The following is a 57,615-nucleotide window of genomic DNA, read 5'->3' on the forward strand; positions in this document are numbered from 1 at the left end:
GTTTTCTTCAAGAAAAGAAAAACCTCCTATTCACACTTAAGGGAACTGCACTGGGTCACAGGTGTGACTGCCTATGAAACCTGCTGAGTACTTACATGTGCTGTGGGGGCATGCAGGTGTTTTTCAGAAACCCAGTTTAACTTGGTTGTTTATCTTTATCCCTAAATTTAATGGAAGAGATTTAAAGGATCATTTCAAAAATCAGTTTTATCAAGTTTTCTCAGCTAAAATTTTTGTGCAAAAATACCTACCATCCAAACTAAAATGGCCCTCTTTTTTTGGCTGCACTCTCAGCATGCGGAAATTCCCAGGCCAGGGATTGAACCCATGCCACAGCTGCAACCCGAGCCACTGCAGAGACACCAGATCTTTAATCCACTGAGCCACCAGGGAACTCCAGATCTAAACAGTCTTGAAACATAAAGCACTCCCAGCAACAGGTTTCCTAACAATGTGTGAGGCAACTACTTTTAAAGGGCCTTTGAGAGCAAAGAGAAACAGAAGGAATTCAGCAAGGAAAAGCCTCTTCACTGCTCAGTCCTGATTGATTAACTTTTATTCTGCAACTGGATTGAGCTGGAATTTAGATGCCAATAAGTCTGGTAGCTAAAATCCAAGCCGAGGGCAAGGCAAGTGAAAGGACTATCCAAGGACTGTGCCAAGTCAGCACAGGGACAGGGTGGTTAGGCCCTCAGCATAAACACCTTCACAACAGGATGGATTCCTGAGTCCCATCCGGAATCATTGCTGAGCTGATCATGGCCTTTCCCGTCTATGAGGCTTTCTGGACGGTTCACTGCTCATCAGGCACACTGTGCCAATCACAGACTTCGAGAATCCAGAGGAAAGTCAGGTTACCCATTTTCCTGCTTGTCAGCTTCTATCACTAAAGGTCTGACTGGTGTAAAACTTTTAGATCATTTGTGACCTTTGTTCAGCTGTGTTATCCTCTGTGGGGTTTTTTGTTTGTTTGTTTTTGCTTTTCAGGGCCACACCCAAGGCATATGGAGGTTCCCAGGCTAGGGGTCAAATCGGAGCTGTAGCCGATGGCCTACATCACAGCCACAGCAATGCGGGATCAGAGCCACACTTGTGACCTACACCACAGCTCACGGCAATGGACTCCTTAACCCACTGAGCAAGGCCAGGGGATCAAACCCGCATCCTCATGGATACTGGCTGGATTCGTTTCCTCTGTGCCATGACAGGAACTCCTGTGTTATCCTCTATGAATAAGAAAATGTCTTGTTTGACAAAGGTCTATGGAATAAAACTGATGTAGAGTTCTCTCAGAAATAAAGGAAATATTTATCCACTCTTTGGCTCCAGATTTCTTGAGTGAATTCCATTCTTTATCAAAGATCCGATATAAACTAGATGAGCAAAATTGATTCCAATCTTATTGCAAAACTAACACAAATTCCAAGGAATGACAAAGAGTCAAAATGGCACCATACTGTTTTATTTCAACCCTCAAACAATACAGAGGTAACAAATTCTGATGCCAAATCATGCAAGTAAGAATAAAGGAACAACAACAACAAAATATTAACAACCAAAAGACAATCATTTAAAGGTGTTTCACAGCAGTGCTTTGGCAGTACTGGCAAGTATTTCTGGCCAAGGGCTTCCACCAACAGGGGTCTGAATGAACCCCCTGATCTCAGCCAAAGAACCCCCCATCTACCCGATGGTTTACACATTCTGAGTCACCACACACCCACCCCAACTCTCACCAGACTTCCGTAATTCACATCTTCAAACACATTAACCACATATTGTGCGTAATCACAAAAAAACTAAAAACAAAACAGTGTGGTAGAAAAATAAACAAACTCCAAGGTTTCCAGTAAGGCCTCAGGGGATCACTGCTGGCTGGGCCTGCACTGCACCAGCTTAAAGAAAAATCTGATTTACATCTCTCAGCAGTCCCGATATTCAGAAGCTTAACCAGCAGGCTCAAGTTAAAAGGTTTTTAAAAGATAGTCGTCCTCCTTCATTTTTTTCTTTTCTTTCTTTTTTTTGGTAAATGTCTCATATAAAACATGAAATCAAGTTCTACTTTATAAAAAAAACTGAGTATTTTTAATAGTAAAAATATATATGTTTATATTTCTCTCTTTAAAAAGATAATTAATAATAATACTTCAGAAGACCAGATTTAACCTCCAACCCCCCACCCTGCCAAGCTGTCCACCTGGCACAGAGACGTTAAGGCAAAGGCTCCTGGGGAGGCAGGTGTGCCTCGGCGGTGGGCTGGGGACGTGGGGTGGACACACCCTGCTCCTGCAGCTTCGGTTTAGAAAGGCTTCTCCCTCATGTTCACTGAGCCATCCTGCATCCCGAAGTAGACTCTCTCAGCCATGTTGATGAACAGGCCCGTGTCCACCACGCCTGTGGGACGAAGGACAGAAGGAAGAGTTCAGTGTCGGCTCCCCAAGGCAAGGCGAGAAGCTGGATCACACAGTCAGCTGGCGCAACGGCCATTAGTCATGCTGGACAAGTGACAAATCTGAAGCCTTCCCTCCCTCATGACAATGAAAAGCGAATTTGATCATTTTTATTTCTTGCAGTCCTGTCCACTGCCATCCTGTCTGTCTGTACCCAAATGTGTCAAGCTGTTGCCTTTGGTCTAGTCATCCTTGAGCACATCAAAGGGCTGGTTCTTCTCTATCATGCAGAGAGCAGAGGACCAGCCATCTTTTCCAAGAGGCCCTCTGTGATTATTCTAAGTGCCCCTACTCCCAGTTTTTCTCAGTCCCACTATCAGCCTTACAAGGTTTTTACATGGAGGGCTGGAAGATATTTACAATCCATATACCACATCAAAATATATAAAGTCTCCAAATCTCTAAGATGGGGCAGATAACCTAGTAGAAAAATGTGTAAAAGAATAAGAGGTGCTTCATAAAAGAGGCTGTCCCAAAAGGCCAATAAACATAAACAATAAACACAAAAAGCGGTGACCAAACTGGTCACAAGGGAGTGCAAATTAAACCAAGACACCACCACACACCAAAATTAGTATAATGAAATTTGACTAGGATGCAAAGACACTCCCACATGTTGACAGTGGGGATAAATCAGGAAAATCACTTTGAAAAATGTCTGTCGTGAGTTCCCATCGTGGCGCAGTGGTTAACGAATCCGACTAGGAATCATGAGGTTGCGGGTTCGGTCCCTGCCCTTGCTCAGTGGGTTAACGATTCGGCGTTGCCATGAGCTGTGGTGTAGGTTGCAGACGCGGCTCGGATCCCGCGTTGCTGTGGCTCTGGTGTAGGCCGGTGGCTACAGCTCCAATTCAACCCCTAGCCTGGGAACCTCCATATGCCGCGGGAGCGGCCCAAGAAATAGCAACAACAACAACAATAACAACAACAAAAAAAGACAAAAAAAAAAAGAAAAATGTTTGTCAACATTTTTCAACTTACAAAGCTGAATTTATCCATACCTGAAGATCCAACAATTCTGCTCCTTGGTATATAAGCAACTATTGGGCATATATATAAATGGTCTTCGAAAGACATGTATGAGAATATTCACAGCAACACTTTCACTAATAACAAAAAAACTGGAAACACTCAAATGCCTATAAGAGTACAACGGCTATACAAACATTTTTTTTCACACAAACACAATGGTATACTAGTTCAGTAATGAGAACTAACCACAGCTGTAAAGCAATCTTTACTGAAAATATTTACGCAAATACAAATGCACTACAATGAGATTAATACTGTTCAACTATCAAAAAAAAAAAAAAGTTTGACAGGGAAGTAGCACCAGCATACACTGTCAGTAGAAGAGTAAACTGGTGCCACCCACAGAGGGTGATTCAGCAAAATCTAGCAAAACCAGATACACTTACTCCTTGATCTATTAATACCCTCCAAGCAAAGGACTGGACACAATGTCTATTAGTGGGGATCTGGTTAAATGAGTTACCTGATAGCCATAAAATGGAATGCCATGCAATTATTTTAAAAAAAGTTTTCTGGTGGCCTAGCAGTAAAGGATTCAGCATTGTCACTGCTGTGGCCCACGTTCAATCCCTGGCCCAGGATCTTCCACCATGCCAAGGAGGGGTGTTCTGTGAATCATTATATAATCATCTTCAAGACGGAAAAAGTAAGAAGCAAAACATCTGTCTACTGTGTTGCCACTTGTGTAAAAAGGAATTAGGGCGGGGCGGGGGTTCATCTGTGTTTATGACAGAATGAGGACAAGGACACACCACTTTGGTAGCACTAGCTGCCTCCAGACGGGGAAAGGCAGAGGGATGGAAGGGGACTTTTCCCTGTTTACTTGTAGTTTTGAACTATGTAAATTCCAAAGGGTAAATAAAATTAACACTTTCAAAGACACCTCCCCCCTCAATATGTAAACACATAAAATCATCTCCCAGCACTAGAAAGCCATTGGGGGAGAAAGCGCACTGTGCCCACAGACTGGGCCTCCCACAGGTAAGCCAAGTGGCCATTCAAGACCCACCCTTTTCAAAAATTAATATACAAAGTGACAGCTTCTACTTGATCCAAGAGAAAGTCAAACTGGGTTCAGAAAAGACCCAGAGAAAGAGCAGAGATGCAGGGCAGCAGTCGAAGGTCTGATCTTAGAGCATCCCCTCCTCAGGTTACTGTTTTGCTGGGAGTGAGAGACCCACCCCTACCCGCCTCCCAGTTAGTGGAAAAGGCGGGGGTGGCGCAACATGAACCTGGGGAAAGAACCCCACTAGCTCTGGCCCTTCTACAGGATTTCTCTGCTCCAGTGGAAATAGCAGAACACCCAAGGGCATGACAGGCCAAGCTCCATCCAGTTAGTTGTCTGCCAAGGGCCCTCATATAAACGAACACACATGGACAAGGGCACGGTGACAGGGAAACTCGCCCTGCTTCTCCTCCTCTGATTTTGGTCTGGCAGCAAGTATTAAAACAGACCGAGGAGGAAAAGGAGACAGAGAACAGACCATGCTGATGACCCTGGTGACACCGCACTAAACAATGTAACGTCTAGCCTCTCTTTTGCCATTTCCTTCACTTTACATCCCTTAAAAAACCCTCAGCTTCTCAGGATGCAGTGAGGTGGAGAGCAAAGTATGGGAGAAATGTGCTCACGAAGGACATCTCAACGTCTCAATAAGCCCACAAAGGTCTAAGCAGGTGCAACAGAGCTACCGAGTGGGCAATGCAAGGATCCACCTACAGAGGAACAAGCGCCAGCACCGGGGAGCTGTTTGTTTGCACGATCACTGGGGCTAATTCTGTTATTACTAACCGTGACCTCTAGACTCCCCTTCCTCCTGCCTTTTTGGTTCCATAGTTCTTCCAATAAAAAGATAACACCAAGTGAGAGAATAAGCATAAATCTACCCATCTCTTTTACTTAGTAAATCTGGAAAAAGACTGTCACTAAAAGATTAAAATAGTAAATTAAAGTACGATTGGAAGAATTAGCTCTTTATTATTACATGGCTATATATTTTTCACTTCATACATTTATATGTATTTAATTCCCAAGAGCATGGATACATTAAAATCTAATCTAGCACATTTAATTAATGATGAAGACAGTATCCTTTCTTCCTAGCAATGTATTCATTCAACAAACACTCCCTTGTGTGCTGGGCACCCTATTAACTCATTTAATCCTCCCAACAAGCCTGTGAGGTAGGTACTGACAGCAGCGTCTTTTACAGAGAAGAGACTGAGGCAGAGAGAGAGAAACGAACCACACAGAGAGAGAGCCTGGGTTTGGATCCTTACCCAGGCTGTCTGCTCCAGAATCCATGACCAGACACTACAATCTACTAAAGACCTTACCCATCTATTAGACCCATCAGCCTATTCTGGCCCAAGAATATTTCACGTCGTGTAACATTCCCGGTTAGAATCTCAGTGGCTCAATATCATAAGTCGGATACCTCATACATCTGCCTCCTCTTTTAAATCCCTCGTAGGAGCCCCCAATACCACCTCTGGCCTGGACTCAGAATCACCTCTCCACTGCCCTCCAGCCAAGCCCCAGGTCCCCAGTACAAGCTGCACTGGAGGCTCCCCACTGCTCCGCACGCTTGTGTCACACGACCCCTCCCCAATCTGGCTCTTGAGGAAAGGGCTGAAAGGCCAGGGTCTAGGGCAGACAATCAAGGCGCCCAGCTTGGTGCTGAGAAGCCACGCACACATGTCCTCGACCTGCGTCCTCCTCTATAACCATCTCATTAAGTTAGGACCAAACGAGACCTTTTCAGACACTTGGCACAGTGTCAGAAGTCACCACTCCTCTGTGGAAGAAGCAACTCCAGACTCTTGGCATTCCACACTCTGTCTTATTTGTAGGCACAGCTCCCTCCAGGCTCTGTTAACTCTTCCTGAGGCAGACCCTACGTTCCACGGGCGGGAGATGCCCCATAACACGTGGCATGCACCTTGCCTGTGGCAGGTGCCTAATGCATGTGGGTGAAAGAGTCACTCTTTCCCAGAGAACATGCCAAAATCAAAGAGGCTGCAGGAGTTCCCACTGTGGTACAACAGGATCGGAGGCATCTCTGGAGCTCTGAGACGCAGGTTCAATTCCTGGCCCAGCACAGTGGGTTAAGGATGCAGCATTGCCCCAGCTGTGGCTCAGATCTAATCCCTGGCCCGGGAACTCCACATGCCACAGGGTGGCTGAAAAAGAAAAAAAAAAAAAAAAATGAACCAATCCTACTTTTACAACATTATAAATCAAGTCTACTTCAATAAAACTTTAAAAAATAAAAGAAAAACAAAAAACAAAGAGGCTGCAGTCAGGCTCCTGCAGGGAGAGGGTGGGCTGATTTCAAGGCCAGGCCCCTCTGACAATCCGTCAGCTCCAGACCTATCCCTACTGAAACAGGCTGTGAACTGCCAAATAACAAAGCTGCTGGGTGAGCTATGACTATTCCCAGAGGGGAAAAAGCAAAAGTGTTAAGTTAAAATCCCTAGCCATTGCATAAAGGAAATTCTTTCCATGATGCCTCCTGCTGCCCAAGGCAGGGGACAGTTCCAAGGGGCATGGGCATCCAGGCTCAGCGAGCACCGCACACGTTACCTGGGATCATGGTGATAGCTGTGTTCACTTCACTCCATTTGTGGACCCGGTCGAACTTCCAGTCCAGGATAAAATTTCCATTATCTGTCACCACAGGTCCCTAGAAGACAATTTCCCACATTTACAGAGGATGTAGATACAGGTGGACAGAAAGGGGTAGAAGAGCAGAAGTGCTAACCAAAGACCAATACTTAATTAACCTGTTCTAACCAGTACCCCCGCCTTGTGCTCCTAGAAGGCAGTGCTACAAAGCAATAAGGAGCAGGAGCTTGGAGTCAGAACTGGAGTCTTAAAGCTACACAGGGTTTAGATCTCAGAGAAGCTATTAACTTCTGTGAGCCTCAGATTCATCAACTGCAAAAAAGGGAAAATGAAACATGCTTCATAAGGCAGTTTATAAACCACATGGGGAAGCATTTAGCACAGTGGGAGCTCACAATGGGGGCCCACAGTGAGGACTCCACGATTCTTAGCTATTATCAGAGTGAAAAACCACAGCAGGGAGTTCCCGTCATGGCTCAGTGGTTAACAAATCCGACTAGGAACCATGAGGCTGTGGATTCGATCTCTGGCCTTGCTCAGTGGGTTAAGGATCCGGTGTTGCCGTGAGCTGTGGTGTAAGTTGCAGATGTGGCTCAGATGGCACGTTGCTGTGGCTATGGTATAGGCCGGCAGCTACAGCTCCGACTGGACCCCTAGCCTGGGAACCTCCATATGCCGAGGGAGTGGCCCTAGAAAAGGCAAAAAGACCAAAAAAAAACACCCCACAGCAACAGAAGAGACCACCACCAAGGTACAACACTCCCACAGCTTCACATTAGGAACCATCAGTAACACGAAGACAATGCACCCCCTGGGTTCAGGCAGCCCCATCAGCAGACAGGGAGCAGAGACAGGTCCTAGAGCAAACAGGCTGGGAGTAATTTTAGTTAATTTATCCACGACAGCTTTGGGCACTTTCTAGAGTTGAGGATCACAAACGGTGACAGAAAACACTACAGTCAAGGGCAAGGAAACGGGACTCCTCTGCAAACTGGAGGAGGCGGGGTGGGAGCCCAGTTAAGAACCCCACAAAGGCGAGGTGCTGGGCTATTGTGTGGCCCCAGCCATGAGAGAACCCCCACTATCTCTTCTTGGCTTTTCAGCTACACAGGGAGCCAGAGTCTGAGCTCTGCACAACCACCATGATTGGGACTATGACTTAAAAAGTCACCAAAACGCCGGGAAAAAACACAGCAAAATAAAAATTCATCAGGGTAGAATTACAGATGAGTTGCTTTTTTTTCCTGTTATGTTTCCACCTTTTTATATAGTTCTGACTGCAACTACAGTTAGTTTTTGGATGATTGCTTCTGCTTATTTATTTAAATGTAAGAAAAAAAAAGTTCTGTGCAACCCACTTTCGAAGCTGAAGAGAAACATTCTGCCCAAGTATCTGGAGTGTGTTCTTGGCGAGGAGTTCACATCGTCCAAGAAACTCTACTTCATTTAACCACGGAATGAGAAACGAGGAGGAAAAAGAATTACACCAGGAAACCTGAAAACCTTTCTGTGCACCACCGCCCTGGGGGTGGGGGAGGATGGGGTTACCTCCCAAAGCCCAATTTTTGTGTTAATCAGCAGTTCTCAGGTACAAAGACCAGGTCACCTAAGAGCATCAGACCCTGAGGGACAGAGAATTTTCACTGCATCAAGCAGAGTCTTGTCTATATGAGTTTCAATACGGAAACTGATAAAGCCAGCATTCTAAAAATAAACAAACTGATGAAAAATAAATACATAGAAGCCATCTGCCCAGTCTAGACACAGAAGACCTAACAGAAAAATGAAGGAAAACACCACCTTGAGAACCTGGAATGCCTTCCAGAAAACTCCTTGGCCACTTACTGCCTTGTTGACGGCCATTCGAAGTTCAATTACGCCCCCAAACTTCTGGGTCACAGTGCGGCTCACTGGGACGTAGGCCATGGGGATGACCTCGATGGGGATTCCCTTGTGCCACTGGTCCCCAAGGTTCTTTGAATCCTTCCTGGAAGAGAGTCAAAAAGCACCACACACATAAAGAAAGAAGTGCAACGGTGCAGATCCACACCCAGTTCAGGCCCGGGGTACCCACGACCTGAGAGGGCAGGGCAAGGCACAAGGGCAGGTGTGCAGGCTGTGCACTGGTTCTGTTCGACCCTTTAAGAAAAGAGGGATCTGAGTAAATATGACAACAATGTTAAAACCAGACATAACTGGCTTGTGGTTACACGGGTCTGAGGAACAGTAATAATTGTTGTCCTTCCCACAGCTGTAATATTTTGTCAATAAACTCCTTTTTTTTTTAAAGTTAATGTGCTCACACTCAGCACCAGGGCCTTGAAGGAGAATCTGAGAACCTGGTCAAAGACTGTCCACAACAGGTCACACGTGACCCCGGAGGAACCAGGCATGCTGAGTCACTGCCCCGGGGCAAGGCTTGACCTGCTTCTTCTGGGGCTCCCCTCAAGGAGCAATGAGTAATAAATGAAGACGTGCTGTTAATAAGGGGGACAAGCTGCTGCCTCCTCCTTCCCATGGACACATAAAACAGCACAAAAGCAGAACATAACCCTACGACGTTGTCCTAAGTCTCGGAAAGCTAAAGAGCCAACCCTCCACATCTAACTCCTCCTCTAAAAATGAGGCCCGGGGCCTCAGGGAGCTGCTCAGAACACTGCACTCATACCTGAAATCGGCGATCACGATGAAGCGACTGGCGTTGCCAGCTACAATTTTCTCCTGGGTCAGGCAGCCTCTGGGGATGGGGAAGAAGCAAATGAACACAGGGGTAAGTGGGACAAAAACTGAACGTGAGAACTCAGGCCAAAATCCACGCAATTCTGGCACGGAATGAAATTTGATTTTTAATTCTTATTAAACTCCATCGTATTTCATTTTTCAAAGCCCTAACCATCCCCGCCAAATTCCATGGTATCTCATTTTTCGAAGCCCTAAACAGCCCCACCCCCGCCAATGCGACTGTATGTGGAAGATGGAGGCTCTAAGGAAGCAACTGTGGTTCAATGAGGTCATGGAAATGGGGCCCTGGTCTGACAGGATAATTATCCTTCTAAGAAGACACCAGAAAGCTCTGTTTCTCTCTTCTTCCACAACAGGCAGCTACACTGAGAAGACCCGGCTCCCAGAAATGTGAGAAATAAACTTTTCTATTGAAGGAGCCCAAGTGAGGACATGCTGCTTCCAGTACACAGACTGTGGAAAACAAGCCTGTGTCTGGGAGAAATGGTCCCTGGCTGGGATGGGCATAACCCCACTTACGACACCTCTGCCAGGAAGCCATGGGTCTCAGGAGAAGTCATCTGCACATGGCATGAAAAGGAGGCTCTGTGACTTGAGAAGTAAAAGACAAGCTCTGAGCAACCTGCCCTAGCTGACAGTCAGGGTGATCAAGTGGGAGAGCACAGTGAGACTAAGCACATTGAAAACCAGGAGACCAGGACTTCGACCTTCTTTAGCTCACCATTCCTTAACCCCACAAATCAACATTTAAAAACTCGATATATAGGAGTTCCTGTTGTGGAGCAGTGGTTAATGAATTTGACTAGGAACCATGAGGTTTCAGGTTCGATCCCTGGCCTTGCTCAGTGGGTTAAGGATTCGGCATTGCCGTGAGCTGTGGTGTAGGTCGAAGATGCGGCTCAGATCCCTGTGGCTCGGATCCCGAGTTGCTGTGGCTGTGGCATAGGCTGGTGGCTACAGCTCCAATTAGACCCCTAGCCTGGGAACCTCCATATGCCATGGGAGCAGCCCTAGAAAAGGCAAAAAGACAAAAAACAAATAAATAAAATAAAAACCCGATACATGTTTTCCAAAGCAATAAATACATACATCACTAACTTCTCACGGAGGTTAAAAGCAGCTTTAAAGCAATTATGATACACCGGCATCTAGAGACCTAATAATGTAGTATGTGTGGTTAGGCTGTAGTTTTTGTTTTGTTTTTTGTCTTTTTGCTATTTCTTGGGCCTCTCCCGCGGCATATGGAGGTTCCCAGGCTTGGGGTCAAATCGGAGCTGTATCCTCTGGCCTACGCCAAAGCCACAGCAACGCCAGATCCTTAACCCACTGAGCAAGGGCAGGGACCGAACCCACAACCTCATGGTTCCTCGTCGGATTCATTAACCACTGCACCACGACGGGAACTCCAGGCTGTACAGTTTTTAACTCCAGGCTGTACAGTTTTTAAAGTTTGAATCAGCAGAGGGCAGCACACAGAGAACCTATTAAGGATGAGTAATCTCATTGAAGAGGCCCAGGTTCCTAGTCACTGGAGTGCTACTAATGAGCAGAAAGGCCAGGCTGGCTCCCTGGCCAGATGCCATCAACATCTAAATAGAAAAACGAACTGGTACATCACAGTGACACCGAGCTGATCCTGTCCTCCACTCCACCTCACTATGCATTTACGGGCAGACACTCACCCACCACCCTTGATGAGATTGAGGTCAGCATCTACTTCATCAGCACCATCGATGGCGAGGTCAATCTGTGACGAGGGAAAGGAAAGATTTAAAAACCGCTAAGAGCCTTTTAAGGGGAGGCTCTGTGCTAAGCCTGAGCATCCCTATCAGCCAGGCAGTTATTCCTACCTAACCAGTCCAAGAACGAGGCTCTAGGAGGTTAACCAGGAAACAAATGTGGGACCCTCGCCTGGTCCAGGTCTCATCCACAACTTTACACTCCCTTTACTCACTGATGAGCTTCTCTGTGGATGAGATGGAATCATTGAGAGCATGCAATCTCAATGTAACTTTACATCCAAGTACAGAATTATCTGAGGAATTCAAATGTCACTGGGGAGTGGGCAATAAGGGGAAAAAAGGCTGGGAAACACTGATGCAGAGGTTTCCATACTAATGCGGCAAAAAACACAGGCTTGACATACATCTGAAGTGATCCAGAACTGGATTATCTGAGGTACCCCACTCTGACACCACCAAAGCACCTGTCTGGGTTTGCCCACCCCCTTTACCAGGAAGCACCACCGTCAGCCCCAAAAGCAGCCCCCAAAGATGGGAAAGGGTTTGAAGTTTGAAATCAAGGGATACATGCACTTCTTGTCACTCCTGGTCCTCTGCATGGACATATGGGAGCCTCAACTTTGGTTTTTTTAAACGGCAGAATAAAACCTCAAGGTGCAGGGAATTCCTGTCGTGTGTCAGTGGCTAAATAACCCGACTAGTATCCAAGAGGACACAGGTTCAACCCCTGGCCTTACTCAGTGGACTAAGGATCCAGGTCACAGATGCAGCTCAGATCCTGTGTTGCCGTGACTGTGGCTTAGGCCAGAAGCTACAGATCCAATTCAACCCTTAGCCTGGGAATTTCCAAATGCCGCAGGTGTGGCCCTAAATAGACAAAAACAAAACAACAACAAAAAAAAAAAAGCAAGAAAAAAACCCCTCAGGGTGCAAATTCAGTTCAAGTTGCAAATTGAGGCTGCCTGCCACAGCCCGGGTATGGAGCCCACCAAGCTTCAGCGGGCACCCTCCCTTCCACCTTTTCCTAGGATGAAGTTACAGCTCCTCCTCACCCTGCCCCCACCCCAGAAACCTTTCCTGTCAGTCTGGGCACTGCTCACGTGCCTGCCTGGAACTGCCCCCGTGGTTCCCATCTTCCTTTCCAGAATACTGGAATGTTCTCTCCTGCCTTTGCCACCTGGCCCTTCACAGCTCTGCTCAAACTCTACCTCTTCCCATAAAATCCTTCTAAGCAGCATTGTTCTAGAGACAGAGGCACTTGAATTCCTGTTCAGGCTCCACCACTTACAAACAGCTTGGCCTTAGGCAAACACCTTGCCCTCTCTGGACCTTTTGCAGCTCTGTAAAATGGCATAATAATGGCACCCACCCTCAAAGCTACTGGTAGTTAAATACTGTTGACCCTTGTTTGAACTGTGTAGGTCTACATATTTGCAGATTTTTTCCACTAAATAAGTACTATATGGTCCATGGGTAGTTGAATCCACAGATGTGGAACCTTAGTTAGAGGGCCAACCGTGGGACTGAGCATCAGATTCTGGTATTTGCAGTGAGTCCCAGAACCAATCCCCCGAGGATACCCAGGGATGACTATGGTTTAATCCAGGTGCAGCACCGAGCAGAGAATAAAGGCTCAGTAAGTGCCAGCTGTAGGCACGCTCCCCAGTCTCACCAACTTCAGTTCCCTGGGGACTGCCTGTGTGTTTAATGGTCTTTACCATAAAACTTCATTTTAATTGGTTTTCAGAGGTCCGTGGCTGCCTCTGATGATTGCTTCTTATCTTCTCTTATCGGTAATCTCTGGGGTGGCCTGCTCTTCTGTACGAGGACAGCAGCAAGGCCTGGGCTCCTGAGTCCTCACAGTTAAACCACAGGGATGTCTTGAAAATTAACAACCTCTCCCCTTGTGACCTCAGCCAGGATTACTATTCAAAGTCCCAGGAGAAAAGCTGGTATGACCAACTGACTTTTCTCCTAGATGAGACAAGATATTCAGAGCCCATGAACAAGTGACAACCATAAAAAAGGAGGCAGAAAACCAAGGCAGCGTCTCTCTTACCTCTGGGTGTCGGTCCAGGTCACTGAGAGTTAAGCCATGCTGCAGGATGAGCTGACGGGCCTGTGGGGGACAGGAAAACGCACCTGTAATCATGAACTCTGAGGGGAGCCAGGGATTCTCAGAATCCTTTCAGATTTTAAGTGTCAAACATGAAGTCCTAACCAAGGCACCCTCCCAAATCCAACCAAGAGCGGAGGGTCGAGCCCCATCAATGGCAGGAGGTGGAAGGAGGCAAATAGCACCAGGTGAAGACTCTGCTCCAGCGCTAGGCTAAGCGTTCCTCCTCAGTGATCTGCTATTTCATGTAACACCATGATGCCTAAAGCTTCTAGTAATAATACTGTACAGTAACCACACACACACACCCGCCAGTTTCAGTTACCCAGAGCAACCTCGATCCAAACATAATAAACAAAATATCCCAGAAATAAACAATTCCTAAGTTTTGGTTGTTTTTTTTTTTTTTTTTTTTTTTTTTTGTCTTTTCTAGGGCCACTCTCACGCATATGGAGGTTCCCAGGCTAGGGGTCTAATTGGAGCTATAGCTGCCGGCCTACACCAGAGTCACAGCAATGCGGGATCTGAGCCACATCTGCAACCTACACCACAGCTCACGGCAATGCCGGATCCTTAACCCACTGAGCAAGGCCAGGGATTGAACCCGCAACCTCATGGTTCCTCGTCGGATTCATTAACCACTGAGCCACGACGGGAACTGCCAACAATTCCTAAGTTTTAAATGGTATGCCGTTTTGAGTAGCATGATGAAATCTCTCACCATCCATGCCATCCAGCCCAGGATGTGAATTATCCCTTTGTCCGGCATTAGTCACTTAGTAGCCATCTCAGTTATCAGATCAACTGTCTTAGTATCACACTGCCTGCATTCAAGTAACCCTTACTTAATACAGGCAGACCATGTTTTATTGCACCTCATTTTACTGCTCTTTGCAAGATACTGATCTCTGACAAATTGAAGGCTGTGGCAACCCTGCCTCCAGGGAGGTTAAGGGCGTCATTTCTCCAACAGCATTTGCTCACTTCCTGACTGTGTGTCACATTTTGCTGATTCTCAAAATAGTTCAAACTTTTTCATTATGGTTATTATATTTGCTATGGTGATCTGTGACCAGTGATCTTTGATGATACTACTGTAATTGCCTTGACATTTTTTAGCAGTATTTTTTAATTAAGGTATATACACTGCTTTTTTAGACATAATGCTATCACACACTTATTAGACTACGGTGCAGTGTAAACTTAACTTCTATATGCACTGGGAAACCAAAAAGTTCAAGTGAGTCACTTTTATATCATACTTGCTTTATTATAGGGGAATGGAACCCAACCTGTAGTATCTCCAAGGTAATGGCCCCAAGCACAGTAGTGACGCTGGCGATTCAGATATGCCAAAGCCAAGCCATGAAGTGCTTTCATTAAGTGAAAAAGTACAAGTTCTCAACTTGGGAACAAAAGGAAAAAAAGTTATATGCTGAGGCTGCTAATGATCCATGGTAAGAACGAATCTTTCATCCATGAACTGGTAAAGAAGGAAAAAGAAATTCATGCCAGTTCTGCCATCGCATCTCCAACTACAAAAGTTATGAAACTACCACGCTTGGTAAGTGTCTATTTAAGATGCAAAAGGCATTAAATTTGTACAACAGGATATTCTGAGAGAAAGAAACCATATCTACATAACTTTTATTACAGTATATTGTTATACTTGTCCTATTTTTTAGTTATTGTTGTCAGCCTCTTACTGTGCCTAATTTATCAAACTTTATCATAGGTATGGATATATAGGAAAAAACATGGTATACATGGAATTCAGTCATATTTGTGGTCTTAGGCATCCACTAGGGGCCTCAGAATGTGTTCCCACGGCTAACAGGGGGACTACCACATTTTCTTAAAGCTTCCTAAACTAAGAGCCAAATCTACAAAATACTGGACAAGTTTTAAAAATAATCTAACAGGAGTTCCCGTCGTGGCGCAGTGGTTAACGAATCCGACTAGGAACCATGAGGTTGCGGGTTCGATCCCTGCCCTTGCTCAGTGGGTTAACGATCCGGCGTTGCCATGAGCTGTGGTGTAGGTTGCAGACGCGGCTCGGATCCCACGTTGCTGTGGCTCTGACGTAGGCCGGTGGCTACAGTCATCACAGCTAATATAGACGGAAGATCATAAAACAACAAAAAAAAAAAAAAAAAAAAAAAAAAAATTAAAGCATAAAAGACTGAAGATCTATAAATGAAACATAGTGATTTCCAGGCTACATTGCTGAATAAAAATAAGCAAAAGACTGCATGCACTCAGAAAAGTATACACAAAGGCAGGACCTCTGGAGCTAATTGAGGAGCTCAGCAGGTTGAGAGCAGCTGACTGGGAGTGAGGCAGGATGTCTATGGAGAAAGTCAGCACCACTGACGTATACACATGCCTTTCCAACAGGCTGACTGAAGGGGAAGAAGTGGTTACCAACATCATTTTGACACCCTAAGCAGGATCTGTGGCTGGAATCAAGGCACTATGAACCTTCCAGTCTGATCACTAGAGTCCAAATGATAAGGATTTGTGTTCATGCCACTGCTGAACCAAAGGATGGAAAACCTTTTTTCAAAAGCCATGAAAATATGTTCTGCTTCAAGTGAAAAGCACCTGAGATTAAAGATCAGAAGGTTTTGGTTCTAAAAACTTCCACATGGCAAATTTTCTCACGTATTAAAAGATGGAGAGGGATAACCACCAGTGTCAATCTTCAAATCCAAAATCCTAAGACTCTAACCATTAAAACACAAAGACCATGGAATTTGCAATATGTGGGACTTATTTGGATCATGATTTAAAAAAAACTTTAAAAAATATTTTTAGGAGTTCCCATTGTGGCTCAAAGAACCTGACTTGTATCCAAGAGGATGCGGTTCAATCCCTGGCCTTGCTCAGTGGGTTGGGGATCCGGCGTTGCTGTGAGCTATGATGTAGGTCACAGAAGCAGCTCAGATCTGGCATTGCTGTGGCTGTGGTGTAGGCCAGCAGCTACAGCTCCAATTCAACCCCTAGCCTGGGAACCTCCATATGCCCAGGGAGCAGCCCTAAAAAACAAACAAACAAGCAGAAAAAGATAAAACAAAACTGGCCATGAATAGATAATTATGGAAATTAGGTGATAGGCACATAGAAGTTCATTACACTATTCTTTATCCTTTTCGAAGCTTGAAATTTTCCATAATAAAAAAACTAGAATAAAATGCTGGCTGACATAAAGTTCAAAAGAAAAAAAAAAAAAAACCACATGATCTGTTTCTATTAAAGAAGAATATATAATGAAGGGAGAAAAACAACAAGAAAAATGGTGTAGCTGGATTATTTCTCGGTTCCTAGGTTTCTCCAGAAGCAGTTGGAGAAGTTATGCTAATCCTAGACTCTGAGGCTGTAATTTCACTGGGACTGTCCAGAAGAGGAACCCCAGAGATACCCACACCTCTTGGTCTTCATGCCTTTGGGGAATCCCTGCCCACAATGTCCCGGGCTGTTGTGTTACCAATGGCACAGGCACAACCAATGGAAAGGCACAAGTAACTGGCAAGCCACTGCTGAGACTAGTTTATGAGATTAGTTTTTAAGTGGGCAGGGTGGGGGAGGGGAATGTTCCAACAAGATCTCCCCCTCCCTCCCGCCCGCTTCTCTCACCACACACACTGGGGAAAACCAGCTGCCAAGTCCTAATGACACTGAGACAGCTCTGGGGACTGGACCACCACTCAACAGCCTATGAAGAAGGCCCGCACACCCACGTGACTAAGCTCGGAAGAAGGTCGTCCAAGCACAGCTGAGTGTGGAGATGACTGCAAAGCTGGCCAACAACTTGCCTGCAGCCTCACCAGAGACCCGAAGCCAGAACCGCCCCGCTACACCACCCCAGATCCCCACCCTTAGAAACCACGAGTTAATCAATGTTTGCTGTTTTAGGCGGCTAAGTTTGGGGGTAATGTGTTCCATAGCAACAGATATCTAATAAATACAGATGGCATTTAAAAAAAATGATATGAACTGCATGTACTTCAGTGTGCTATTCTATCACACAAATAAAACTATGGCTCCTATTAATTTTATAGACTTTAGAAGCAATACTAAACAGTATTCAAATGTTTCACATGAAAACTGGATGGAGCCCCCTGTACAATGACCTCAAGGGTCCCACTGGGGTGGGACCATTACTGGCCACCTCCTCGGCAGGTCACCCGACTCTCCCTTCTCCCCATCTTTGATGGGCCTCCCCACAAGGCCCCTGGGAATGGCCCTGCACGCAGAGAGACATCGTAGTCACCATCGGCATGAGCTTCGTCTTCCCTGAGCATTATGGGTTGAATTGCGTTCCCCTAAAAGAAAGATATGATGGAGTCCTAACCCCTAATACTCTGAATGTGACTGTATTTAGAGACGGGGTCTTCAGCAAAGTCATCAAGTGAAGTCATGAGGGTGAGCCCTAATCCAACAACTGGTGTCCTTAGAAGGGGAATTTGTACAGAGAGGACACCATGCAAACATGAAGGCAGAGAACAAGGTTATGTGCCTACAAGCCAAGCAGCACCAAAGACCGCCAGCATCCACCAGAAGCCAGGAGAAAGACACAGAACAGATTCTCCTTCACGGCCTTCAAAAGAATCAACATCTTGATCTTGGATTGCTAGCCTCCAGAACTGAGACAATGAATTTCTGTTTTTTTCAGTCACTCAATTTGTGGTTCCTTGTTCTGGCAGCCCTACAAACTAATTCACTGTATTCAACACAATAGCCCTACTTGGGGAAATGGACCCATCACTGGCTCGGCCAGTATGAATGCAGCCACAGGTGCTCAACTGAGATCAGTATCTGCTGGACACCCAGTCACTCCAGGCTCCCACACTAAGGGGCTCCGGAGGGTACAGAACTAACTGCCTGTCACTTCCAGCTCTTAAAAGTGCAGGGAGCAGGAAAGCTAATGATTAGCTTGTGCTTTTGAAAAAAAAATAAATAAATAAAAGACAGGAAGCAATGCCTTCTCATTGCAATCCCACAGCTGTGCCCCCAAATGCCTCTTGTGATCAAGGACAGAGGCAGGCGGCAGGGTGGCAGTCCTGGTTTTCATCAATTTCACAATAAAACCTGAAAACTCTGCATTTTCCCTTCTACCACCTAATAAAGGTGGCCTGAAGGCCAGCATGAATAACCTTTTTTACTTAGACCAGATCTGGCTTTTAAATGCTTTTTAAATTTTCCTCTCCCCAGAGCTTTTAACTTGAAAGAGGAAATCTACAAAGATACCTTAAAGCCATATGGGTTTACTTGTTTAAGAGGCAGAACATGAAATATTTGAGGTCTTTTCTATCATTTCAGGAGATTGCATCTGACAAAAATAAGTTTGGGTTTGGAGTTCCCTGGTAGCCTAGCAGCTAAGGACCCAGGACTGTCACTTCCAGGACACATGTTTGATCCCTGGCCTAGGGAACTTCCACATGCCACAGACATGGCCAAAAAAAGTCTGGGTTTGAAGGTGGGTGGATAAAACAGTGGCTCTGAACAAGTGCATTTTTCAAAGTCCTGTGACCTGTGAATGACTCTTCCACTTGATCACCTGGAACTGGCCAGCACTGAGCAGCCTCGTACTGTTATCAGTTACCACAACATACAGGTGGGCTTCAGAGGATGCTATCTTAAAAACACAGGATGAAAGTTTCAGTGAAAGACAACAATTGGGACACCTGTATCTAACTCAGCCCTCTTCCAAAACCTCTCTAAAACTATAAGAAAGGAGTTTTTCTTAACAGCATAAACTGAGGAGTTCCCGTCGTGGCTCAATGGTTAGCAAATCGACTAGGAACCATGAGGTTGCGGATTTGATCCCTGGCCTTGCTCAGTGGGTTAAGGATCCAGCGTTGCCGTGAGCTGTGGTGTAGGTCGCAGCCACGGCTTGGATCCTGAGTTGCTGTGGCTGTGGTGTAGGCTGGCGGCTATAGCTCCGATTAGACCCCTAGCCTGGGAACCTCCATATGCCACAGGAACGGCTCCAGAAAAGGCAAAAAGATAAAAAAAAAAAAAAACAAAAAACAGCATAAACTGAACAGAGGAGAAAACAGCAATCAAGTTTTAAAAGCAAGACCACTGACGGACAGTGGTAAATGGCAGAAAGGAGAATGAAATCCTCAGCCAGCAGTGGAGAAAGCTAAGAAGCAACCAAATAATCAGTGCAGAACCTCCAGAAAGGGTCAGGACTCGTGGCACTGTGAAGCTCTGAAAGCAGACCTGGCAGTGGGAGGAGCAAAAAAAGGAAGACTGGCTCAGGGGCTATTTGAGAACCCGTTACGGCTCCTGTCTCTCTCCACCACAGCATGTCTAGTCCCCGGAGAGAGTCAAACAGCCGTCTCAGAATGGCCGCCGGGCAGAGCTGAAAATGGGGTACTCCAGCGGGCAGCTTTTGCTGCCTAGCAGCAACCCCAGGACTCAGAGGCTTAAAAGAGCAAATATTTATTAATTCTCACAATTCCGTGTACAGAGTGGGAGGTCTCTGGCCTGGCCTTCCTCATCTGCCTCTCACCCTCCAGGAGAGCAGCCGAGGCCCGTTCACATGGCAGTACAACAGTTTCAGCAGCAAAAGGTCGAGGCCCAAAGCAAAAGCACTTTTCGAGCCACTGATGGGCTGCCACTTGGCACATCCCTTGGGCAAAACAAGTCACGTGATCAAGCCCAGCAGCAAAGAAATACTGCAAAAGTAGCAGGCACTTTTTCCCTTCTGCCACGGGTATTACGCTGAAAACTGGGGAATTAGGAAGTTTATGCCAGAATCATGACAGATGTCCTCCACCCCTCTCCTTGGCTCCCACGACACGGGCCACCACGCATATGCCTCCTAAAAGGGCACTGGGCAATCTTGTCCAGGAAACCTCACCAGATAGACCAGAAAAGAAAAATGATCTAACACCAGGAATTCCCCAAGATAAGGACCTGGCAGACAAGCTGAGAGCAAAGACCACTTCCACCCTGACAGCTAGTTTCTAATCAGCTTCTTATTGCATTAATCTTCAAAATGAGCAAACAGATAAAAGCTAAAATAAGAAATGCCGGAATTAAAAACAAACAAAAAAAAGACCAAAGCATTTAACAACATTTGACTGTGTTGGTTGTTACACAACTCTGTCAGAACTCAGAACTATATGCTAAAAAGAACAAATTGTATGTAAATTATACCTCCAACAACAACAACAAAAATTCTGAGGAAACATATATACAGAGAAAAAATTTTAAAAGCAGAAGCAAAATTACTAATATCCTCAGGGAGCTAAGAAAAGAACTGAAAAAATTTAACCTACAATACAAAATCAAGCAAACGAAAAAACTTCAGTAAATGACAACCAAAAAAACAGTTCTTATTTGAAATTAAACATATGGGAGCAAAGAAATCTCAACAGAAGGTTACAAAAAGACAAGGCTGAAAAGAAAAACAGGCCACAAGCACAATGGACAAACAAGGTCCTAGAAGGAAACACCAGAGAAAACAGAACAAAGAAAATCAAAGGAATGGGGCAGAGAATCCCCAAAATTGAATGTGAAATTTGTAGAATGACACATGAGGCAGTCCCCAGCACGGTGAATGAAAATAAACCCACACCAAGACACAGCATGTCCAAGGAGGGAGTGGTGGAGGGATTCCACTTCGTCACCAGTGTCTGCTGAACACCAGAGACAATGAAGAGGTAATATAAGGGTCTAAGAGTTCAGCAAGAATGAGAAATAGGATCAAGACTCAGAAGGCATCAAGCTCTTCCACAGCAAACTGAAAGCCAGAGACAGCAGACCCAACAGAAAACTAAGAAATGATTTAACACAGAATTCTCTACCCAATAACTGACCTCCAGAGAGGCTAGAATGAAAGACCTATTCAGACATCCGAAGCGCCCACAGGGCTGCATCCCACGTACTAAGTAGCTCCATCACAGATGGGATCCACCAGAAGTGAGGGAAACAAAACCAAAGGGTGGAGGGGAAGAGTGAGGAGAAGCAGCCAACCCAGAACAGGAGGCCAAGAAGGAATGTTCCTGCCCGGGAAGAGACCCCAAGACAATGGCTGAACGCAGCTGCTGCAGCTGGAGACTCAGCCAAGATGAAAGCAATGGAGTGGAATATGCCCTGGGCCAGGAGGAAGTGAAGCTTCCCCATCAAGGTATGAGTTTGAGGTAGAACTATAAGAAGTATGTAGACAACCAAGCAAATGAAAAAACAAACAAACAAACAAACAAACAAAAACAAAGGCAACATTTACTTAACTTTAGAAAAAACAAAATATCGGCAGGTAAGGAAGTGTAATCATAGCACACTGCACAGTTCAGCTGTGGCTGGGACATCACAACTCTGCAAATACTGAGGAAGGCCTTGCCCATATATAAGGGTGCTGAAGACTGTGAGAAGGTATGTGAACTGGGAAAGCAAGGAGGTAAGAGGTCACCAATGCTCATCTTCCCTTCATCCACTCAGTATAAAATTATTACCTAAAGTGGAAAAAAATGCAAACAGCAAGAAAAGCATGTCATCTCCAGACTTTGGAACAAACAGCCAATCAGCTAAAAGAGGTTTTAAAAGTATGTCCATATAAAAAGAAAGGTGGTGGCCAGACATGAGAGTGTTTTGGTTTTTAATAAAAAGACTTGAATTATTGGACTCTTCAACCTACATATATAACTTTAAAAACAAACACCGATAGCAAATAAGTGATGAAATAAATAAAAACAGTAGACAGTCAAGTCACTTGGCAAAAAGCAGATACTTAGCTTTTTCAAAAGACCAAGGCAAACAACCACAACCACTCTGACCATAAAAAGCATCTCCTCGGGGAGTTCCTATTGTGGCTCAGCAGCTGAGAACCCAACTTGTGTCCATGAGGACATGCTTTCCATCCCTGGCCTCGCTCAGTGGGTTAAGGATCCAGTGTTGCTGTGAGCTGTGGTGCAGGTCACAGATATGGCTCAGATCATGCATTGCTGTGGCTGTGGTGTAGGCCAGCAGCTGTGGTTAGGCCAGCAGCTGCAGCTGTGATTGGACCCCTAGCCTGAGAACTTCCATATGCTATAGGTGCAGCCCTAAAAAGGGAGGAGTGGCGGAAGCATCTCCTCTGGAAAGCAGGATTTCCAAAGCAAAAGAGGCCGTGTAGAAGCGCTCCTGTTCTAGCCTGAAGCAGCGTGCTCAAGGTCTCCAGGAAACTGAATTTCTGGGATGCTCTGACAGCATGCACTACCCTAACTCCCTACTGGGTCCACCTGGAACCCCTGCTCCACTCCCTACTTGGACAGGCTGGGGCACACATCTGGCTCAGAGGGAAACTTTAACCACCCTGCCCCTTCACCAGAGCCACCTGCAGGCTGCTGCCAGTGCTGAGCTTCCAGGTCTGGGAGAGTTTAAGAACTAGCTGTCCAAAACCAAGTCCACAATGTCACGGGAGCACCAATCACCAGGAATACCAACCTCTAACCCCAGTATCACCATGACGAAGCCAATGAGCAATTACACACATGCTCCCCTCAACAATGGCCAGATGAAGGGTAGGGCTGTTTGGGCACTTCTCCTGCCCCCTTCCTGAAGTCCACCCTTCCCTTATCGTGCCCTATATCCAATCGACTCCACTGTTGTCCTTCACCAACCCCGATTCTATGGGGAAAGAGCATTGGACATGGACTTGTCTATACTGTACCTGCATTACTAACACACCATTTAATGCCCTTTAGCCTCAGCTTTTCATTTATGAATGGAGATAACATTCCTCGAGGATGAGGCCCAGTGGTTGTCTCTACAAGATATACTAAAACGGTCACAGAGAAAATAAAGGAATACATTTAAAGCACACTGCCACTGCCGAGGAACAATCTCCAGTCAACTCCTCTCCTGCCCCGGCTCTCACCCAGAACAACCCTGGCGCACAACCCAGAGCCACACCCCTCTCCTCAGGGACCCAAAGACTCCTCAGCACTGTCAAGAGGCAGCAATGGAAAGCAGGACCTACCTGGAAGGAAGTGGGGATACAGATGAGGTTCAGATTCTCCTGTTTCACTCTTTCAGCTGTGGAGACAAAAGCCATGTTGGGGGTTTTTCACTCTCCTCTCTTTATCTTCCTTGTCTTGTGCATTTGCCCAAATCCAACAAAAAAGTTCTAACCCCTCAGGGACAGATGCCTTTCATTCTAGGTCCCCACCCTTAGTGTAAAAAAAAAAAAAAAAAAAAGTTGGTAAACAGACCTCACAAGTCACAAGACAGGGACAAGAAAGCCTAAGGAAGTTAGTACTAACCACAGAAAGAGCAAAACGTCAGCATTTGCTAGCACAGGCTTGGCAATAGTCAAAGAACCTTGTGCAATGCAGTAACCCAAAGGCAATGGATAATTATTATCCCCACTTCACAGACCAAGGAACAGAGGCACAGAGAGGTAAAGTAACTGGTACACAGCTAACAAATGACAGAACTGGGATCCGATCCCAGGCAGTCCAGCATCACAGTCATAACGACTTTCCTGTATTGTCTTTCACAGAGAAAAGCTAGAACTTGACTATTACCTTTAGTGAAAAATATAATCATTTATAGACCCCAGATGGCATTTAAGGGTTTACTTCTTCACTTTGGATGTATACCTTTCAGGAAAACCTGATTTAAACAAAAAAGAGGGAGTTCCCGTCATAGCACAGCAGAAACAAATCTGACCAGGAACCATGAGGTTGCAGGTTCAATCCTTGGGTTAAGGATCCAGCATTGCTGTGAGCTGTGGTGTAGGTCGCAGACGCAGCTGGGATTCCGAGTTGCTGTGGCTCTGGCGTAGGCTGGCGGCTACAGCTCCAATTAGACCCCTAGCCTGGGAACCTCCATATGCCACGGGTGCAGCCCTAGAAAAGACAAAAATAAAAAAATAAACAAAAAAGAAAAGTCTTAAGGGATATAACAAAGAACAGCTCCTGTCATTTCCGTCAACAAGCCAGCAGCCACTGTGGCCACCCCAGGCGGAGCACCTGAGGCTTCAGGCTGGAGAAAAGCAGGATACTGGCCCTGATGGTTAAAGTGCATATCAAAGGAATAATTTCATTAAGCCCAGACTCTTGCATCTTCCCATAAAGAGAAAGGCACTAAATTCATTAACTTCAGATGTCTGGTTTTTCTTTACTTAGCTTTTTGATGTTTGACTACATGGGTTTTTTTTTTTTTTTTTTGGTTTGTTTGTTGCAAAAGCTCCTATAGATCCTGGCTCATCAACAGTCCCTCAGAGCTCTCTGGAAGGCAGTATCCCAGGCTTCGGTCCTCAGTAATGGCCCAAATAAAACATAATGCTCAACTTTTAGGTTGTGCATTTTTTTCAGTCAACAGGGAAAAATGTCTCATTAAAATGTTGAGTCTAGGGAGTTCCCCTTGTGGCTCAGCAGTAATAAACCCAACTGGTATTCATGAGGACGAAGGTTCGATCCCTGGCCTCACTCAGTGGGCTAAGGATCCGGTGTTGCTGAGAGCTGTGGTGTAGGTCGCAGATGCAGCTCAGATCCTATGATGCTGTGGCTGTGGTGTAGGCCTGAGGCTGCAGATCCAATTCAACCCCTAGCCTGGGAACTTGGGTAAATGCCGCACGTGCAGCCCTAAAAAGACAAAAAAAAAAAAAGTAAAATAAAATAAAATGTCAAGTGTCTTTAATCACTGGGTGTGTACCTTGGGGGTTTAGATGCCACTATTATGAAATCCACAGTAATCCCTGTGCCCTAAAATCCTCCGCATACTCAGTGCTCAGATAGAAAGCTGTACAACACTAAGGCCCTGTGGGGCCAATGAGAAGCCAGCACCACAATCCCTCCTTGAAGACAAGGCATTCCTGGGCTTTGTCCCCTGAGCTCAGGCCCTTGGCACCTGGAAGGGGAGATCAGCATTCAGACAGGCCTCTCCTCTGGGCTTTGTTCTCACAAACAGGAACAGGGCAGTGAAACCTGTTGAGCAGCCACAGGGAATGATAACTTCTGGGCCTTTCCTGACTCCAAGACACCTCAGAATGAAATCAGTACTTGCAGAACCAGCCACCAACTGGGCAAGGCCAAGCTGGGCTGGAGGTATTTGCTGGGAGGGGGCTCCAGCTGTAGAGGGCTTGCCTCAGGACCCAAGAGGCCACACACACACACACACACACACACACACCACCACCCCACCACGATGATGATTAAAACTCTATGGAGCCCTCTCCCTGAGTCAGCCCCTTCCTTCCAGTTCAGCAGAATAAACAAAGCCAGAGCAACCCCCAAAGTTGGTAAAGAGGCCAAGAACTCCACTCAGAGAAGAGCAGAACACTCACCTGACCGCAGGCTCCATACTGTTGGTGTCAAGCTGGGCTGGTGCCACCCCCTTCCCCTCCTCTATGTCTCCACCCACATCGTCTCACAAAAGCAGCCAGGACACAGCCCAGGGACATACCTATTCGCTGCACAGCATGGACAATTGTAGAACCACTTCCAATTCCCAGCACTTGGTTATTCTGAAAAAAAGGGGAAGGAAAGCCCAGAACTTATTAATACCATGTCCTACTCCTTCTTCTGCCCATCCCTAGAGCTAGGAAATTACTAGGAACAGTGATTCCCAACAAGGGGGCAAGGTAGGCGCTGTCCCACAGAATTATAACCCCCGAACCTCATATCTGAACTTTCTCCTGGTGCCCAGTGGCAATTTATCAGGAGAGCCCTTCTCTCATCCTTGACAATGACATCACTATTTCCTCCTGTTTGGAGATAAACTGAGGATATTAAAAAATGCTAAGTGTTGACTTCAGCAAAAATTGACTAGAATATGGCAGCAATCTAGCAGCTCCAAGCAGCTATACGAAATGAAGACTTATAGCAAGAAGTATGAACCAGGAATGAGATTATACTGGACAAAAAAGAGAAAGTTATGGAAAGGTTACTTTCCTTTAGAGGACAGCAGGGGTCTGCCCTTCAGATCAGCAATCCTGGTAGAGTGGATTACAAATTCCATTTCTGAGAGAGCCAAAAGTGTAATTAAGTTACGTATAAGTTTGGTGATATGAGGCTTAGCATGAGCAGCTCCATTTGGGGCCTGCAGTCTTGTTTTTTGTTTTTGTGGCTTTGTTTTCTTATGGCCATGCGGATCTGACAGCACCTCCACAGTGAGGCCAGCCACTGCAGTCAGAGTCTTAACTCACTGCACCATAGCGGGAACTTCCATGTTGTCTTGTTTTTAACACTCCCTACATTCTATCACACAAAAGGCTTGGCTTATTTACAATGTACAGCAATTTTAAGTCAGCCTCACAGAAATGGCTTGCAGATGAATAATGAAAGATTCTTGGCAGAGGCGGGGGTGGGGGCAGGGGCAGAGGGTGCACGACCACGATGGATGATCAGAAAGGAAGAACAAACGAGCTGTCCACTAAGAGCAGAAAACAGAGGTTCCTGGCCTCAGTGACTTTACACATCAGTTTAACACTGAGAAGGCAGAGGACTGACCACAGTCCGCTTTGTATTGGTGGCATCACATCAAACCTCAGGGACACATCAAGCCTACCATCTAAAAGCTCCAACACTGCCAACAGAAGATGGGCAAGCCTGAAGTAACAATGAAATAGCAAATCACATCAGCGTCTCCAACTGATCCCAAGGGGTCCTCATTTGCACAAGCCTGCTTCAGAGAAGATGGCAGGAGGGTCAAAGTTAAGTTGGGAACATGAGAAATAGTCTTCATCGGCCATAGGAAGCCACTCTGTGAGTACAAAGGACAAGAAACAGGCATCACACCACAGAGCCTGTCATCTTAAGACAGGGGGGAAGGTAGCCAGGATCAAACCGGGGGCAGAGCAGGGGCCCTGCCAGGGTCAGTTAAACCACAAGCAGCAAAACAAGGTCAGGGGACAATCAGGAACTAACACAGACCTCGGTTCCTAAGCAGCTTCCTGGGAGTGATCTCTGGTCTGTTCAGGGCAAAAGAGCTACAAACCAAAGCAGATGCTACCATTTATTAAGCCCTACCAAAAAGATTTGTAAGTGTTAATGTAAGTCAAATCTATCCCTTGTGACTTCAAGGCCCTTATCCCCACTTTAGAGAGGAACTCAACACCCTAAAGAAAAAATTAAGACTTTGAAATGAACAGGAGATTATTAGATATCCTTTCAATGAAAGGCTGGAGTCTGCAGGCAATATCTGATGGTACAGGGGTTTGTGGCTTTGCAAAGTCTTTTCCACAAAAATGCAAATTGATTTGTGAACCCCAACTGATTACTCCACAGCGCTTGTAAATTTATTTTAATATTTCTCAAATGCATCTAATGTCATGGTTTTTGGATTTTTCTGGTGAACAGTTAACAACATCTTTTCTAGTTCCTTTATTAATTTAATGAGTCAAAAAAATCTGATATATGTTTATTCTATATCTATATAAGTACTATGATTTTACCTTTAAAAGAAAGTCATCTTTTAACAATGTCAATTGCCTCCCTACATAACTTAATTCTGAATAAACAATTCCTGGAAGATCAATTTGCTGAAATACTTCGTTTCAAATTTCTCAGTGTTGCAGCAACTGATCACAATGAACGCATTGGGCAAAAGGGAAGCCCATGTGAAACTTCCTTTGTCAGAGGACGAAAAGTCCTGGAGGTCCCTCAAGACAAGCTGAGAGCTACGGCCAAAACCCCTCAGCCTCCAGAACAAAGGCCACAGGAATATCCACGGTAAGCCCACAGTCCCTGCAGCTAATAGGGTCCTTCTCAAATCAAGTGAAACTACATCTCTAGAAAAAGACTGGCACGAATGACTAACAGGTGGAGGGAGTTACCAAAAAGAAAGAATCAAATGCTAATGTCCCCCCTTCTAACTAGGCTTCCCCTACCTAGTGAGGGCTTGGCCCATCAAGCTCTGTGGTCCTGACCTGGCGGAAATCACTTTTACCAGCTCAAAGTTCCAAAATCACCAAATAACACCAAGGGGTCTTAAAAGAGAGCTTGTGCTAGGTCCAGACTCCACCTGTCAGATGCCCTCCAGATGCCCAGGCTTCCAACAGCCACTGAAGCAGCAAAACAAGGCAAACCTCAACAGCAAGGTCTTCAAGACCAGGAGTGCTATGTCACAATGCAAAACAGCTGAATATCAGAAAACAAGAATGTGCCCTGACTAGATAGGCTCAGCCTGACTTCACACCTGAGCTGAGGCTGAACACTCTTAGCTACACAGTAATTCAACTGCCAGGTCACTCATTACCTCATCTGCCATACACTCATGTCACCCAGCAGGCAGGTGGCACACAGATGAACTCGGCAAGTCACACAGGCTCTGTGCAAGGCTCCTTCCTTGGCTAGACCCCAGAGATTCATCCCACACCCCCATATTTGTGTCCACACTCCACACAATTCATTCAACATTTACTGGCCTGGCCCCACTGTGACCAACACTGAATGAATATAAAGTTAACTACATCTGGAAGCTTACTCTTCAAGGGACTGGGAGACGGAGACAGACACAGACAGACACACACACACAACTAGAACATAAAGACACCAGCATAAGGCACCGAAGAGGTACAGACAGAGTGCTACAGAATTAAAGGATAATTCCTCTCCCTACAAATCCAAGGAAGAACTTTGAGGAAGAAATGGCCTTGGAACCAAATTCTGAAGGATATATATGATTTTCACAGGCAAAAGCAGTGGACAAGAAAGAGCATTCTAGGTGAAGGTAGTAATATTAAAACTCACGCTCCATGAGAAGAGAGCACAGAAGGGAACAAGAATGTGGGCTTAAGAACCAGTCTGTGTATCCACTCCAAATGGCTCGGCACCTGGCTTTTACCAGCTGTTCTCCATGTGTCCTATGGAGGTGGGGATGAAGCCACCTGAGGGGCACTGTGACAAGGGCAGATGAAAGCTTCAGAAGATGCTAAAGCACCATTTGGGTGGTCGACAGAGGGGACAAGAAAAGGGCAACTGCAGTCGTCTGGCCACAGAGAGAGCATAACCTAGGAAGTTGATAAATCAACAGGAAGGGTCCGTTCTCAGGGTATCCAAAGGTGGAACCAAAAGGACCCAGTACAACCTACCTCCATAAACGAACACTAACATGAGTATGAAACTGAGCAGGATCTTTCGGGGCCCTCCTGGGTACAAATCCTTTCCACATCCGCTCCTTCTGGTTTGCAGGAAGTAGGCTTCATTCTGCTTCCCAGATCTTCCCTGAGTTCCAAAGGGCAGATTCAAACAATTGCTAATCAGGGAAGGGAGGAAATGCAGAAACCAAGGAGGAACAGTCCAGAAACAATAGTGCCAGGTCCAGAAAATATACATAACTTATTCTGGAATTCTTCCGCAGGATCTAAGGCCTCCACTCAGGTGAAGGATGGTAACTTCAGGCTGAGCAGGAGGGTCTTGCAATACTGCCGTTATTAGCTCACCATCAACCAATCTAAGGAAAGTCTGCCCACAGTGGAAAATAAGACTCTGACCCCCCCCCAAATGATTACCTGCAATTAACTTCCCCTTTCTCCCTTAAAAAACTTTCCTGGCCAAGCAGAAACTTGGGACTTGGTTCTGGGAGTCCTCCTCCCCAGGTTGCCAGCATCCAGAACAAAACAACCCTTTCTTTACAACCAACACTTGTCTTTCCAGGGGTCAGCAGCCAAGCCTGAGTTGGGTAATGAGTACATAATTTCAAGACACGAAGTGCTAGAGGAAAACTTGGCCTTAGATGAAAAAAAGGATATCCTCTGGTGAGGGCAGCTAAACCTTGACAATTAGGTACATGATTATACTCAATAAATGAAAGGCTTTGAATTAAATTATCTTGTTTGCAAAATATTCGGGACCAGCCTGCCCTCCTCCCTCCTTTAGCCACATTTCTGGCCACCACATCAACTGCTTGACACACTCAACAAATACCAAGCACAGGAATGAAGTGAATGAATCAATGCTGAAGACAGAACATACAAAATTCAAGTAATACTGGCATCTCAGGAAAGAAGTTTGCAAAGGAAAGTGAGTGTAACTGAGACTGCCCCCAAACGACCAGTAAAGCTCTCCCCAGGATCGCCTGGAACTTCGGGGAATGTGGCTGGAATCCAGTGTTGTGGGGCTCTGGCCTGAGGAGGGGACTTGCAAATTTTTATTTAACCAAATACATAATAACAAAACTACAGTCAGAGAGATACATGCTACCAAATGGTAATGTAAACAGGTTAATAAGAAATCTAATATATGGAACTTGCCTATCTATATAGACTTCATTTATCCATTACCACTCACTTTATCCAGGCATTTCGAAATTTCAGCTTATGGTCCCCATTTTGCAGCTGAGGCACTGAAACCCAAAAGCAGAACCAGGTTACACATTTCACATTATCTCTGTGAACTCCCACAGAAAATCCTATTGCTAACCAGATTATTACACCATAACAGGGTGGCCGTGGGAGTGGTGGAAGGGCACTAGAACAGGAGCCACAGGGTTTGGGTCCTGTAAGTTCCTTGGTCATTCCTCCTACAGGGCAGGCCCCTCCCATTTAGCCAGGCTGTGGGAGGATGGAACATCTAGGCAAAATAATCTTGTACACTAAAGCATTATCAAATGCAAAGAATAAAGAACCACCATTAGAGAAAAGGGAATCTGATACCTCTTTCCAAGAAGCAGAAAAGACAAAAAGCCAATAAAGCCAAGGAAACTCCACCTAAGGATAGAGATACTCCACTTGCCTCTGGGCTCCCGAAGTCTTATAATTAAGATAATTAACCTCATTGTTGACAGCAAATCCACTTAGGTTAAAAGACTCCACCAAGAGAACCACACCCGTCACTTAGCAAACAAGTGGGGCCATGACCTCACCAAGAAACAGCTAAACATCTCCACACTCCCGCCCTAAAGAACAGGGTCCTCTAGGCTTTCAAGTGTCCACTCGGGCCCTGTCAAAGGGAGGAAGTTTAAAGCCCCGAGTTTCCCCTTATGCTCGGTCTCCACTTCCCTCCCGCGAGTACATTCAGGAACAAGGGCGCACCGAATCAAGCTCCTCCTTCGGGTAAAATTTCAAAACACCTTTCAAGTCAGCTCCCCACCTACTTCCCAGGGCGGTGAAGAGAAATGACGACCTCTCCATCTGACAAGGAAGCCACAGGTTAAGTCCCTCCTAAATCCACTCCAAACATCAGACACCACCAGCCTCCACTTTGCAAACAGTTATCTGCCCTGGCAAGGAGTTCTTTCAATAGCTCAACTTTTACGGGACTTGCCCACAAATGATTCCACATCTAAAAAGCCTTTAAACAGATGTAAACCCGGGTAAAGTGCGCACCCTCTGCCCTCTCCCGAAACCCCCGCTGTGCCAGGAACTAGTCGCGCCCGACAGTGCCCAGAACGCTCAGCAGGAGCCCTTCAGGCCAAGCACAGACGCCCCATGCCCCGAGCTGCTTACCCTCACGTGGTTCTCCACGGCCGCGCGGCCCGCCAGCTTCTTGGCCTCCTCGGCCTTGGACATCGTGGAGGGGGCCGGGCAGACGCTGTTAGCGTCCCCACTGCTGGTACTAGTGCTGCCAACGCCGAACTGCGCGCGTCCCGGAGGCTGCACGTGCGAACCCAGGACGCCCCAGCTGTTCCCGCCTCCGCCAGAGGCCGCGCCCCCAGCCCGCCCGGGCAGCGGGGCCAGGACCCGCCCGTAGAGGGTGCTGAAGGGCCCGGGGCGCTGCATCCCGCCGCCTCGCTCCAGCCTCCACCACAGACCCGCCCCCGGCTCCACCGGAAGTCTGATAGCATACGTACTAGATCCGCGTCGCTGCGGCGCAGGCCTTGCTGGGAAATGTGGTTCTACGGCTTCGGCGGCCGGAAGCCGCGCCCCAGCCTGGACCACCGGCCCCACAATGCTCCGCGACCGGGTGCGCAAATCTCGGGCGACAGGCTTTGCGCGACTTGTACCGCCCGTGTAGCCGAGTTTGGGTCATTCTTTCAGGTTTTTTTTGTTTGTCCGCGCATCTGAGAAGTGGGTGTAGGTATGACCCTGTTGTTTTTCCCAGAAGTAAGAACGTGGCCGTGGACGAGGCTGGAGGCAGTCGCACTTCCGGAGACCTCATTTCGGGAGTGCCTTCTCTATACTGGCTCCACAGGGAAACGCACCTGGGGGCTCCTGACTCCCGTTTTAGTCCATCCTTAGACCCCGCAGGCCCGGGACTACAAATTTCGGACCCCCAGACTTAGATGTTGTTATGCATATGGATGGCAAGGTTTCCTCCAGATAGAGCCCTAGCCTCGCAGATAACATGCGACCCGCAGAAACCCCGCAGTCCTTCTTGACTTAAAAAGGACTTCCACTTTTCTAGTTTCTCCTCTACCTGTAAAGTGTCTTGATGTAGGTGAAAAGAAGGAAAAAAAGACTACACGCACAATGTAAGAGCAGTGAGTTTCAGTTTTATTCTGGGATGTTACTAGGGACTATAGCCTGGGAAATAATCTCTCAGCTCTTTGGAACTCTACAAGAGATAGAGGAGGAGCCAGTATGTATATGAATTTTTGGTCTATGAAATGTAGTCAAGCATACATCTTGACTACTTACCATCAAAAAAACCCAGGTAGTTCAAGTTAATGATTTTAGTGCTTTCCCAAGTATGGGAGGATGCAGGAATCTAGCGTCATTGAAATTCTTCCTTAGATACATATCTTTGTCTAGGGGCCATGTATCCAAAACACAGAAGGCTTCATCCAGTTTTTCTCTACCCTGAATTCCGCTTAGGGTGAACTGTTAGTGGGGCAACTGCAGAGTTGAGGCTTAACCTTTTGTGTAACTGGGTGATAAATGAGATTCTTCGTCCTGTTCTTACTTACAGAGCATGGTAAAGATGGAAGAACTCTTTGTTGTTGTTGTTGTTATCTGAGCTGGAGCTGCAGCAATGATGGATCCTTTAACCCACTGCATCTGGCCAGGGATCAAACCCATGCCTCTGCAGCAACCCAAGCTGCCACAGTCAGCTTCACCTGCCACATCACAGCGGGAACTCTAGGGTGGAAGGATTTTTTTTCTTTTCTTTTTAGGGCTGCACCTGCAGCATATGTAAGTTACCAGGCCAGGGGTCTAATCAGAGCTCAGCTGCCCGTCTACACTGATGCCTATGCAGCAACATGGATTCGCGCCTCATCTGCAACCTATACCACAGCTCTCACTGAGCGAGGCCAGGAATTGAACCCACGTCCTCATGGATATTAGTCAGGTTCTTAATCTGAAGAACCACAACAGGACCTCTGTGGGGTGAGAGAATTCTTTCTGTCCCTATTTTATAGGTAAGAAAGCTTTTTCTGACTCCATTCATATTGACTACTTGGAGGTCTATAAAAAGAACTAGCCTTTGTGCTGTTCCTCCATGTTGGTGGAATCCCTTGTCTACTATGACCTTATTTCCAAACCATTTCAGGTCTTCTCCCTCTTCTGTGTGCAAAGCACCAGTAATAAGCCACTGTCATCACCCTGGTGACCTGGGCTTCCTTTGCCATGCCTCCTGAAGCTGTCAGCCCTTGGACCATGTGCAAGGAAAATCAAAATGGAGTGGGCATTAGTAAGAGAGCTCTCCAAAATGGAGCCAGGAGGCCACTGGGACAAGGTGAGTTATGCACTTATAAGCTAACCACTTTCTGGAATTTCCCATTGTGGCTCAGGTTAAGAACCCCATAGTGTCCGTGAGGATGCAGGTTTGATCCCTGGCTTCGCTCAGTGGTTCAAGGATCCAGTGCTGCCACAAGCTGCAGCATAGGTCGCAGATGCAGCTGGGATCCCATGTTGTTATAGCTGTGGCTTAGGCCTGCAGCTACAACTCCGATTCAGCCCCTAGCCTGGGAAGTTCCATATGAAGCAGGTGCAGCCATAAGAAAGAAGAAAAAGAAAATTAGCTAACCATTTTCTGTCTTAAAGTACACATTCAGGACATCTGCCAGAAATTCTGGATACTTACTCAACCCTTACCATAAGTCCTGACAGCCTATCTGCTTATTGAGACCCTTACCCTAAAATGACTCATGACAGCTTATTTAAGGACAAATATTTCCTTACCTGCATCAGAGTCAAGTACAATTTTTTGTTGTTGTTTTCTTTTTAGAGCTGCACCCAGGACATATGGAGATTCCCAGGCTAGGGGTCAAATCAGAGCCATAGCCACCAGCCTATACCACAGCCACAGCAGCGCCAGAGCCAAGCTACACCTGCAGCCTAAGCCACAGCTTGTGGCAGTGCCAGATCCTTTAACCCACTAAGCAAGGCCAGGGATCAAACCCACATCCTCATGGGTACTAGTTCGGTGCTTAACCTGCTGAGCCACAAGGGGAACTCCTCAAGTACAGTTTGGCTAGACAACTTTAACAACCTTGTGGCTTTTGTCTGTATTATCTCCTGGCTCTTTCTCTTCTCCATAACAATTTCAATTTTACCTGAATCTGTGTCTCTTGAGTTGCAATTCTTAAGCCCCTAAATAAAGCTTCTGTTTGCAGCCCCAGTAGTGATCCCATTACAGTCACTCATCAGTAGTTCAACAGCCTCCACCTTGACCTGCAGAAGGAAAAGTTATTTGAGGTAGTATTTGAATCCTGCTCTTTAGGCACAATTTGGAAATCAGCTCAAAGTTCTAGCTACAATGCAGAAAAAAAAATGTAGAGCCTCGCTACAGTTATTCTCTGCACATTTGAGGGCCTCCGTAGTCAAATTTGTGGCCCCTTCTGCATCCTTTTGGAAGCAGTCTCTCTCCAATTCAAGTTTCTCCATCAGAAGTTTACTGGAGTTAGGAGTTCACATGGTGTCTCAGCGGCATGAATCTGACTAGTATCCATGAGGGTGCAGGTTCAATCCCTGGCCTTCCTCAGTGTGAGCTGTGGTGTAGTTCTCAGATGTGACTCAGATCTGGCATTGCTGTGGCTGTTGTGTAAACCAGCAGCTGCAGCTCCAATGCAACCGCTAGCTTGGGAACTTCCATATGCCTTAGGTTTGGCCCTAAAAATAAGACAAAAAAAAAATTACTGGAGCAAAAGTTAGTGATCCAGCACCTGTCTCTATTCAGCCTTAACAGCATCAGCCTAAAATACCAGGTAGATGGCTCCCCAAAACAGAAGGATTTGTGTCCCACTTCAAAAAGGAAGCAAGAAAGAAGAAAATACTGTGTTCTGGAGTTCCCTGGTGACCCTGTGTGTAAGGCTGGGGTCACTGCTGTGGCACAGAAAGAAAGTAAATATTAGAATAACATGTTTTTGGAGTTTCTGCTGTGGTGCAGCAGGTTAAGGATCCAGCATTGTCTCTGCAGTAGCAGTGCTATTCACAATAGCCAAGACGTGGAAACAACCCAAATGTCCATCAATAGATAAATGAGTTAACCAGTTGTGATTCATATACACAATGGAGTACTACTCAGCCACAAAAAAGAAGAAAAAAGAAATTGTGATAAAGCAATGGACCAAGATAACTCCATCCCAGATGTTTCTCTCACATCTCTGGAGCTGTTTATTATGGATGAAGCACACTGAGAACTATGGATGCTGTGCACCACATCCCTGCTATCTTTTACACTGGCTGTTTCCTTGCTAATTTCCCTGACTTGAGGCCCAGGCAGAGCTTAGAGGGGAGGGGCTTCTGGTACAGATGGCTGGGCCTGGGTGTCATTACACATGCACTGGGTTAAACAGGATCTGAGCAGACCTACAGTCAGCCACCTTTGTTCTCCCCATTAGAAAAGCAGAACACATCTTAAACACCATTTAGAGTGGCCTGACACACGTTCTATTAATGAGAAAGGAAGCTGTAGGAAATGAACATTGTTTTTATTATTACAGGGAGAATAAAAGCCAAACAAGTTGCTCACTTTCTGAGCCTGTTTTTCTTAAGCTGATTTGAAAGTCCAGGCTTTTGCAGACTTTGATTTTTTTTCTAAATTATAATCTAAATATTGGGTTTGTGAGTCAAATGTATAATGGCACATATCCACCATTATAGATCATGCAGAGTATTTGCACTACCCTAAAAATCCTCTATGCTCTTTTCATCTCCCCTTCCTCCCCAGCCCCGCAACCACTAATCTTTCTACTGTCTCCATGGTTTTGCCTTTCCCAGGATGTCAAATAGTTGAAATCATATACTGTGTAGCCATTTCAGATTGGCTTCTTTCACTTAGGAATATGCATTTGTTTCCTCCATATCTTTTCATTGGTTTGTTAGCTTGTTGCTTTTTATTTTTTGTTTATTTTGTCTTTTTAGGGCCGCACTCACAGCCTACGAAGGTTCCCAGGCTAGAAGTCAAATTGGAGCTACATCTGCTGGGCTACGCCACAGCCAGAGCAACTTGGGATCCGAGCCATGTCTACGACCTACACCACAGCTCACAGCAAACCAGAATTCATGGCAACGCCAGATATTTAACCCACTGATCGAGGCCAGGGACTGAACCCGAAACCTCAGAGTTCCTAATCAGATTCATTTCCTCCGCACCACAACAGGAACTCGGCTTGTTGCTTTTTAGCACTCAGTAATATTCCATTTTATAGATGTACCACAGTTTTTCCATTTGCCTATTGAAGAACATCTTAGCTGCTTTGAGGTTTTAGGAATCATGAGTAAAGTTGCTATAAACATCCAAGTGCCGATTCCTGTGTTTTCAGCTTCTTTGGGTAAAAGTCAAAGTGATTTCTGAATTATATGGTAAGAAGTTTAGGTTGTTTTTTTTTTTTTTTTTTTTTTTTTTTTTTTTGTCTTTTTAGGGGCACACCTGCAGTATATGGAGATTCCCAGGCTAGGGATCGAATAGGAGCTGCAGCTGCCGGCCTATACCACAGCCATAGCAACTCAGGATCCAGGCTGAGTCTGTGACCTATACCACAGCTCATGGCAACACCAGATCCCTGACCCACTGATCGAGGGAAGGGATCGAACTCACATCCTCATGGATGCTAGTTGGATTCATTTCCACTGCACCAAAATGGGAACTCCTAACTATATTTTCTTAAAGCAGTTTTCTGATTCCTTCTTTGCCGTTTTCTAATCTTTGGGGGGGTAGCATAGTTCAGTTCGTGCAAGATCATATCTGGACCAGACTGCTTGAATCCAAACCCAGCTCTACTGCATTATGTGCTCTGTGACCTTCGTTTCCCTGAGCCATGACAGGAGCTCCAGAAGTTTAGTTTTGTAAGAAAATGCGAAACTGTCTTCCAAAGTGGCCATATACTACTTTCATCCCCACTAGCAAAGTGGATGCTCTGCATCCTTGTCAGCATTTGGTGTTTTCAGTGTTCTGGGTTTCTGCCATTCTAATAGGTGAATAGTGGTCTCTCGTTGTTTTAATTTGCTTTTCTCTGTTGACATATGTTGTGGAGGATCTTTTCACATGCTTATCTGCCATCTGCATATTTTTTTGGTTTGATTTTGATTTCAAAGGACGTGATGATAAACCAGTCTCAGTCCGGGCTTCTCTTGGTTCGCTCCAGCCTTGGATGGGCTTTTCCCCTCACATCCCAAGATGACTACCGGAAGTTTCAGGTATGTGGTTGAGCACATCCCTCAGCTTTACATTGCTCAGGCAAATTTAGGGACATGCCCACTCACAACAATTGTGGAGCAGGATGTGGGGATGGATTTTGTTCAGTATGAGTCTAGTTTAGGAGCTAGAGTTATCTTCCTCTGAAGCCCATGGCCTGTGGAGAGGAGTGGAATAAAAATTAGGGTGGAAGATGGATAAACAACAAGGTCCTCTCATATATCCAGGGAACTGTATTCAGTAGCCTGTGATCATAATGGAAAAAAAGTATGAAAAAAATGTGTATATATGTATAACTGAATTGCTTTGCTGTACAGCAGAAATTAACACAACATTGTAAATCAACTATACTTTTTTTCAATTTATTCAACTATACTTCAATAAAATAACTTTTTTTTAGAAATTAGGGAGTTCCCTGGTGGCTCAGCAGGTTAAGGATCCAACAACACTGCTGTGGCACAAGTTTGATCCCTTGCCCAGGGATGTCCATATGCCCTTGGTGTGGCAAAAAAATTTAAAATTAAATTTAAAATAAAATTAGGAGTTCCTGTTGTAGCACAGTAGGTTAAGAACCTGAAACAGTGTCTGTGAGGATGCTGATTTGATCCCTGGCCTTTGATGGGTGGGTTAAAGATCCAGCATTGCCTCAAGCTGTGGCATAGTTCACAGATATAGCCTACATCTGGTGTTGCCGTGGCTATGGTATAGGCCTGCAGCTGCAGCTCTGATTTGACCTCTAACCTGGGAACTTCCATATGTTACACATGTGGCACTAAAAAGAAAATAAAAGTGAATTAATAAATAAATAGTAAAAAATTCTAGTAGAAGAAAGAAATAGATGCTAGGAAGTAGAAAACAGCATATGCATAGGAGTGTTAAGACTCAGTCTTTTGCTTTGTATTCATTGTGCTTAGGCTTTATTGTATTTATGTTTTCATAGTTCACTGTTCTGAATTCTTTTTGGAAACAGGTGCAGTTATAAATACATTAGGCAATCAGGAGTTCCCCTTGTGGCACAGCAGAAATGAATCCAACTAGTAATCATGAGGTTGTGGGTTCGATCCCTCTCTCAGTGGGTCGGGGATCCAGTGTTGCCATGAACTGTGGTGTAGATTGCAGATGTGTCACAGAACCTACATTGCTGTGGCTGTGGCGTTGGCTGGCAGCTGTAGCTCCAGTTGTACCCCTAGCCTGGGAAACTCCATATGCTACAGGTGCAGCCCTAAAAAGCAAAGCAAAAAAAAAAAAAAAAAAAAAAAGTAAATAAATAAATACATTAAGCAAGCAATCAAATATTGAAATGAGTTGGCATCTCTTGTACACACAGCTACCTTTGGTCAGTGTCAGGAACACGATCAGTGAGGGAGCAACATGGCAAATGGGAAAAAATAGCTGGAATTATCTATAGCTACAAAAAATTTTTGGAGTTCCCATTGGCAGCTGTAGCTCCAAGTCGATCCCTAGCCTGGGAACCTCCATATGCCATGGGTGCAGCCCTAAAAAAAAAAAAAAAATTCATAGCCAATTTCCATTCTGGATATTTTACACAAAACATCAACAAGGAAAAGTTGGTTTGCAATGCTATTCAAATGAAATACTATCATAGATCAACTTTAGGGATGTCTCTATTTCCCTGAAGATGATTTAAGCAACCAATAAACAAGAACCACTGCAGTGAATGAATGAACAGATTCTAAGCCAGGGTTGTAGGAATCGTTCTCTCTCTCTCTCACTATATCCCCGTAATCACTTTCTACTTATACATCCTATCCCCTTGATAACTCTCAAACCCAGCCACTTTCTGTCCAGCAGGACCTCCTCAGTCCCAGCATGTACCAATTCTAGATTAATGCAACAGCTCCATAGCTTCTCTCCCTCCCCTCCCCCTTTCCTCCCTCTTCCCCTTCTCATCTTCCTGCCTAGTTGCAACTCCCTTCCACAGCTGTTAGAGCAATTTTTTTTTTCTTTTTTTTTGCCGCACCTTCGGCATATGGAAGTTCCGGGGCCAGGGATTGAACGTGCACCACAGATGAGACCTATGCCACAACTCCAGCAACACTAGATCCTTAACCCACTATGCCACAAGGAGAACTCCAGAGAAATGCTTAAAAAAATCTGATTTTGTTATTCCTGTTTAAATCATGATGACACCCCACTGCTTTCAGGATCTGTTAGAAAATTCCTAACCAGGTAGGCAGGGGCTTACTTCCCAGGAGCTGACCCTGACCTTTCCCTCAGCATCCTCCTCCCCACTGCCTAAACACCAATCATAGTCCACCAGCAGTTTCCCACTGCACCATGTTCTGCCATGTCCTCATGCCTTTGCTAGTGCTGGTGCCTCAGCCTAGAATGTTCTCCATATAACCCCTCCGTCCTGCCACTCCCATACACGCCCCCTCCTTTATCCGCATCTGACTAACTTCTCAAGGTCTAAGACCCAGCTCAGCCTCACTTCCTGAATAAATTTACCACCCTACTTTTCACACTGATATTTATATACTTGTCCACTAGAGGGCAAGCTCTTTGATTCAGAGCCTAGAGCCTGCATCTTTTCTGTGTCCTCAGAGCTTGCTTTATATAGGCACAACGTAGGGGCTCAGTATGCGGTTATTGGATGGGTGAATGGATGGATTGGATGATGAATGGACAAAATCAGCATGTTAAGATTTCAATATAACCCAGAAATTGTATAATTGCTTACAGTTTATCAAAATATGATCTAATAGGCATTCCTGTCAAGGCTCAGGGAAACGAATCTGACTAGCATCCATGAGGACTCAGGTTTAATCCCTGGCCTCACTCAGTGGGTTAAGGATCCAGCATTGCCATGAGCTGTGGAGGAGGTTGCAGATTCAACTTGGATCTGTTGTTGCTGTGGCTATGGCATAGGCCAGTGGCTGCAGCTCCAATTCGACCCCCAGCCTGGGAACATCCATATGCCTCAGGTGTGGCCATAAAACAAAAAAATTAAAAAAAATTGAATTAGAATGCACAATAGATAAATATAGATAAACAACAAAGACCTACTATGTAGCACAGGGAGCAATATTCAATATCTTGTAATAACCTATAATGGAAAAGAGTGTGAAAAAGAATATATATATATAATATATATAACTAAATCACTTTGCTGTGCACTTGAAACACTGTAAATCAACTCTACTTCAATATTTAAAAAAAACAACTGAGTTAGAAGAATCCAGGGGAGTTCCCGTCATGGCACAGTGGTTAACAAATCCTACTAGGAACCATGAGGTTGCAGGTTCTATCCCTGGCCTTGCTCAGGGGGTTAAGGATCTGGTGTTGCTGTGAGCTGTGGTGTAGGTCGCAGACACTGCTCGGATCCTGAGTTGCTGTGGCTGTGGCTGTGGTGTAGGCCGGAGGCTACAGCTCTGATTAGACCCCTAGCCTGGGAACCTCCATATGCCGCGGGAGTGGATCTAGAAAAAGGCAAAGAGACAAAAAAAAGAGAAGAAGAAAAATCCATTTTTAGTCCTGTCCTTGTCACTAACAGATAGGGGCTGCCTGCGTTTCTCAGTTTATGGCCCCTCCCTACATCAATGCAACATCTTCCTTTTGTGGTCACGTTTCCTGCTACTCACTCTGATCTCCTCCTCCCCTTCCCCTTTTTTAGCTACACCCATGGCATTTGGAAGTTCCCTGGCCAGAGATTGAGTCCCAGCTGCAGCTTCAACCTACACCACAGCTGCGGCAACACTGGATCCTTAACCCACTGCACCAGGCCTTGAATGGAACCTGCAGCCCAAGCCACCACAGAGACAGTGCTGGGTCCTTAACCCACTGCACCACAGAGGGCAATCCTTCTCCACTCTTATTAGGAACCTTGTGATCACAACTGAATGATCCAGGGTAATGCCCCTCTCAAGAACCTTAATTTAATTACGTCTGCAAAATCCCTCTTGTGATACAAAGTGACATTCACAGGTTCCAAATACAAGGATGGGGACATCTTTGAGGGGCTGTTATTCAGCCCACCACAAATAACCATAAGAAAACAACAAATGTAAACCTAAACCTCACACTTTTATAAGACAACTGAAAGGAAAACCCCCTTTTCCTCTCTGCTCTAATATTACTCTCAATACTTCGCTCTGGATGCCACGTATGCAGGGTTTTTTTCCCCACACTGACCAATTCTCTGATTCTATGCAGACACCAGCTCCGTGTCTTACAATTGAATTCAATACTAACATTACCTGGAGTTAGTGCAGACCCCACAGGTTAAAAGCTCGGTTCCACAAGCAGCTTCCACTTCAGATGGCAATTCAAAGTTCCAGGTTATCATCTGGGCTGTGTGCTGACTGGCTGTAATTTGGAGGTTACCAGAGTTCCTGTTGTGACTCAGCAGTAAGGAACCCAACAAGTAACTATGAGGATTCGGGTTCGATCCTTGGCCTCAATCAGTGGGTTAAGGATCCGGTGTTGCTATGAGCTGTGGTGTAGGTTGCAGATGTGGCTCAGATCCCGTGTGGCTGTGGCTGTGGCATAGACTGGCAGCTGCATCTCCCATTTGACCCCTAGCCTGGGAACTTCCATGTGTCACAGGTACAGCCCTAAAAACAACCAAACAAATAAATAAACAAACGAAAAAAACCCAGCTAAAATAAAAATGGGTGATAGAAGTTCCTCTGGTGGCCTAATGGTTAAGGATCCAGTGTTGTCACTGCTGTGGCTTGGGTCACTGCTATGGTGCAGGTTGGACTCCTGGCCTGGGAACCTCCACTTGCCGAGAGCACAGCCAAAAGAGTCATGATGTCAAATGATGGTGAGGATTCTGATTAAGCAGCATTGTCGGTCTCATAAATAACATCATCAGTGTCATAAGTAACACCGTCAAATGACATTAGAGAGAGAGCAAGAGGGTTAGTGATTGCCAAAGTTTAGAAGTGGGAGGGAGGGTTGTGGGTGTGTGTAATGTAAGTAATTGACTCTTAGTTTGGGGGGTTTAAAATGTGGCGGACATTAAGCTTTTGATTGTTGAGGCATGTACTTCAAAGACGTTCACCTCAAACAAACACACTGCTTGTTACACAACCAGATAAAGAACCAGGCTGCTCCACGCAAGAAGTTCCCCTTTTAGAAAGTCCTGGTTGACCTAGATAACGTGATCGTTTGAAGTGAGCGACCCTGTTTTTCCCTTCCCTTTAATTCCCAGAAGAGTGAACCTGAGAAACCCTAGGCACCCCATCCTTGACCCCAATAAAGGTAAAACTCCAGGTTCACACACAATCTCTCTCTCTACCCGGGACCTTACTGTGTAGCCCCAGGCATGCAGTGTAGCCTCCAGGACTTTTGGGTAATAAACCTTGTGCTTTCCATGTTCCCTGACGATGGTTGATGTGTCTTGTGATCACAATAAGAACCACAAGGGCCAGTCTAGCTACAACATTGGCTCCAAAAGCGGAGACACATGTAGTACAGTCCAGGCATTTCCAACCCATAGTGTTATTACCCGTGGGTTGAGATATATCTAAAACAGTGTAACTTTAAGGAGTATTTGTAGTGATGGAATAGTTCTGTCTCTTGATTGCAGTAGTGGTTACATGAATTTATATGTGATAAAATAAAAAGTGCAGGAGTTCCTGTTGTGGCTGAGCAGGTTAAGAAACCTACTAGTATCCGTGAGGATATGGGTTTGATCCCTGGCCTCACTCTGTGGGTTAAGGATCTGGTCTTGCCCTGAGCTGTGGTGTAGGTCGCAGATGAGGCTTGGATCTGTTATGGCTGTGGCTGTGGTGTAGGCCAGCAGCTGCAGCTCTGATTCAACCCCTAGCCTGGGAACTTCCATATGCCTCAGGTGTGGCCTTAAAAAGATGAAAAAGAAAGAAAGAAAGAAAGAAAGAGAGAGAGAGAGAGAGAGAGAGAGGGAGAGAGAGAGAGAGAAAGAAAGAAAGAAAGAAAGAAGAAAGAAAGAAAGAAAGAAAGAAAGAAAGGAAGGAAGGAAGGAAGGAAGGAAGGAAGGAAGGAAGGAAGAAAGAAATGAACTTTTGGCAAAATGTAGCTTAACAGCCTCAGTTCATGCTTTGGACAATTGAATTCAGAAAGAATTGTCCCATACCCTGTATTTTCTTGTTCAATCTCAGAGAATACACTTCCCTGTGCTATATAGTAGGTCCTAGGTCCTCGTTGGTTATCTATTTTTTATGTAGCAGTATGTTCTAAATCAATTCTTTATTCTTTCCATTCCATTATACAGTTTCTATAGGATAAGTTAAAATAGATATGTTGTATATATCAATCATATATACACACACACACACACACACATATATATATATATATATATATATATATTATATATATTTTTTTTTTTTGCTTTTTAGGGCTGCACCTGCGGCATATGGAGATTCCCAGGCTATGGATCCAGTCAGAGCTACCGCTGCCGCCTATGCCACAGCCACAGCAACACAGGATCAGAGTCATGTCTGCCACCTACACTACAGCTCACGGCAACGCCAGATCCTTAACCCACTTAGTGAGGCCAGGGATCGAACCAGCAACCTCATGGTTCCTAGTTGGATTCGTTTCCACTACGCCACGACGGGAACTCCTAGTTTTAGTTTTCTCTTCCTTTGTCCTTTTATGTGATTTCTTTCTTCTTATAAAGGAAGTCACAAATAATTTGAAAATATTTTTTGTCAAGTTTCTCTATTTTGATAGTTAGAAATATAGTCACAGCATAGGGACTCTGCCAGCCTTTATCTTTTATAATACTTTCTATGCCCAAAAAAATTTGCCAGAGAATTGTGGTTTACCAGGAAGCAGTGCTAAGAGTTACCACCAGGTGGCAGACCATCCTCTCTATGGAAGGATCAATTTGGTTACCAGAGGTGAAGGTCAGTGGCTATATTTAGGTTATGAAGTCTTTCTCTGCTTTCTGCTGTGAAGAGTTTCTGAAACAACCCAATTTCTCCAGATTTTTTTGGCCTGAGGTTTTGAATATGATCCAGTCGTGTACTCAGTTAAACTTGGTTCAACAGTATATCAAATATTTATCTGTTGTGGCTCAGCGGGTTAAGTACCTGGCTAGTATCCAGGAGGATGAGGGTTCGATCCCTGGAGTCACTCAGTGGGTTAATGATCTGGCATTGCTGCAGTGCAGCACAGGTCACAAATGTGGCTGGGACCCACTGTTGCTATGGCTGTGATAGGCTGGGAACTTCCATATGTCATAGATTCAACCATAAAAAGGAAGGAAAAAAAAAAAACTGCTCGACCACAGATAGTCTTTAGCAATACTGCCTTCTACCCAACACACACACATAACACCCCTCTACAGCCAGGGAGTGTGTAAATTACACAGCTCATCTTTTACTATATAGGGTATTTGGTTAAGCATTTTAAGAGCAACCACCAAATATGTGCTAAAAATAAGTTAGCAGGGTTGTGCAGAAATTAGGAGGATGGGCCCAGAAAACTGTCACTTGGATGTGTAACCCTGCGAACAAAGAGCAACAGTGGAGTAGATGAAGAGGAAATGGGGCCTCAGCATGGAGCCCAGCCAGTTACATCAGAGCATAGCCCCTAAGTCAATAATGGATATGCTGCCGTGACTGTGCCACATTTGCCAGGTAAATAAGGCTCAGGGCTCCGTGGACAACTGCCCCTGTGGCTAGTGTGTTTGATCTGGCAGGGAACCAGGGCGGGAGCAGAGACAGGCAGCTCATGACAATGACTCACAGGGCCTGAGAATGGCAGCACCTGGGGAAGAAAGATTCAACTTCTCCTCCAACCTCAGGAGGGTGCGCTCATTTCCTGTGTCACACTTAGGCTCTGAGGAAACAGATAAAGATGTTTATAAAGATGAACCTTTCCTAATGTACTCTTTGGTTAGCCTGAGGTAAGGTTTAGTATAAGAAACGAAAGATGAATGACCGAATTTTCCTCTTTTTTCTAACAGACCACCGTCACTTTCAGCACAGTCCTAATTGATAACGCCCTATCCTGATACTTTTACCCTTGTGTTTGGTCCCCAATGTATTTGCGAGATGTCTCCCTCACTCAACTGCAAGCAAGAGTGGCAGAGCCTGGCTTTCTACCTGCCCAGTAATTTATAGTCCAGAGGGTTTGATGAATGAGTGAGTTGAGTGAGTGATTGTATTGTGGTCCAGGATTCTATCTGTGTTTTTACCTTTGTGCTGCTACCAGAGACACCTTCTTTTTTTTTTTTTCTTTTTTTTTTTTGCTGCAGCTGCCGGCTCACACCCCAGCCCCAGCAATGCCACATCCGAGCTGTGTCTGCAACCTACACCACAGCTCATAACAACGCTGGATCCTTTAACCCACTGAGTGAGGCCAGGGATCGAACCTGCATCCTCATGGATACTAGTCAGATTCGTTTCCGCTGTGCCACAATGGGAACTCCTAAGGATGGAGCCTTCTTAATAAAAACAAAACTGGATACTAGACCAAGAATCTCCTTGTGAACTGCAGGCAGCTGGACCCTGAGGTTGCACCCTTGTTCAGACCCTCTGGGTTTGTTTGTTTTTTTCTCAGCTTTCCCAGCTGTGTACAAACTCTTCCTTTTATACCTTCTATTATAACTGAAACAGCTAGAACATACAATCCCTACCTCAAAAAGGACTCTTTAAAATTTTTTTATTTTTTATTTTTATTTATTTATTTTTTTTGCTTTCTAGGGCCACACCCACAGCATATGGAGGTTCCCAGGCTAGGGGTCAATTGGAGCTGTAGCTGCTGGCCTACACCACAGCCACAGCAACATGAGATCCAAGCCTCGTCTGTGATCTACACCACCGTTCACGGCAACGCCAGATCCTTAACCCACTGAGCAAGGCCAGGGATCAAACCCGAATCCTCATGGATACTAGTCAGGTTTGTTAACCGCTGAGCCATGATGGGAGCTCCAAGAAGGATTCTTTTCTTTTGCGAAAGCAACAACAACAACAATAAGCCCAACAAGTAGATTTCTACTTGTTAGTAGTTGTTTTTTCTAGGATTGGTTGACCTAATGATACTCATAATGAAAAGTCTACTGTAAATTCTTCAATGACGTTAAATATCTTTGTATTTCATGAAAGATGCTATTTCTACATTTATTGGACTGTTATATATATGTGTGTGATACCTTGTTTATTCAGCCTACAGGCAAAAACTTAGTGATTATGTGGGTTTTGAGAAGTCTGGCAATAATTCCTCAGTCTCATGATTGGGATAGAAAATGCTAAGAAAGAAGAGGTACCTTAGGTGCAAGTACAGACTGTCCTAAAATTCAGGAGCCCCAATTCATAGCAGATCTCAGAAAAATAAGGGACTTTCCCCCTCTTGATCTCTTTCTTCCTCAGTATCAGTTCTGAATCTAGAAAGATGTTCCTTCAGAATCCCCCAAAGAAATATGCATGGTACAAGTAATTAAGACTTGGGTTAGAACACATTTTTGTTATGGTAATACTTTTAGGCTCAGTCATGAGGGGTGAAGGTGTGATCCATTGTATTCTAAAGTAGTTGAATGCTTGGTTTAGTTCCAAGATGGACCCGTTTATAACAATTTGTGTGTGTGTGTGTGTTTTTTAGGGCCGCGCCTGTGGCATATGGAAGTTCCTAGGCCAGGGGTCGAATCAAAGCTACAGCTGCTGGCCTACGCCGAGGCACAGCAACTCAGGATCCAAGCCGCATCTGTGACCTACACCACAGCTCATGGCAATGCCAGATCCTTAACTTACTGAGTGAGGCCAGGAATCCAACCCGCATCCTTATGGATCCCAGTGGGATTCATTAACCGCTGAGCAGTTAAAGGAACTCCCTAACAAATTTTTAAAAAACATAATGGCATTCAAAAGAAAGTGATGCTGGAGTTCCCGCTGTGGCTCAGTAGGTTAAAAATCCAACTGCAGCAGCTCGGATCACTGTGGAGGCATGGGTTCGATCCCTGTTTCAACACAGTGGTTAAGGATCTGGCATCACTGCAGCTGGGGCATAGGTAACAGCTCTGGCTCGGATTCCATCCCAGACCTGGGAACTTCCATATGCTGTGGATGCAGCCATAAAAAGAAAAGAAAAGACAAGAGAAATTGATTAGGGTTGTAATTGTGCAACGTGATAAATATAATAAACACCGTTTATGTTATATAGGAAACTTGTTAAGAGAGAAAACCCGAGTTTCCATCACAAGTAAAAAAAGTTTTGTCTCTTTAATTTTGTATCTCTATGAAATGCAGATATTCACTTAACTTATTGTGGTCATCATTTCATAATGTATGTAAGTCTAGTTATTATACTGCTCACCTTAAACTTAACATAGTACTTTATGTCAATTATCTCTCAATAAAGCTAGAGGAAAAAAGTGATGTTCTGAGCTGTAGGGTTTGTACATCAAGACAGTATTTTACTAGGTAGATGCTCAGAAATATTTGCACAACAACTTTTCCATTCTAAACTGGACCACTCCCACCTACAAAGACCTGAAGATGAGCGGCATGGGTGAATAATGTTGATTTTACAAAGTGTATATACATTACCCCTGCCACTTCTCCGGCTTTAACCTCACCATGGCTTTCTACAGTCCATAATGAGACCATTTTGTGTTAGATGATGTGAGATTTAAGTGGTCCCAAGCTCCTTAATCCTCTCTATATACATTGTAAACAGTCAGAATTAGATACGTTAACATTTCACAATGGACAATGATGCCTGAGCTAGTTTATTTTTATTTTTTTCTTTGTAGGATGCCAGATCCTTAACCCACTGAGCAAGGCCAGGAATCCAACCCACAGCCTCATGGTTACTAGTTGGATTCGTTTCCACTAGCTTCCCCTGAGCTAGTTTATTGTGTGAAATAAACAAGCAGTTTGGGTGATTAGTCATCAGGCAATATTCAGTAACAGAGGCCTGACTTCCAAAAGATTTCTAGCACTGCCATCTTTGAAGAGGAAAGATTGAAAAAAAGAGAGAAGGGAAAGATTTCAGAATAGGAAAAGAGAAGTGAAATTTCGAGAATATTTAGTATGAACCATAAGATCTCCATCAACCCCAAAATAGTTTTTTGTTGTTGTTTTCTTTTTCTTTCTCTCTCTCTCTTTTTTTTTTTTTTTTTTTTTGGCTTTTAGGGCCATACCGCAGCACATGGAAATTCCCAGGCTGGGGGCAAATCAGAGCTGTAGCTGCCGGCCTGCACCACAGCCACAGCCACAGAAACTTAAGATCCGAGATGTGTTTTTGACCTACACCACAGCTCATGTCAACGCCAGATCCTTAACCCACTGAGCATAGCCAGGGATCAAACCAATGTCTCATGGATGCTAGTTGGGTTCGTTAACCACTGAGTGATGACAGGAACTCCCCAGAATAATTTTAATGAATCTGAGGATGAGAGTCTAGGTAGTTCTAACCACATTGGTATGACTAAAAACATTCTTTGTCCCGATTTGGACCCATAGAGCATCACTTAGTCTCACTGGCCATGTACCATTTATTTATTCCCATTGTACTTTGGCATTCCCAAATCTCCTATCATGCTCTGAACATCAAGCTATCAAATGTTGTCATTGTCTTATTCTATTGTCTGGTAGACACTTAACTTATTTTGCATTTCCATGTTGTCTTTCTGTTGAGTCATGTTTGTTGTTGTTGTTTTTGCTTTTTTGTCTGTACCCATGACATATGGAAGTCCCCAAGCCAGGGACTGAATCTGAGCCACAGCTGTGACCTACACCACAGCCGCATCAGTGCCAGATCCTTAACCCACTGTGCCGAGGGTAGAACCAGTGCCTCCACAGAGACAAGCCAGGTCATTAACCTACATGCCGAAGCAGGAAGTCCTGCTATTGAGTTTTAAATAATTAAACTTAAAGCTTTTAGTGTTTGAAGAATGAAGACATTCTTTGGAAAAAGAACTTGACAAAACCACAAAATGTCATGCAAACCAAAACTGGTTTGATGGGTTTAAGAGAATCATTTGGTCTACTTTGTTTTTTGTTTTTGTTTTTGTTGGCCTTTTAGGGCCGCACCCATGGCATATAGAGGTTCCCAGGCTGGGGGTCGAATCTGAGCTCAGCTGCCGGCCTATGCCACAGCCACATCAACACCAGATCTGAGCTGTGTCTGTGACCTACATCACAGCTCACAGCAACGCTGGGTCCTTAGCCCACTGAGCAAAGCCAGGGATCAAACCCAAAACCTCGTGGTTCCTGGTCGGATTCGTTTCCACTACACCACAATGAGAACCCCAGTTCTGTCTACTTTGTACACTATCTTGGCTGTACCTGATTTAAGAGTTTGGTTGGGGTCTGGCCCCATGGATGTCAGATGGCAGAGAGGAGCAAGAAGCCTGAGAAGTGTCACTGCAAATGACCCAGGAGCCTGGCAGAGTGCGCCCAACTCCACATCACACTGGGGTGTGATGGCTAATTTCATGGGCCAACTTGGTTATGCCATCGTATCCAGTTTTTTTGTCAAACACCACTCTAGATGTCACAATGAATTTTTGATGAAATTCATATTTAAATCTTGGAGTAACGTTGAGTGAAGCAGACTACCCCCCCCTAATATGGGTGGGCCGTATCCAGTCAGCTGAAGGCCTTAAGAGAAAAGACTGAGGTCTCCAAAGGAAGAAGGAGTTTGACCACCAAACTGCCTTTGGACTTGAGATGGCTATATTGAATCTTCCCGGGGTCTCCAACCTGCCACACTGACCTGCAAATTTCACACTAGTCCCCCAAATCACATGAACCAATTCCTTAAAATAACCCTCCCTGTCTCTCTCCTTCTGTCTCTTTCCCCCTCTTTACACACAGGCCCTGTCTCTCTGGAGAACCCTGCCTAATACAGGAGGCAAGCCTCCCCCAGGTCCACTATTCCCCTTACACACATCCAACATGCTGGCGTGTTTTATGCCCTGAGAAGGGGGAAGGTACAACACAAAGCAGAAAACTAGGCCCTGGGGGGCCTGCAGCTCTCTTAGGAGCAATCCCTCTGAATGGGTTTCCCTGCTGACCAGAGAGGAGACGAGCATGGCGAAGGGTCATCCAGAAGTTCTCCGTGAACGAGGGCAGGCAGCAAGTGGACAAGGAAGAGCAGCGGCAGCCTGAAGAGTGGGGTCTAAGCACAGTTCCTCTGGCCTTTTTGTTCCCCTAATAGAGAGAAAAAGGAGCTTAACTAGAACCCGCAACTGGGCAAGCCTAGAGGACCTTGGGACTAGGCCTGTGAGCATCCTGGGACTATTTCCAGGGGAGAATTTCTAGAAACCCAAGACTTTCTGTTGGAGTAACTGAGCATTGATGTTCTTTTAAATATCACCATCAATGGAACTTTATTTTAAATTCGCTTGTTAGAGGGATTTGAACATGTGAGTTTTATTTGCCTAATACCAATTTTTTTTCTTTTTAGAGCTGTACCTGCTGCACATGGAAGTTCCCAGGCTAGGGGATGAATCGGCTACAGCTGCCAGCCTATGCCACAGACACAGCAATGTGGGATCCGAGCCACATCCGTGACCTGTGCTGCAACTTGCGGCATCTAGATCCTTTACCCACTGAGCGAGGCCAGGGATTGAACTCAAATCCTCATGGATACTAGTAGGGTTCTTAACCTGCTGAGCCACAGTGGGAACGCCTGATACTAAATTGATTGGCTAATATTCTTGTGCAGATAAAGAAGCTGCCAACAAATTCACGGTTGTGGGATTAGCTAGAAAAATGGAATCAGTTTCCCAGCCATATACTCCCCATTTTTTTCTCTTCCCCTGGATTAAGCAGAATAAAACCAATTTCTTGATGGAAGATCCCTTTCAGTAAGTTAAGGATCCGGCATTGCCAGAAACTGCTGTCTAGGTCACAGACACAGCGCAGATCCAGAGTTGCTATAGCTGTGGTGTAGGCCAGCAGCCACGGTTCCAATTCAAACCCTAGCCTGGGAATTTCCTATGCAGCCCTGCAAAGAAAAAAAAAGATGCTATTCCTATTACTCCCCAGATTTTTGTTCTTTTTACTTGCAGAACAAATATCTCAGTGTGATATGAGAAGCCCTTTGAAACCTGCCCCCTGCTCTATAGCCATATCTCCCACAATTTCCGTTTTTGTTTTTCTTTTTAGGGCCACACCCCTGGCATATGTAAGTTTCCAGGGTCGAACTGGAGCTGCAGCTGCTGGCCTATGTCACAGCCACAGCAGCGTGGGATGGAGGGTGCCACGTCTGCCACCTACACCACAGCTCATGGCAATGCCAGATCCTTAACCCACTGAGTGAGGTCAGGGATCAAACCCGAGTCCTCATGCATACTGGTCAGATTGGTTTCTGCTGCGCCACGACAGAACTCCACAATTTCTGTTCAGTGATGTGATTCTACATTCTCCAGTCCTGGAACCCAGCAAGTCCATGCCCACCTTTTGCTCGTGAAAGAAGGATTTATCTGGATTGTTATCACAACAAAGGCCCATGTACAAAGGTCCTGTCCTAGTATGTGTGCACAAAGGGCCTTTGGTATTTAAAAAAGAAATGAGTAAGGCTACCAGCTCCATTGAGCCTCTTACAGCTCTGAGTAAACTCATATGAACTAAGACCCAGTTGTAAGAACTGGGGTTTACATCCAACTGGCTTTTTTGAAAGCTCCTGCCTTGTTGGTTTGGGTTATTTATATGCTTTGGTTTTGCAGAGGACCAAGTAGCATTTCCTCTTTTAACCATCAGAGAAAAGAAAAAAAAAAAAGTTTTGGTATTGCCAGAGGCTGAGAAATACACCCAAATACCTGCAACATGATGTGATACAGTCAGGGTTGGACTAGAGTGGAGCAGATGCTCAAGATGCTCTTTCATGTGATAAGGTTGCTACCTTGAAAAGTTCCCTTTCAAAGGGAAGAGTCTCTCATCTTCAAAGATCCCTTACGTGGGGGTTATCTCTGCTCCTCCCTGCTGAGCTGCCTATTGCTAGTTACCTGGTACACATTCAAGTTCATGAGGTGCTTGGGCTTTTAACTTTTTTTTTTTTCCTTTCTTTTCTTTTCTTTTTTTTTTTTCTAGGGCTGCTTGTGCAGTATATGGAAGTTCCCAGGCCAGGGGTTGAATCGAGCTGCAGCTGCCAACCGGCACCACAGCCACAGCAACATAGGATCTGAGCCTCATCTTTGACTTACACCACAGCTCACAGCAACACTGGATCCTTAACCCACTGAGCAAGGCCAAGGATTGATCCTGAATTCTCATGGACATCATTCGAGTTCATTACCGCTGAGCCACAATGGGAGCTCTGGGCCTTTTAACTTAAAAAAGCAATTCTGGGAGTTCCCATCGTGGCTCAGAGGTTAACGAAGCTGACTAGAAACCATGAGGTTGCGGGTTCGATCCCTGACCTTGCTCAGAGGGTTAAGGATCTGGCGTTGCCGTGAGCTGTGGTGTAGGTTGCAGACTCAGTTTGGATCCCGCATTGCTGTGTCTCTGGCATAGGCTGGCGGCTACAGCTCTGATTGGACCCCTAGCCTGGGAACCTCCATATGCTGAGGGAGCAGCGCAAGAAATGGCAAAAAGACAATAAATAAATAAATAATAAAAAATAAAATAAAAAAACAATTCTGAGGAATGTGGGAGGTCATAGCTGTGTGTCTGTAGACACTGCCCTTTTTGCCTTCTTTTTCAGAACTAAGATGAAGGTTTTCTTATTAAAGGGCAGGTGTTCCCTGATTTAGCCAAGAGGAAGATGGCCATGAGGGAGGTGGTTGAGGGAAGAAGCTGAACATTATTTCACTGCACAGCCTCTCTCTCAGCTTGACTTTTGAGCTTCTGCCAGTTCTCCCAGAATAAACTGGTCAAGAAAGCACAGATCCTCCGGCACCAACCCACTAGCAGCCAGCCCGCACCACATCTGCCCTGGCCTTTCAGAAAAACAGACACATATCTGAGTCAGTGTTGGCCTCTCTGAGGGAAACAGGGGCTGGCCTCCAGAATCAGGTGACAGTCATACTACTGCAAGCCTCATCACCAAGCCAATAGGAAGAGCTTAGTGTAAGCACACATCCTCTGCTTCTGGAATTCAGGAGCTGCAAGGAAGCCGCTTTCAAAATAGAAGAAGGGAAGTTCCCCTTGTGGCTCAGCAGGTTAAGAACCCAGAGAGTATCCATGAGGACCATGGTTCAATGCCTGGCCTGGCTCAGTGGGTTAAAGAACCAACAAAGTTGCAGACTTGGATCTGGTGTTGCTGTGGCTGTGGTATAGGCTGGCAGTTGCAGATCTGATTAGACCCCTAGCCTAGGAACCTCCATATGCCACAGGTGCAGCCCTAAAAGATAAAAGAATTTTAAAAATTTAAAAAGTAGAGGGTTTCAGGAAGCTGCAGCCTGCTGGGAGAGGAAGAATAAAGAACACCTTCTTACCTTAAAGTACAGTGGCAAGAGAGGAAGCCTGGGTTCCTAAGGATGGACCAGAGGAAGAAACTTAGCAGGCTGATGACCATCAGCCCAGCCATGATGACCATCATTTCCCTCAAAATGTGTATGTGACTCCTTTTGTTCCTGGAGGCTCTTTAAAGTTAGTACTCAGAGAAGGGAGGAGCCCTCCACAACCTCAACTGTAGAACAAGTACAGGCAAAGAGTGCTCATTTAGACATGCATTTATTTACTGGTCATTTCACTAATATTTATTGACAGCCTACCATGTGCCTGGTGGTGCATGGATGTTGAGGAGACAGTGGATAACTGGAGGGGCTGTACCTGGGCTGGGGGCAGCCTGGACCTACAGTGCTTCAAGACAATGGACAGGTGACCCTGAGTCCAAGCTGCCAAGGAAGAGCTAACCTGCACGGATTAGAAATGCAAATAGAGGGAGTTCCTGTTGTGGCTCAGCAGTAACAAACTCGACTAGTATCCATGAGGATGTGGGTTCGATCCCTCGCCTCACTCAGTGGGTAAAGGATCCATGTTGCCAGGAGCTGTAGTGTAGGTCGCAGATGCGGCTTGGATCTGGTGTTGCTGTGGCTGTGGTGTAGGCCAGCAGCTGCAGCTCTGATTCGACCCCTAGCCTGGGAAATTCCACATGCCTCGGGTGTGGCCCGTGAAGCAAAATAAATAAATAAATAAATAATTTTAAAAAAGAAAGATGAGAGAAAGAAAGAAAGAAAAGAAATGCAAATGCAAGTAGATGAAAATGTCAAGCCAAGTGACCTTTGGGTTGGAGGGACTGTCAGGATTATCTCTGATTCTTTCTTTTCTGACTCCCAGGGTTGTTTCTGTTATACTCAGGAAAATGACACTTAGTGACTCATGATCAATAGTGTGAACATTGAATTACTCTTCTAATTCAAACTTTTTTTCAGCAGCCTTCTCTCTGACCAACTGCATTGATTAGTAAGAAAATTAATGGGAATTATTCTATGCATTTATTAATATTTATTAATTTTTATTCCATAAATTTAATGGGAATTATTCTGTTATTACCATGGAATAGAGGTGGGGAGTATGTTTATTTTTCCTACTGTACACATTAAGAGATAACTGAAAGGTAAACTAACGTCTATCCCTGATACCATTTGTGCCTTGGTTTTATCAAAATAAATACACAACTGAGATAAAAAACAAGGACCTACTATATAGTACAGGATCTATATTCAATATCTTTTAATAACCTATAATGAAAAGGAATTCAAAAAAGAATTTACGTGTCTGTGCGTGTGTATCTAACTGAATCACTTAGTATACACTTGAAGCTAACACAACATTGTAAATTAATTATACTACAATAAAAAATGGTTAAAAATAGGGAGTTCCTGTTGTGACTCAGTAGGTTAAGAAACTGACATAGTGTTTGTGAGGATGCGGGTTCCATCCTTAGCCTTGTTCAGTGGGTTAAGGTGTTGCCGTGAGCTGTGGCGTAGGTAGGTCGCAGAGGAGGCTCGGATCCAGGGTTGCTGTGGCTCTCATGTAAGCCGGCAGCTGTAGCTCTAATTAGACCCCTAGTCTGGGAACCTTCATATGCCTCAGGGAAATGACAAAAAGACCAAAAAAAAAAAAATGTACAAGTGATATGAAAAGAAGAGAGAGGGAAGAGAAGGAGCAGGAGATGGAGCATTAAAAGGTCAGGAGCTGGCCATAGTGACACAGTATGACAGTGGGTAAAGCAAGACTGAAATTTAATAGTGTTATTTCCTGGGCTGCTTCTAACTACAGTCCCAGAAGTTTTAAACCTTTCTGAAAACTGATGAATGAAGATAATAGCCATTTATTCTCCTAATCTCAGTCTCTGAGCTTCAGAACGTGAAAGGTGAAGGAATAACAAAGTGCCAAAATGGCATCAAAATTATAACTGAAAGTCACATCCTGTTTTCTATTTTTACTTTTCAGGTCTTGAGAGAATAAGAAGCTTTAGGACTGGAGGCACCCAGAAAAGCCCTCTTGAAGTTGATATTTAGCTGGAAATTTATTTTATTGTGTATTTAAAGATATCTAAGGAAGAAACTTCAGTAGCTTCCTGGATAAATTACTCAGTGTTTAATAACTTCTTTAGCTTTCACCTAAATCTATTTTCCTGAGTTTATCTAAGACACTCTGGCTTTATGATCAGCAGTGTTATTATTCTACATTTTCACAATTCAGCATTCACAGTGCAACAACCCTCACTGAGCAACATGGGTCTCTCAGACAGTGGGATTTATGTGAGTTGGTTGGACAGGTGAGTTGAGGGGACTTAAAAAAAACTCCATCCATGGGACCAATGGATGAAAACTCTGTCATGAGCAAGTGTCAGAGCTCTTGCCTTGAGCTGTGGTGACTCACTGCATGTCCCCGGGCCCAGGAATCCTTCATGTTGTTTCTTCTCATTTACTACTTTGAAAAAAAAAAAAAAAAAATATATATATATATATATATATATTTTTTTTTTTTGTCTTTTTGCCATTTCTTGGGCCGCTCTCACGACATACGGAGGTTCCCAGGCTAGGGGTCAAATCAGAGCTGTAGCCACCGGCCTACACCACAGCCACAGCAACGCGGGATCCGAGCCACGTCTGCGACCTATACCACAGCTCACAGCAACGCCAGATCCTAAACCCACTGAGCAAAGCCAGGGATCGAACCCACAACCTCATGGTTCCTAGTCGGATTCGTTAACCACTGCGCCACGATGGGAACTCCTGAAATATATTTTTTAATGTCAGGTAGTTTTTTGTTTATTTATTTATTTAAATTGAAGTATAGTTGATTTACAAAGGTGTGTTAATTTTAGGTGCACAGCAAAGTGATTCAGTGTGTGTATGTGTGTATGTGTATAGATGTATAGACATATTCTTTTCCATTATGGCTTATTACAGGACATTGAATAGAGTTCCCTGCACTGTACAGTAGGACACTGTTGTTTATTTTATTTATTTTTTTGTATTTTTAGGGCCGAACCCAAGGCATATGGAGGTTCCCAAGCTAGGGGTCCAATCAGAACTGTAGCTGCTGGCCTACACCACAGCCACAGCAACTCAGGATCCAAGCCGTGTCTG

General features: G+C 45.1%; 1 protein-coding gene and 1 long non-coding RNA gene across 5 annotated transcripts; one reads left to right on the top strand and one right to left on the bottom strand.

The window, feature by feature from the left end:
* Positions 1,441–32,416, bottom strand: RPIA (ribose 5-phosphate isomerase A). Of its 3 annotated transcripts, none has more exons than XM_021085537.1 (9): positions 32,096–32,416; positions 26,113–26,173; positions 23,684–23,739; positions 13,654–13,713; positions 11,535–11,599; positions 9,779–9,847; positions 8,911–9,097; positions 7,069–7,168; positions 1,441–2,394 (listed from the first exon to the last, which is right to left on the bottom strand). In XM_021085537.1, the coding sequence occupies exons 1-9, from the start codon at positions 32,366–32,368 to the stop codon at positions 2,300–2,302; spliced, it is 966 nt and encodes a 321-aa protein (XP_020941196.1). In that variant the 5' UTR covers positions 32,369–32,416; the 3' UTR covers positions 1,441–2,299.
* On the top strand, positions 32,562–56,945 carry LOC102164763. 2 transcript variants are annotated; one of them, XR_001306050.2, is made up of 5 exons: positions 32,562–32,666; positions 33,498–33,948; positions 34,080–34,265; positions 38,069–38,170; positions 56,471–56,945. It is a non-coding gene; the product is annotated as an uncharacterized LOC102164763 (long non-coding RNA). The 2 variants fall into 2 exon arrangements; XR_297313.3 differs by lacking the exon at positions 56,471–56,945 and adding an exon at positions 46,381–46,431.

This window comes from Sus scrofa, chromosome 3, assembly GCF_000003025.6.
Source record: "Sus scrofa isolate TJ Tabasco breed Duroc chromosome 3, Sscrofa11.1, whole genome shotgun sequence".
NCBI lineage: Eukaryota > Metazoa > Chordata > Mammalia > Artiodactyla > Suidae > Sus > Sus scrofa.

Bases quoted from the DNA above. Each gene is read 5' to 3' on its own strand.
- RPIA (XM_021085537.1), bottom strand. From the start codon at position 32,368: ATGCAGCGCCCCGGGCCCTTCAGCACCCTCTACGGGCGGGTCCTGGCC. The intron at 23,740-26,112 runs GTATGTCCCTGG...TTGTCTCCACAG, and splicing joins CCATGCTGTGCAGCGAATAG to CTGAAAGAGTGAAACAGGAG. The intron at 11,600-13,653 runs GTAAGAGAGACG...CCCTCGTCACAG, and splicing joins ACCTGGACCGACACCCAGAG to ATTGACCTCGCCATCGATGG.